The sequence below is a fragment of the Halichoerus grypus genome, chromosome 3 (assembly GCF_964656455.1).
Source record: "Halichoerus grypus chromosome 3, mHalGry1.hap1.1, whole genome shotgun sequence".
NCBI lineage: Eukaryota > Metazoa > Chordata > Mammalia > Carnivora > Phocidae > Halichoerus > Halichoerus grypus.
In genome coordinates this window covers 24,267,304-24,339,392 of record NC_135714.1, presented here as the reverse complement: position 1 = coordinate 24,339,392, position 72,089 = coordinate 24,267,304, and the positions used below count along the sequence as shown (strand labels likewise).

General features: G+C 35.1%; 1 non-coding gene and 1 pseudogene across 1 annotated transcript; both read right to left on the bottom strand.

Moving 5' to 3' along the window:
* Nucleotides 1-30,457: 30,457 nt before the first annotated feature.
* On the bottom strand, nt 30,458-30,901 carry LOC118522722 (large ribosomal subunit protein bL33m pseudogene; annotated as a pseudogene).
* Nucleotides 30,902-44,666: 13,765 nt separating this feature from the next.
* Nucleotides 44,667-44,830, bottom strand: LOC118522724 (U1 spliceosomal RNA). Its single transcript, XR_004910766.1, has one exon. It is a non-coding gene; the product is annotated as a U1 spliceosomal RNA (small nuclear RNA).
* Between the last annotated feature and the right edge of the window lie 27,259 nt (nt 44,831-72,089).

The window sequence follows — 72,089 nt, the reverse complement described above, 5'->3', positions numbered from 1 at the left end:
GTATTGGAAGAGTCCACACTAAAGGGACAAAAGAGCGAGGCACACATGGGTATGTGCAAACTGTGTTCACATCTCACTTTTAACACTCACTAACTTGGTGGCCTTGAAAAAGAAGTAATTTACATGCTTAAGGCTTAGTTTCCTGGTCTTTCAAATGGAATTAATCTTAACTATAGTGTCCACCAAAGCACTTAGAATCCAGAAATCTAATAAGTACTCTTAAAGGCTAGCCAATAATTTCCAACAGAAAATGAGGCTAGGGACTTGCTTAATTCACCACTGTAGATGAGTATCTGGTATTTGGTAGTTTTATAATAAACATTTATTAATGAATGAATGAGTGAAAGGGAGAGTATAATAAAGCTAATAGAAAGTCTAGGAAGGTTGAAGAAAAGAGCAGGACACTATATAATGAAAGGTTTTTTATTTTTTATTTTTTTATTAAATTTTATTCATTTTTTCTAAAGATTTTATTTATTTATTTGAGAGAGAGAATGAGAGACAGAGAGCACAAGAGGGAAGCGGGTCAGAGGGAGAAGCAGACCCCCCGCTGAGCAGAGCCCGATGTGGGACTCGATCCCGGGACTCCAGGATCATGACCTGAGCCGAAGGCAGTCGCTTAACTAACTGAGCCACCCAGGCGCCCATACAATGAAAGTTTTTTTAAAAATAAATTTTATTATTTGGAAAATGTCTAAGCAGGTAACTATTATAATACTTTTTATATGTCCTGAAGAAAACTAATCCAAATCTCCTACTGTATAAGTTGTTTCCTGAATAAAATAGATACTTATTTCAGAAACTACTTTGACCCGTACATTGTAGCAATTTACTGTGTCTCTGTTCAAAATTATTTCCTTGTAGATGATTAGCTCAAGCTCCAGCAGAATCAGCCACAATTAACAAATAAAATTACTGTAAGAATGGTGAATAACATTTGATAAGATCCTTCAATATTTTGGATGAGAAAAAGCAGAAAGTGCCTGAAGCTGAGAATGCCCCTATTGTAAAAACTGTATTCTCAGCTTTCAGAATTCATCTTGCTACCTCTGTTCAGTGATGTCACTGAAATTCACTGATACCTCCCTTTCCACACACACACACACATTTTTTTTCAATCTCACATCATATCCTATATCCCTGCAATACATCCCCGGGTATTGATTCTCTCTCAGATTTAAACTAAAAAATATAACTGACTTAGAAAGCAATGAACCAAGTGGTGGGCAGTTTTCTCTATCCCTGTTTCTATGAGTAGCACAGCAGCTCTGTAAACATTTTTTTTTAGGATAAAAGGAGATCTGAGTGAGCCATTTAGTGATATGATAATAAACTTCATTCCCCCACACACAGGGGAGTATAGCACTGACTTAGATGTGTTCTAGGAGCTAAACCACTCACCCATTCTTTGTTTGAGAAATAATTATAAATGAAGTGAGTCAGAGAGTCTCCCTATCCTCACTTCAACCTGGACAAATGTGTTCATCAAAAGGTTATTCATTCAAATATATGTAAGTATGTACATATTCTTGAGCATTTACTCTATACCAAAGGGCTGGGGAATTTGTCTTCTAAGAACTTACATTCTAATTGGTGGAGAGGCACTTCTAAATAAAAGGCAGTAAGTTAGGCAATTTCAGAATATGAAGAAATTCTACTTAAGAAATAATGGGGCAGTGGGATGGTGAGTGTCTTGAGAAAATTTTCTACTTTAGAATAAGTGTTCTGAATGGCTTCTCTTAGGGTTACATTTTGAACCTGAGATGTTACTAATGAACAGTCAGCCATGACGATAAAGGAAGAACACTGCAGGCTTAGAGAAAATACTGCACAAATTTCAAGAGGATAATGGCTTGAAGTTTTCAAAGGATTGAAGAAAAAGAAAGATGAAAGAAAGAGAAAAAGAATGAAAGAAAGAAAGAAAGAAGAAAGAAAGAAAGAAGAAAGAAAGAAAGAAAGGAAAGAAAGAAAGAAAAAATGAGGGAGGGAGGGAATTGGGAGGGAGAGAGGAGGGAAGGAAAGGAAGGAACGAAGGAAAGAAGGAAGGAAGGAAGAGAAAGAAGAGAAAAATGTTAGTGGGACTGCAGAACACAATGAAGGGCTGTATGGGGGACAGAGAGGAGGAGGGAATAATATGGGCTCAAGTTGTCCATGAAAATGAAAAGTCTGGGTTTTCTTCTAACTTCAACTGGTGGCCAGTAGAGCATTTTCTCTAAGGCAGTGATATTATCTGCAAGATAATTTCTACCCACACACACAATACTCAATATCCTACATCTTAAGGAAAAGTTTAACATAGTGTCTGGACACAGAGATATGACACTAAGTCCCTATTGGGGTCAGAGAAAGATGTAGAGGAATCAATGTGGGAACTGTATTTTGGGAGCTTTAATGAGATAAAGGAGTGGAAAAGAGGTAGTTCCATTCCAAATGAACAAGAGGAAAAAATCACTGAAGCATGGGATTCTTGTCACAGGGACATCGATTTTAATGATTTGCAATCATCTAATTGCCGCACTGAAGTAGTATCTTCCTAGAGTCAATGACCAATCCTTTTCTCTCTTTACCATGACACTTGGCCTACTTTAACTATTGTCTCTGTAATGGAGAGGGTGCAGAACAATCTTTTATTCACTTTCTAGGAGTATTTACAACACGTTTGGCAAAACGGAATGTATACTGAGCTGAAAAATTAATATAAGTAGTTTATTCTTAAACATTGCATTAAAATGTACCAAATTAAAGCTATAATTTAATGTTTCCTAAGATCAGATGCTATCATATTAAAATTAGAGGTGTGTCAACACATATCAAGTATTCTTAATAGCTATATACACTGCAACTCTTGGCTTCATTTCCTTCATCATGCTATGAGAGGAATTATTAAAGTTATTATGTGAGTCATAAAAGTAGTTTGCATTGTTATCAGTAATACTGATTGAGCTTTTAATGATTTTTCTTTGTTGAATCAACCTTACCTTAACATTTTTAAACTCTTGATTTTGCCAAAAATATGTACATACATGTAAAATGAAACCAAAATTCATTGGCATCTCTGTAGTTTTAAACAACCTAGCCATAGTTGCTTAAAGAAAACACCTGAGAAATTGATTTTTTTATGTATCTACCAGGCATATATTTTATTAACCACAAATACAAAAATACCATTTATACTAGAAATAGCATAGAGGGAGGTTCACCAGTTTACAGAAAAATATTAGTGTATATGTGTAAATCATCTACCATTTATTGGACTATTGTACTGTTCAGTAAAGATTTTAATTTTTCAAGAAAATAAAATCTTACATCAACATTGATAAGGTAGCTTTCATCATGTCCAATTTACTGTTGAAGAAAATGAGTACTGACGGGGGCCTGGGTGTCTCAGTTATTTAAGGCTCCGACTCTTGGTTCTGGCTCAGGTCATGATCTCAGGTTCATGAGATGGAGCCCCGAGTCAGGCTCTGCGTTCAGTGAGGAGTCTGCTTGGGATTCTTTTCCCTCTCCCTCTGCCCTTCTCCCCATTCTCTCTCTTTTTCTCTCAAATAAAATAAATAAAAATCTTAAAAAAAATAAGAAAAAAAGAAAATGAGTATCAGTGAGGATTACCCAAATCACCTCAGTCAGTAAATGTGGGGTAGGGCCAAATCTGAGCTCAAGTCCACCTAATTATATTGTGCTTTCCCCAATTTAAATCATGGTTAATTTCAGAGCATGCTTGAGGATTCAGGAACAGAATATAGGTTATTCTTATTCTTATAGCAACTTACTCTAGAAAGAGTAAAAGCAAATAAAACTATGAAAGAAGGGGAAAGAAAATCCAGACATAGCCATTTTGTTATTTTTATTTACTACTCTATGCCAATTCTCTCCTCTTCATCCTCTTTTCTTTTCTTTTTTTTTTTTTTTTAAGATTTTGTTTATTTATTTGTAAGAGACAGAGAGAGAGAGAGGCAGAGGGAGAAGCAGGCTCCCCGCTGAGCAGGGAGCCCGATGCGGGACTCGATCCCAGGACCCTGGGATCATGACCTGCGCTGAAGGCAGACGCTTAACCATCTGAGCCACCCAGGCGCCCTTTATCCTCTTTTCTACTGTCCCTTGTTTTTAATGGTATGTCTTTCTCTTTGATCCAGGACCTTGTAACTCTAGCACCTTTTTAAACATATCTCTTCAAGAGGAAAGTGTATAATATACGATCGTAGAATAACAAACTTAAGTCTATAAATTTTCATGAACATTTTAGTCATTTTTAAACTTATCATCGAAATATCCATATGAATAGTATGCCTGAAAATATGCAGATACCACACACGAAATGATGTCATTCTGATATTTTGTTTATCTTAAAAGCTATGGAAATGAGCCAGAAGCAAAGTGCTTATAATTGGTGACATGGCAGAAAGTTACGTAGTTAACATAGCCTCAGAGCCTCAGTTGTCTGAATATGAACCAAAAACATTTTTTTAAAAGATCCTGGGCATATTAATTCAACTACGATTCCCTCTAAAAGGAAACGAATCTATAGATGACTATTACAATAAGCTGTGTAAGAGTACATAGTAAAATATTTATTCAATTTCATAAAAAGAAAAATACCACTTCTGTTCTGCCATCAGAAAAAGATCAAGTACCAGGAATTAGGGGGGTGAGCGGTAATGGAGGGAAAAAATAAGTATAGAAAAGATTAGTAGTCAATTTCCCAAGAAATTGTGCCCTTTTCCAGGGTTTGCTGATTTGAAAACATATAATTGTGCCTGCTTTTCAAAGAAAATAATTTATAAACATTGCACAATCTTAAATTATAAATTCCATAGCTCCAGTGTTCCAAGGTTTGCTAAAATTAAGGATATTTTTTCCATCTGAAAAACACCTAGTTTAATTATTTTTAACTGCAAAATGAGTGAAATAAAAAACACCTGTGCTAAATCACAAATGGCTAAATATTTTATAGCCCCTCATCCCTTATCAAGTGATGAAATCTGTACCTGAATTTGTTGAATCTCAGCTTGTCTGTGACTTGCTTTGACCAAGAGAATCAGACAAAGTAATTTGGATATTCTTAACTTTGGATTCAAGACATCTCACAGCTTTCTGTTCTTGCAGGTAAACAAACATAAGCTAAATTGTTGGATAATGAGAGATGTGTGCCCATTTGCTCCTGTCACCCCAACTTACAGCCAGCTAACCTGCCAAGAAGGAGCTGGGTGACCTGCAAATAGCCTGGAATGAGTGACCCCCGTGTATAAGTGAGTCCAACTGGCACCAGTAGAAGAATTATCCAGCTGAGTGCAGCCCAAATATGCAACCCATAGAGCACTGAGCTAAATAAATGTTATCCTTTCAAAGTCATTAAGTTTCTGTGTGGATCTTTTATTCAGCACAAAATAAATTACACCAATAAATAGGGATTGGACAAAATTATTTCAATACACTTTCCTTAACGAAATAAAAATCAAGTAAAATGTGGGTATTGATTTCACTACCTGTGCCCTCTGCCTGAATGTGGATTTCTTCACTTGTCTGGAAATTCTGGAGACTCAGAGCTGTAGTTGCTTCTATAGCAATGGGGATGGATGAAAGTAGATTAGCCTGCTTGTTCAGCTGGCCCTCTATCAGCCACATCTGGAGGTGGTTGACTCCTGTCTAGGTAGGATTATGTGTGGTTCCTATTGACTATTTTCTCTCGGGCAGAAACTTTGAACCTATGGGGACAGGTGATCACATTTCTCGAACATCATTTGGCTCCATGAAGGACACACCGCCATGGTCTTTTAAATAGATGTAAAATGTAAATATGCATGACTTGTTAACAAACAAGTGTCCTTAACAGGGACTGATCTCCTAGCTTCAAAGATGAAACAAAGAGATGTTAGAGGAGGTCATTGAGAGGATTTGACCTCTCCAGCAGTTGACCCTCCAGCAGGACCCAGGCAGTCAGAGGCTCCTCACCCTCTTCCCTGTCCTTAGAATGTGGGTTTGGCTCACCATTCCCACAGTTAGAGCTGTTCTCAAGGACACAGCCTTGAGAGAGTTAGATGTTGTTGAGAATATCTGGACAGTGTTATGTGACAGAAACCAGTTAAGGTCTCTATCCAGACTTTTAAGATTCTGGCAGATGGCTGTGGAAATCTACTTCTCTTATGCCTCATAAGTAAATTCCCTTGCTTATTACACCTTCCATCTCTCAATCTCGAGTGACTTGTCTCGTTCTTTGGTCTCTTTGATCTCTGTGTACGTGGGCCGATTTGTGAGCCAATGAACACATTTATTTCTTTAATTATGTGTCTATTAAGAGAAAACACAGATTAAATAAAGAAAATGTTGTTACCTCAGGCGCCTGGGTGGCTCAGTCAGTTAAGTGTCTGCCTTCAGCCCAGGTCATGATCCCAGGGTCGTGGGATGGAGCCCCACATTGGGCTCCCTGCTCAGCAGGGAGCCTGCTTCTCTCTCTCCCTCCACCTGCCGCTCCCCCCTGCTGTGCTCGCTCTCTCTGTCAAATAAATAAATAAAATCTTAAAAAAAAAAAAAAAAGAAAATGTTGTTACCTCCATCTTCTTTGAGGGTAGGGAAAGTAGGTAATGGATAAAGTTTTCCTGACTTGAGTCCCATGATTTATGTTTAAATACGTTCAGTTAGCTAGCATATAGTACATCCTAAGTCTTTGTTGTAGTGTTCAACGATTCATTATTTGTGTATAACACCCAGTGCTCATCCCAACACATGCCCTCCTTAATACCCATCACCCTTTTACCCCATCCCCCCCACCCCCCTCCCTTCTGTAACCCTCAATTTGTTTCCCAGAGTCCAGAGTCTCTAATGGTTAGTCTCCCTCTCTGGTTTCTTCCCAACCAGTTTTCCCCCCCTTCCCCTATGGTCCTCTGAGTCCCATGGTTTTTGTAGGGAAGAAGGTTTGGTCACTGCTTCATAGTAAGTTCTGAGATGGAGTAGCTTAGCTTAGTTACTTTAGACAAAGCCAACAATTTCAGAAGGGGCTTACAGCATGGGCAGTTGCCCTGGCATAGGGTAAGAAAGCATTTACTGTTTCCACAAGGTTTGCAAGAGGGAGGACCTGAGGGCATTTGCTTTTTATTTATTTTATTTATTTATTTTTTAAAGATTTTTATTATTTATTTATTTGAGAGAGAGAGAATGAGAGACAGACAGCACGAGAGGGAAGAGGGTCAGAGGGAAAAGCAGACCCCCTGCTGAGCAGGGAGCCCAATACGGGACTCGATCCCAGGACTCCAGGATCATGACCTGAGCCGAAGGCAGTCGCTTAACCAAGTGAGCCACCCAGGCGCCCGGCATTTGCTTTTTAAATGGCTAGCTGGGTTATTCAGGTAGTTTTTTAAAATAGTGGTTTTCAACCTGGGGAGTTTCTCTGCTGGGACATTTGGAACTTTCTTGAAAAAAATTGACCGTCCTACTGGGGGGCAGCACTATTGGTAGCCAGGGATGCTACTAAATATCCTAAAATGTACTGGTCAGCATCCCCCCACCCTATAATTCCATCCAAAATGTCAATAGTGCCAAGGTTGAGAAGCTCTCCTTCAGTGGATCCAAGCCTTCACAGAACGAGTGAAAACTCAGATATGTTTTACTCTCAGCCTTTCAAATTGTGTCATTAAAGTCCAACAACTCTCTTTTAATTGAAGCAGAACTGTTGTGCTAAATTTAAACTACTCTCTTATAACAAAATCATGATATCCCATTTATAATTTACAGACTTAAGGTTTCAAATGATTTAGGGAAGAATCTTTTATTTAAAAGGAAACCATAGACACAGGCCCCCAATGCAGGATTCCACGAATCAATTTACCATAATAAATTTACCATTTACCATAATAATCTTCCCTGATTATACAATTTTAGTTTTATAAAAGAAACTTTTGTGTATCTTGTTATTAACCACAGCCAAAATCACTATTTATGAATTCTGTCTGTTATCAAAGTCAAAAATGAATCATTTCAAGGTGGTGTCAGGGGTCTTGGACCCACAAAGGCTATTTTTCTAAGTGTCTTCTGTAACACAGCATGAAACAAATATCATTAAACATGTGAAAATCAACATAATGCCCTTGCATTTCAGAAGTGTTAGAAGAAAACACTTTTTCATGAAATACTCACTGAACATTATACTAAGATATACATAGCTTAATTAGGATTGAACTTAATCTGTTTTTTAATGGTTATAACTTAAATCATGTTTGTATATTATTTTTTCTATTTATGTTTATGAAACTTAACAGAATTAGAGGGACATTTAATTATGTAAAATTTATTCCCCTCATACTTTCTAAAATAGAATCAAATTGAGAGTTGTTTATCATTTGAAAGTTAAAACCCAAACTATAGATGATTATTTTGGTCCTCCTCGTGCTCTTTTCTCCTTTCTTTTCTCCATTGTGAATTTTCCAATCCAGACAGCAGTTAACTTAGAAGTCTTTTCCATCATCTCATAGAGAGAGTAGAAAGAAACATAAGTGGGATAGGAGGAGCTGGCCTAAAGCGCAGATTTTTGAGAAGATATAAATGCCAAAACTGTTGTAGAAAAGCTTTATAGTGGTAAGTATTGCATGAAATGACAGAAAACCAATCTTTATAGAAGTTCTGTATTACAAAATGTATACTTTAATTTTTTTTTAAATTCTTGCATTTTGCTTTTGTTACTTATGGATTAAAGTTTAAAATATGAGTGCTTTTCTTTATTTTCTCTTCTGTTGAAAGCCATTCTGATGGTTAGTATACTTATTACAGTGTTCCTTGATTTTTAAGGTATTTCAGACTTCTTCATTATCTTGATTACATTATCTTATACAGTGACCCAAAAAAACCTGTTTTTACTTCTTGTATTTATTGACTAAGACAGTGAATATACTTAGCAGAATTTTGTAGAAAATAGTGTCCCTACACATAATGTATATGGAAGAGAAAACTAGTTTAATTTTTATTTATCTTGGAAGTAGAGCCCAACATTTATGCTGTCATTCAAAATTAAGCAATGCCTTCCAAATTCTTCCAGTTATTCAACAAATATTGAACACGTACAACGTTTCAAAATGTCCCTAGACAAAGAGATCTAATGATTAAAAATGAAATGTAGTTGCCTTCATAGAGCTTGCATTATAACATGTTTATTCTAGTTTATTCTCCCTCTATTCCTTTGATTATGGTGTTTCTCTTGACTACACTTCAATCTATGCATTCATTTTTTTAACAAATATTTATAGGGCTCATATTTGCTTGGCTTTGTGCCACATGCTTGGTACATAGTGGTGGGATAATTGCCCTCTTCATGGTTCTTAAATTATAATGGGGGAATAAATATTAAATAATAAAGGCAGAAATGAATACAAATTAATGAGATTTTTAAGTGCTAAGAAGGAGACAAATACAGTTCTCTGTAAGAAAACAGCTGTGTGAGGGGCGCCTGGGTGGCTCAGATGGTTAAGTGTCTGCCTTCGGCTCAGGTCATGACCCCAGACTCCTGGGATCGAGCCCCGCATTGGGGTCCCTGCTCAGCGGGGAGCCTGCTTCTCCCCCTCCCTCTGCTTCTCCCCCTTACTCATGTTCTCTCTCTCTCTCTGTATCTCTGTGTCTCTAATAAATAAATAAATAAATAAAAATCTAAAAAAAAAGAAAACAGCTGTGTGAAAGTGGATTCCAGTACAGATTGGGCAGATCAGTATCGCCCTTAGAGAACCAAAATTAAGCTGACAGCTGAATGAAGAGAAGGAGTTACCTATGCCCAGGAATTCAAATTTGCATTTTTCTGATAGAATGGCATTATGCATAAGTACTGAGGTGGGTGTGAATACATGAAAGAGTCCAGTGCAGCTGAAATTCAGTGAATGAAAGGAGAGAGAGATACTTACGCAGAGATGTCACGTCGGTAGTTGAGTATAAGTCAAACCTCAGAGGAGGCAATCAAATTGGAGTCAGACATGTAACAAGAGGAGTCTTGGCTGCCACTGAATGTCACAGAACCAGACAAGATTCACTCAAAGAGTGCAGAGAAAATAATTCCTGTCTAGATACAACAGTAGAATTTGGGTAAAGGACTAAAATCTGGGAACATGTACTCAGTGTGGGGATCTAGAATAAATAGCCAAAGAGGCAAGTCCTTGCCTCTTAAGGATTAAGGTCAAGTTGGAGAGATAAACAGGTATCTGGATAGTTATATGATAGAGGGATATACTAGATACTAATAGAGCACAATGGAGCAAACATTGAATTCTGCTTGTGGGTAGTTCAGAGGAGACTCAAAGAAGGATGACATTGAGCTTTTCTAAAAATCTTCAAAATAATTCAATAACAAGCTAATAGGGCATAGAGAAGATCCTTCTGGGCAAAGGATTTGAGCTAAGAAAAAATTCAAAGCATTTGAGCAACTATAAGTAGTTCAACTTAATTACATGGTTATAGCTTCTTTTGGAATTTAAGATTTAGGTTAACCTTCACTGATGTACTTTTTCTCCTTTAATTTACATTCTTATAGTAATTAAGAAATCACATTGCTTTTGTCCTTTAATTGTCTGCATTAATATGTTCTCTCCTGACCTGCCCTTAATCTACATGGGGAGAAGAGGAGAGTCTTTCATTTTACATAAGCCAAGCCATCATGCAGTTCTATGCACAGAGCAGGTGGTCATCAAATGTATTATTTCCTGAACGACTGGATTCCTATCTCTCTAGCCTTGGTGGAGATGGAAATAAACCTTTTAACTGGTGTGAAAACCAAAATAACTGTATTCAAAACATTAAAACATATCATTCCATCCGTCTGTGATGCCCTGATGTAAGTAAGGCAATTCAGTGACCTGAAATTAGCCTCTAATTAAAGTGTCAGGAATCATTCTGTACAATTTAGGTTTCATTAAATTCAAACACACTCAAAATTGAATCAGTTTATTAAACTTCCTTTTTTTCTGGATCCCCAACAGACACAATAATACCAACATGTAACAATTTCAGACATATAAACAGTTTCCCTATCCCACTTATTGAAGCGAGACTACCACTTCCCAGCTAGACTGTGATACACTCTAGATGCAAATTAAAAGCAAAACAAGACTCTCCAAATCTGAGAACTGCTGGCTGTTGGTTAGAATGTCTTGAAGTATTGTTCTTGATCTCTGTGCAAACATACGCTTATAAAACAAGAATACCGAGTTCAGACTATCTTGTCCTGATTCTCCCATTGTAAAATGAGTAAAGCATTTGATCAGGAATTCAGCAGTAATATCTTAACTCAAAAACAACAAAAATATCTTGTTGGCAAAACAAAACAAAACAAACAAACAAACAAACAGAAAACACCTGCATGTGATGCTTCCTCCACTCCAACTTTGCTAAGCAGATTCTCTCACCTAGACTTGGAGTAACTCTCCTAGAATCATGAATTGTGAAAATGAATTATGCATAAAGCTACTAGCATCCAAGAGTCTGGAGTTTTCCAAATGATGTTTTTCATGACAACATTTAACTAAATGCAACCATTGTGTAAGTGGAAGGTAATTGTCAATATAGACAGTTCAGTAGAGTGTAAGTAGTCATGTTGGGTTTTTTACATTCAATCATCCATTCTCTGTTATATGAGAAAGAATAATCTATCAATTATTTGTTAACAACAATTAAAGTTTGTTAGGTTGTACCACTACAGTAATGGTAATGATTTAATGTGCTTTTATAAGAATCAAGCAACCAGTGGAATTTAATCCACAATGAATTAGAGGATCTCTTTCCCAAAACTACAGAATTCTTTGACAGGTAAAGAAAAATGTATATTGAGTACATTATATGACAAGGATCTTACAAAATTAATATTAATAAATATCTACAAAGCTATTACAGTTCATTGCTAAATTTAATATTCAGTTGAAGATATTCCATTGGTTACATATCTCCCTGAAGTGTTAGAAAGAATACTTAGTGACTTCTAAGAACTGATGGACAACCTGAATTAAACAGCCAAATAACTTAAAATCAAAGCTATAATAAATTACATATCTTATAAAAAATAATCTGTTAAATGTGTGCTTGTCATATTACCATAATGTAGAATAAGATGGCCACAATCATGGGTAACTAGGGCCTAAGGAGGTGAAAAAATGGTGCTGCCAGCTGGTAAGTTAAATAAGTGACATCAGGCAGGGATAAGATGGAAGTAAGAAAAGGTGGGAGGGAGGAAGGAAGAGATGGAAGGAAGGGAAGAGGAAGGAAGGAAAGAACCAAGGAGGAAAAGAGAAGTGGGAAGGAGGATTTGCAAACTGTTACATGTCAGGCATTAGAGTGAATTCTTTCCTTTTTTTCTTAATTCTCCAATGCTGTTTCCACTATTCCCAGAATTTAGTTTATTTTTTTTTCAGGGTAAAGATACCAAAGTTCAGAAAGATTATATAAATTTTCCAATGAACACATAGAGAATAAAGGGAGAATCAGAATTTTAGCCACTGACATTTGATTATTGCTGGATAAGACTTTACTTAAACATAGACTGACTAAGCAAATATTTACTGCTATTTATTTTTATCATTTACCTACTTCCCTGATAAATATTATAATCACCAGCAAAGATTCAGTATGCAATGCCTCTTTACTTCTCATTTGTAATAGGAGAGATTGAAAAAAAAAAATAATGTCTATACAAAATATTTTATTTGGGGATGCTTTATACTCAGCATGCTGAATAAAAATTCAATTAATGGTAGTTAAAATTAACAAGGAAAAATTGAATGGGACAAAGGGCCTAATTGTTCCTTAAAATGTTTATTTCATAGCCTGTTCTAGATGTCATTTTTTTCATCACATCTTGTTGGAACATCTCTTCATAATAAAAATAGTTATTTTTTGGATATATTTTTAAAAAGCTATGATAATATAATGTAAATAGGATAATGCTATTTTTACCAAATTGCATACAGGCAAATTCTAAAACAAACATGAGGTCAGCTTTGTTTCTCAATACCAAATTAAACTATACTAAATTAAACCATACTAAAGGGAAGTGCTTGGCTAAGGAAGTTTGGCCATCGCAATAAATGACCCTCGTTTATGCAGTTTGCTCATTTCCCTGCAATGCTTTTGCCTGTTCAATAAAAATTGATATGAGTGAAAGGATATGAAATCTCTACCAACATAGTAGAAAGAAAAAAAATTACACACTAATTTAAAATATACTTCAGCTAGCTGTCATGAGCAAATTAAAAAAGCCTTTAATGGAAAGAAGTGCAGCACTTGGCCACATCATTACTTGCTCCTAGAGATGATTCAGCTTATTCAAGTCTTAAAATGGATTCAGAAATCTTCATCTCTTCATATCTGAATGCTGTGTGGTTTCTCTGTGGAACTCTCTCTGTTTTCAGTTTAATACTCTCAAAGTGAAGAGTGAGATAGTCCCATATTTAAAATAGTGTCTTTCCCCACAGTCTGACCTCATATTTTGTTTTTATTTAATGTTGTTTTAAAATTTCAAGTCATCTTTTGCAAATATTTTTGCAGATATTTCTTGTGAATACCTAAAATGAATCAAGCACAGGCATTGTATTTGATTTATTTGGGGCTGAGAATTGAAGGGGGGCAGGTGCTAAGAAATTCTACCATTTTACCAGGGATTGTTCTACAAGGCTGAAGACTTTCATTTGTTTACCCAATGCAAGATTTTATCAGTAAACTGACAACTTCAACTGCCTTTATTTAGAGGTTCCTGTTGTTAAACATCAATAAACTCATTGATTGAATCCATGTGATTTTAAAGGCTGCCACATAGCCAAGACCCTAACTACAACTACAGGGAGTGTCTTTGAGAAACTGGATCAAAGACTAAGAACTTGCACTTTTGAGGGTAGGATTCATTTACATTCTTTATGTCTCCTTAGGAAAGCATAGCAGTTGACTGTCTCATAACTGCAGTGCACTCACAGTGTTATTTGTTAAGAAAGTGTAGGACAAATAGGAGGCTGGCAAAAATAATAAACAGGGTAAAAATTGGTTATCTCATCACTTTTAATTCAGTCAATTCTTTATTTAATAATGTACCAATTGATTATGGGAATATTTTGAATATCTACTATGAAAATAGAACATATGACTAATAAGTCAAACAATAACTATTTGCCCACTGTAATATCGAATGTACTGAGATAAAGTCACATACTCTAAAATATACCTCTTTAAGGTGTACAGTTCAGTGGATTTTAGTATGTTCAAAAAGTTAAGCAACCATTACCAGAACATTTTCATCACTCAAAAAGAAATCATATAGTAGTCACTACCATACTTCCCTCCTCTTCGCCCCAGGTAATCACTAAATCTACTTTCCATCTCTATGGACTCAGCTATTCTGGACATTTCATATAAATGGAGTAATACAATATATGGCTTTTTGTGTATGGCTCCTTTCGTTTAGTATAATGTTTTTAAGGTTTACCCATATTGTAGCATGAATTGGTGCCTCATTCCTTTTTATGGCTGTGTAATATTTTATTCTATGGCTATGTCACATTTTGTTTATGCATTAATTAGTTGGCAGACTTAGGTATGTTTCCATTTGGGAGCATTATTTAGGAATAATATTGCCAAGAACATTTGTATATGGGCGCCTGGGTGGCTCAGTTGGTTAAGCGACTGCCTTCGGCTCAGGTCATGATCCTGGAGTCCCTGGATCGAGTCCCGCATCTGGCTCCCTGCTCGGCGGGGAGTCTGCTTCTCCCTCTGACCCTCCCCCCTCTCATGTGCTCTCTCTCATTCTCTCTCTCTCAAATAAATAAATAAAATCTTTAAAAAAAAAAAAAAAAGAACATTTGTATATAAATTTTTGGACATATTATTAAAGTCATCTTGGGTATATACCTAAGAGTGAAATGGATGGATCATATGGTAAGTCTTTAACTTTTTGAGGAAATGTTTTGCAAAGTAACTTCAGTGTTTTATATTCATCCCAGCACTGTATGAGGGTTCCAATTTCTCAACATCCTTGACAACAGCTGTTATTGCCTGTCTTTCTTATTATAGCCATCTTAGTAGGTGTGAAGTGGTATCTCAATACAAATTAATTTTCTTAGCATGTACAAATTGTGTGATATATGGGTAGATGTGAAAATAGATTCATGGAGACATGATTAGATGATAGACAAAAATATGTATGGTATATTTATAGATATAATACAGGAAGGAAGGAAGCTTCCAAACAAATTACTGTAACTTTTTTTTTTCTTTTTCTGAGAACTAGCATACTCAAGGTCAGATACTCTTTTGTAGAAGTAGTGACTCCTTCAAAGTCAGTGGCACTGGTTGGCTTTCAAAGGATGAACACTATTCATATGAAATGAGGAGAGAGAGAAAACATTTCAAACAGAGTACTTAAAGTAATATTTCTGGAAGTTAAATTATACTTTGTTAAAAAACAAAGTATCATTGCGAAGCATTGAGTAGATCAATTTTGCTTGAGCATGCAATTGAACAATAATCTCATTGTCCCAATGAGATTGGGAAAATATATAACTATTGCAACTGAAATAGAGAAACAGAAATAATTAGAATGATTACACATACAATATTTTGAAACAATGCAAGATGATAATAGGTTTAAATGCCATAATGAGTGGTACATAGTAATTAATGAGACTGTGCTCTGAAATGTCCATGAAAAGCTTCATAAAGAGATGGTGTTTGAGTGGACAAGGACGTTGATGTCATGTTGGTCCAATGTCAGAGGGAATTAATTGAAATTAGGTAAGAGTTGGGAAAATCTCTACCTCCTATTTGGCTCCCTCCACAAGCTTTGTGCGGCACTGTGGTATCCCACTGGATCCTGGCTTTCTGGGGACTCTGGAGCTGTGATTGCTTCTGGACTCTTTGTTTTTCCATTCTTCGAACCTAGCTAGACTACCAGCTATATCATGTTTATTAAAAAAAAATTCGCATGAAAGTATGAATTAGCTGTATTATAATCAGAAGCAAATGTTATTTGTTGACTGAAGAATTAGGGAGCGGTAACTTTGGAATCCCCATGCTCTTTAAGGTGACAATTGCTTTTTCTCACTGTGGGAGCAGAACCCTGTCCCCAAATGCCTGTTGAAACTGAAGTTTTAGGCAAGTATCTGCCAAGGATAATGTTCCTTGTACACAAGACATGGAACCAGAAATCAAGAGAACAGTTAAGATGAAAGAAAATAGCAACAACCAGAAAAAATGATGAGGAAGGGATTAATCTGAATTCAAGGCAGACTATATGAAAAGAAAGAGATAGGAATTGGCTAATTTGATCTTGGTCACTTAGAATAATAAAGCCAACATCAGAATGCAAAACTCAGAAGGTGAGTATTTGCTTTTCCAACAGTAGGATATCACTAAAAAGGAACTCATAAGTTGGGCTTAGAATGTGGGTGTCATCATCCTTAGTATTTTAGGTGATGTAATGAGGCATGGAGTTCTCTGGTGAGTGGGTGTGGGGGTGACCAAAGCTGAAATAACAGCTCCACTGTGCACAGTGTCAGGAACCAAGATTTTCTTTCCCATTGCTTTGCTGTGAAGAGGGGCTGGGGGGGAGTGGGATTGTATTCTTGAGGTGTCCCAAGATGCCGATGCCTCAAGTACTGCATACGTATTCTGGGAGCCAAAAAGAGGAGGAGAAAAGAAAGGCGCTACTATCCTTTAAAATCATTGTGAAAGAACAAGATAATACTTTTGTTTTACAAACTACAATTTAGTCATCAAGTCTAACTGCCAAGCATGCTGGAAAATCGTCCTGGAACCTGTAAGTGTCATTCCTACCCAGAAAGATGACAATGGACGTAGGGTAAGAGATAATGCCAGAGTCTCTTTCACATCTCCTTTGATAAAGAATCAGTGTATATCCTCTTACAAACCTGGAGTTCTGTGACTCTCAACTCTTGTCTCACAGAGAAGAAAACTGAGTTTCCTAACAGGGAGCAGTGGCTCATGAAAATGAGAAAATATTTCTCAGATGCCAAATTCAAAGTTGATCTATTGTGAAGAGGTGAGTTGTGTTCTATAGAAATTTTCAGCTCAACACTAGACACTGAAGGTCCTCAGGATGTTCTGTGATTGTTGTAAATACTTCTGGTTCCTTTGGGGCACTGTGCTTAGAGTGTGAGATATATAGTTATGTGTTAATTTTAAATATACTTACATAATGCCATTCATTGAATATTTATTGAACTAAATGTATGTCAAGAATTGTGTTAGTCTTGATAATTCCTTTAACAGGGAACAAATATAGGGGCACCTGGGTGGATAAGTCAGTTAAGTATCTGCCTTCGGCTTGGGTCCTGATTTCAGGGTCCTGGGATGGAGGCCTGTGTCGGGCTCCCTGCCCAGTGGGGAGTCTGCTTCTCCTTCTCTCTCTCTCCCTCTGTGTGCTCTCTCTCTCTCTCAAATAAATAAATAAAATCTTTAAAAAAAAAAAAAAAACTAAGAAAAACCCAGGACAAATATAGGTACAATGAGTGGATGATAACATTATCAACAACTAGGGAATATTGCAACATGAACAGTGTCACCACATACACACAAACACACACACATACCACTATTATATCATATCACATCATATCATTTCATATCATATTTAATATTATATATTATATTATATTTTATATTGTTACATTACCTTATATCATATTATATGTTAGAGTAGAGATGAACAATATATTCTTCCCATTTTTCAGGAGATAAATCTTTAGTAAGTTGCACTTAAAGGAAAAATAGAGGAAGAACTGTGTCTACCTGTTTTGGAAAAGAGAAGAGATATAAATATCTTCAATCAAAATAAATTAAGTCTTGAGCGTAACTTCTTTTAGATATTCCTCAATAAGTGTAAATACGTCTGCATTTTGATCACTAATGATGCACCACAGCATACTCATCTGGAGCATTCTGTCCCTCACCAGAATGACAAGTTAAGGGAGATTGTCTATCTAAAGCATTAACAATATTAATTTTCCCCTTTGTATGGGAAAAATCGAAACTATGCTTGTTACACACAGCAGGCTTGCCAAAGTAAGCAGAACAGCATGCCCACACTATTAGTGATAGCTGAAGGTGGCGTGATGTTGGGCACACAAAGCTGTGGAGGGTGATGTGATAGGTTGGGTATCACTCTTCTTGCAACATGTATCCCAAAATGATAACATAAGCTACAACACAACATATGTCCTTAAATATTTAGTTTAATTAAATAAAACCTTTGGGTAAATTTTGCATTGTTATAGGCTGTCAGACAGTCTGGTATTGCAGATGAACAGAATATAAATTTGACACATTTCAATGCAGCGTATTGGGGCAAAGAGGGCATTTTAAGATGAGAAACTGCAGTTTCAAAAACTTAATATTAATCTTTAAGTGGCACGTCTGCTTTCAGGTTTTGGAACTAAATACCTAAGGCTTTTGTGATTGAAACACAATTGTGGTTTCCCATTTACTGCATTTCATCATTTTCATTACTCACACAGTTCTAATTTAATCAATCATTCTTATTAGAGTTTTATGATTTAAGAAAGGATATAAAATTACATTTTGTTGAATTACAGATGTGAGTACAATAGCTATTAATATTTCTCCAAGTCTGGTGTCCATGTGCCAGAATGAGATTGTGGCTATTTTATTAAATTCAAAAATGTTTCCGTTTTCACTGCCTTCTTCGTTTTGCACATTCTGTGTTTCCAGTGTTGTTCATAAAGGTTTCTTAAGATTTGTTGCTATCATCACCATTATTCGAAAAATAGTTTTATAGCAATACACTCCTTTAATATTTTAAGAAAAAAAAACGTAGTATTTCAGATAGATGAATGGGTTTCTAGCAATACTTATTATGCTCTAGCAATCAGAAGAAATGTAATTCTGCATGCTCTAAATTTCCATAAATGCTTTAGAGCTACCACAAATAATTTTGAAATGGAGGAACTAAGACTTCGACTACAATGAAGCTGGTCAGATAAAAAAAATATCCAATATATAATATTTTGGGGAAAAAAAAAGCACTTTTGGCAAACAACCATTTAATTTTCATAACATTCTGGTATAGTAATATTATTCTCTACAATTTAGAGGTCAGAGAAATGAGCCAATAAGTTCACTCAAAGTTACAGCTTAGGCACTTGAGATCCAGGACCACACAGTGGATCTTGCGATTCCAATCTGTTGCTCATTCTACAATACTAATTTGCATGCAGAAATAGGCGAGGTCTACCTCCATGAGACTCTTTTTCAAAAGCAACTTCATGGTAGGCCAAATTAAGTTAAACACCAAAACACCTATCTTTTCCTGTGTTTATTAAGAGAACAAACACCCTCTTCTAACTGCTTCTTTATATTTGTCCTTCACTTCATATTCAAGTGCCTTTTAAAGAAGAGGTCAGGGGTGCCTGGCTGGCTCAGTCATAGAACATGTGACTCTTGGTCTCCAGGTCACTCATGCCCCACATTGTACATGAAGCCTACTTCAAAAAAAAAAAAAAAAAAAGTTTAAATTCATTTTCTCTAGTTTATCATTTAAACCAGATAAGTAATTTCAGGTTTCTACCTCTATCACCAACTGAAACTGGTTAGTTAAAATGACTTTCTTTTTTTTAAAGATTTTATTTATTTATTTGACAGAGAGAGACACAGCGAGAGAGGGAACACAAGTGGGGGGAGGGAGAAGCAAGCTTCCCGCTGAGCAGGGAGCCCGATGTGGGGCTCAATCACAGGACGCTGGGATCATGACCTGAGCCGAAGGCAGACGCTTAACTTCTGAGCCACCCAGATGCCCCTAAAATGACTTTCTTAATGGTCACATTTAATATACACTTTTAATCTGCACTCTACGTTGAATGTATGATTTTTTTTTTTTTTTTTTTTTGACAGCTGCCTTCTAAAATCCTGCTATGGATTGAATTGTGTCCCTCTAAAATTCATATCTTGAAGACCTAATCTCAACCACATCAGAATGTGACCTTACTTGGAATAGGGTTGTTCTGTTCTGCTCATTCAGAGTCTCATTCTGTTCTGCTGGGTTTCTAACCTGAGGGGTGTCTTTACAGAAAGGGGAAATTTGGGCATACCATGTGAATGAGGGGAATGTCATGTGAAGATAAATGCAGAGACTGGCGTGATTTTTCTACATGCTAAGGAATGCCAACGACTGCCAGAAAACCATAAGAAACATGGAAGAGATTTTCCCTTACAGCCATCAGAAGGAACCAGCTCTGCTAACACTTGATCCCAGACTTCTAGCCTCCATAACTGTGAGACAATAGATTTCTGTTGTGAAAGCCACTCAGTTTATGGTACTTTACTAAGGTAGTCTTAAGCCAACAAATACATACCATTTTCTTTTCCTTTAGAAAATAACTATTCTTTCTAGGCCTTTCCATTTCTTTTTAAAGATTCCTTAGCAGCCCTTAATAATGTGGGTTTGACATCCTTTGTCAATGAGTAAAATGCTGGTCTCCCACCACGGTCTGTTATTATATATTATTCTCCACACACTTTTTTTGAATAATATCAAAATCCTGTGGTTTCAGCTATCACCCATTTATATATCTAAACCATACATATGTTCTAAAGTTCAGGTACAAATTACTCAATGTATCTAAAACTAAGTTTATTACATTTATTACATTTCCCTATCTTCTTACCTCTTCTATATTTGTTCAGTGTAAGCCACTCCTTTAATTCAGTTATACAAACAAAATAACTAAATGAAGGTCAATCTGTATTCTTCACTTAATTTCATGCCCTACATTTAAACAGTAAATAAGCTCAGTCAATTCTATCTCCTTAATAGTTTTGAATAAATCCATCTTTTGCAACCATTTAAATTCTCTTCTAGTTAATTGCAGTAGTTTTGTAACCTGTCTTCCTGCCTCCTACCTTGTATACTCCCCCAGTTCATTGCTTGGAGACTGATAAATCCAAGACACAAATCAAATCTTGCCTGAAGCCGTTGGTCTTTAAGTCTATTATTCAGGAAAACAGTTTTTTCTGGAATGGAAGTATACCACATCCCTCCACCCTCATTCTGTTTTATATCATATAGCATATTGTGACTTAAAAAAGAGTTTCTTTAATTTTATTGAGGAATAATTGACAAATGGAATTGGGATTCTTAATACATGTTAATGACGATAGCGGTTATTAAATAGTTTCTTTTTTTTAATAGAGTTTCTTTACGTAACATGTCTTTATACTTTTTAACATCTAAGTAAGTCTCTTTAACTTAAAATAAGAAATAATGCATTTCAATTTCTGTTCTTTTATAATGATGAAATGTTGTAGTTTTCTTGTTTTTTTGGGGGGGGAGTGAGAGAGAGAGAGATAGAGAGTGCAAGCAGAGGCAGAGGGAGAGAAAGAATCTTAAGCAGGCTTCATGCCCAGCATGGAGCCCGACACAGGGCTCCATCTCATGACTCTGAGATCATGACCTGAGCTGAAATCAAGAGTAGGAGGCTCAACAGACTGAGCTACCCAAAGGCACCCCTGAAATGATGCAGTTTGAAATGAATTTGCATCAGCATTTTTATCATCTGACAAGCTTAAAACACCCAAAACAAAGACTCTTTTTCTATGTCTATGTCACCTTCTAATCTGCCCCTCCCCAAACACACATACACACACAGAATCATCTCTCTCTTTTTCTGTCTCTGTCTCTGTCTCTTTCTCAATAAGATCATCAACATGCCATAGATATAGTAAGCATATTTCTTGATGGGTCATTTTGTGAGTCTGGCTGAAGTTCTTATTTATCTGTAGGTGATTAATTAAAAAGAAAAACTTTGATGTTAAGGGAAAAGTGGTAGAATGCTTTTTGAAAGTTTTTTTTTTTTTAATAGCATTTCTAAAGTTGAAATGGAATTTAGATATTTTGGCATTTGGCATTTTATACCTTATACAATTATTAAGCAATTAACATGCTTTTGTTGCCTGGCATTTTCTCTCATATTCATACATGTCTGGATGGTACAAATTTTTTCCACAAAGAAAGTTCATAATGGCAGGGAGATTATTTGTTTTCTTGATAATTGAGTTCTGTAACTTTTTTTTTTTGTCATATATACATATATATACACTTTTTTGTCTAATATATATATGCTTTTTGTCTAATATATATGTATTTGTCTAATATATATATATATTAATATATATGTATCTATTTGCTGTTTTGGGGGAGAGGGGAGAACAAAAATCATTTGTATCATTATAAGTCAGATGCTACCTTCCTTTCAAACTGATTTATTACTACTTCCATAATTTTAATTTTTTAAATTCATTTTCCACCATTAAAATCCCCAATTTTTAAGAGTAAGCAAAATTTCTTTTGGTAACTGGTTCTTAGAAATTGGAAAATATATTTTCTCAGGCTGCTGGGGCTTTCCTTCATCAGCATATTTCTGCCATGCTTCTACAGTCATTAAGCTGACACCTTTTGGGAAGATTTTAATTAATTACAAAATGTCAATTAATGACTAGATTAAAATGAAAAGAGGTAACATGGAGCAGGTTTAACAGTATAAGAGAGATATTTGGATATCTTTAGTTCATGCTTGATACAAAGTTACAATTTTCTTAAATTGAGAACAAAAGACACTGGACTTAGATGTCTGATGCCAATTCTGCTGCCAAGGGTATTTGGACCTGGGCAGGTCATTTAACCTGATGGGGTATCTGTTTTCTCATAAAAATAAGAATAAGAATAAGAATAACAGGACTGGATTAGGTAATCTGTAAAATCCCTTCCTGCCCTAATACTCTATATTTCTAATGCATATTAATAATAGCTGTCAAAATCTATCAGACTTGGTGGTACATGTTGCCAAGGGCTAGTGATACAGAGAATCATACTGATGATGATAATGTTGACTAATATTATTGAGCACCATATGCCTGCAGTCATTACCTCAGTTGACTCCCTAATTGTTCTACTGGGGGAGATGAGGTGGACATGAAGCCAAGGGGAGCAAGAACTAGCTAGAATCTGCCTATGTCTTTTCATTTGTTATTCCTGGCCTCTGCTACAAGAGATTTCAGAGAGTAAAGACTGTTCCTTCACTTTTACCTTCTGAAACTTTCACAGATTTATCTTTTGGGCCAATTAACAAAGTAGAGTATAGGACAGAGGATTCTAGGAAACAATTCTAGGTTAACCAAGTCGACAATGCAAAAATAAATAAATAAATAATGCTCTAAGTCAATTATTTTTCTTGTACTTTAATTTCCTTATTTCTAAGATGTTGATTTTGTTTCAGCAACTCAATGTTATAGTTGTGGGGATAATATTTGAATATACACCGAAAATCAAAATAATGATAAAAATTACTTTTGTTTCTAAAATAATTATGACAACATATTTTTAAATGGTTCCCCTAAACAAATCAATTTGTGAAAATATTTTATGCCATTTAAAAGTAGTGGCCTCTTAAAACAGTGTGTGCTTACCTTGTCAATTCTGTATCTCCTTGTTCTATAGCCTATGATTATAGATTGAAGATTTATATGTACAGTACACATATTTGAAAGGAAAAAAGTTCAATAATCATCTGTTACCTAACTCCTTAGTAGTGACAGCTAAGATAACATGTCGTTTATTTAATATTTATGATATATACACATAAAGAGATGGATAGCTTACAAATTCTATTAAATAGAACTTCAAAGCATATGTGACATCAATAAAACTCAAAGTGTGGCTTTGAATCTTATATAGGTACTGCTCTGATAAAATTAGTTGGGAAAAAATTTCAGTGCCTTGGGTTTCTAATAGTCATTATTTTTAATATTTCTCTACTTCAATTTTAACTGATGAATACTGAAAACTAACATTCATTCTTTAAAAGATTTATCTAGTTATTTTAGAGACACGTGAACAGGAGGAGGAGTGGAGGGAGAGGGAGATAATTCCTCAAGCAGACTCCCCGCTGAGCATGGAGCCTGATGCAAGACTGGATCCCAGGCCCCTGAGATCATGACCTGAGCCAAAACCAAGAGTTGGACACTTAACTGACTGAGCCACACAAGTGTCCCTAAAAAACTAACATATATTTAAACTAGTAATTTTGACTTTAGATCAAAAGCACATAGGAAGTGACTATAAAAAACAAAAATGTTATTTTGTATAGATTTTTAAAAAAATTTACTATATTTCTCTTGGAAATGGAGAGAACTTTCAAAATTATTTTTCTCAGTCCCATCATATGATAGATGAAAAAAGGAAGTTACCCAGTTAAAATAAGGTAAATTACATAGATCATAAATAAAGCATCTGCATTACTTACCAAACTGTTCATGTGTCCATTTTATTGTGTTATTATCACGCTTTTCTAGTTCAGCTGAATACTTACCCCAACCAATATAGTACATATTTTACCAATTGTGTATATGTTTCTATGATTCAAAATTATAAAAATGATTATTATAGTGTGTTCAGAATCCACTGGGGGAAAAAAAAGTTTGCAAACCTAATCATAAAAAGCAAACTGAGAAATTGCAAATTCACTTCAGACAAAAGCCAGTGGGCACTTTGGAAGAGACTATTCCAATTAAATCTATGGGTTTAGTTCAGAAAACAAATTTTAAACAAATCTGAGCAAGGCCTTTTGATGGACATTGTACATAGACCAAGATTCAAAACATAGTTCCTGACTTTGGGGACACATGGTCTTCTTAAGATAGTGAAAGGCACACAATCATTCATTACAGAGCAGTGTAAGAATGTGATAATGATTATTCCTAAGGAGAGGCAGTGAAGAAAGCATTTTATGATTTCATCAAAGATACAGAGATCAGAACAATGACTTTGATCCTAAACTTAAGAGATTTTATAAAGCCAAAATAAATAGTGGTAAAGAGGGACGTGTAGATGTAGTGAATTTGTGTGTGTGTGTGCATGCACTCATACTAGCAAGTGTGTGTTGTGGGAAAAGATATGTATTATTGGAAGGATTAGCTCATTTAGCTGTTACTAAAAAAACTGGGGCATAGATCCCAAGTCACTTTGAGTTCTTTACCAATAATAACTATGAATAAAAACATTGGTAAAATGAGTTAAAATTACAGAATTTTTCAAAGTTATTAAATCCAAAGTCTTATTTATTTTTTCAAACCACTTTTATTCTCAATGAAGGGGAATAACAGATTCTGCCTTACACTAAAATGAAGGAATTAAGTGGATTTATGATGTGACCTTTCATTAAAACATGAGGTTTGCCTTCCTAAGGTCCTCAAAAATGAATTATTCTATCCTGAACAAAAATAGTCTTCTGGGCATTGACTCATACGGGATGATTTAATAGGATTTCACATTGTATAATTTCAACTATATAGTCATCTAATGATACCAGATTCATTAAAAAAAAAAAAAAAACCTCAATCCTCAAATCTCAGTCCCCTGCCATGATTATTCATACCTCTCAGTTGATTAGTGATCCCAAAATGACAACATGAATCAAAGTAAATTTTCATATTATGTTTATGTCATTAATGCAAATCTAATTAAATGTCTAACAATTAGTGCAACTTCTTCCAGGAGAGTTAATACAGTGGAGAATGTCCATGGAATGTGAGTCAGTGAGAATTATCTTCATTACTGTTTTTCAATGAGCCTGATATATGTATATTTCTTTTTGTACTGTGTGGAAAAAAATGTTTTCTAGGTACAAGAATATAACTATTTCTCCTGGTTGGACATTATTATGTTGGCAGCATATATATGTGTCTCATACCATGTCACCCATCCAGTCTGTCGGTAAATGTTTATAGAACGCCTCATATGTGGGACGCACTACGCTAGAAGCCGGTGATACAAAGTGTTTATACACAGACTGTGGAGTCAAAAGACCATTTTTTTTAAATTAATCGCCATTATAATTCATTCAAGCCTCTAATTTTTAGTGAGACTTTTTGGGTAGAACTCAGAAAATGTGGTTATTATGTGCTGTGGTGTACATTAGAATGTTCTTTGACATTTTATTTCCACATGAGGAGTACTTCTGCCTTTTCCTTATCTTTGAACTTGTAACTTGCTCTGGCCACGGGCATATTAGCAGATGTGATGCAAGCAGAGGATTGACATGTACATATGCACTGGGCTCTCTCTCTTGTACTCTGCCTTTACCACGAAGGCATGCTGAGTAGCTTGATGGTCCCGGAAAAATAAAAGGCACTTACAGTAGACCTCAACTGAACCCATGGCCTGGAACTAATCCTAACCAAGGCCAGCAGAGGTCAGCAGAGCTGGGCCAGTAGATGAGCAGTTTGAAGCAGACAACCCAATTGAATGAATAATTGGAAACTGAGTAAGAGTAAATACTTATCCTTTTAAGACTCAGTTTGGGGGTGGTTTATTATAGGTCAGTAGTTGACAAACACAAAGGAATCTGTGCCTTATAGTGATTCTAATACCAGATTCATTCTTTGTAGATCTAGTATTTAAAAATATTTATTTACAACATTTTAATATGTGTTCTGTTTTAAGGAAACACATAAAGAGTAGTATGGCTGTAGGTTTTATCATCATTTAACTTTGATTTAAGAACCAGGTGGCAAAGGCAGAAACACAGCAAAGACATCAACTGTATAAATGTAATGAGATGAATAATTCTATTTAGCAAAATTTATCTATGACAATTTCTTAAGTGATCATAAAAGTTATACGCAAGTTTTTCTCCTCAGAAGTCTCTGTAAGCTCCCCTGTGAGGTTAGTCTGATTACATAAACATGTAAGACAGTGATAGAATGATTTCTTGATTAAAAAAAAAAAAAAAGTGGGTTCCTGGGTGGCTCAGTCTGTTAAGCATCTGACTCTTGATTTCAGCTCAGGTCATGATCTCAGTGTCATGAGATAGAGTCCTGCATCGGGCTCCACTCTCAGTGTGGAATCTGCTTGAGATTCTCTCTGTCCCTCTCCCTCTACCCCTCCCCCTGCTCGCTTGCTCTCTCTCTCTCTCTCAAATAAACAATAAATAGATCAATCAATAAATAAAATTTTTAAAAAGTATGTTTCTGTATATATGAGTATTTATTTAGAATTACATTTGTTCTTCATGTTGAGTTGACTCCAAGAATCACAAATAGGCAACATTCATATAGAAATTCAAGGCCATTGAGAGAGAAATATACCTTAGAAGTAAAACTGTTAACATGCAATTGTTAACTCCTTAAAATAAAACACACTTATTCATTTTCTTTTTTCTTTTTTTTTTTTTTTTTAAGATTTTATTTATTTATTTGACAGAGAGAGACACAGTGAGGGAGGGAACACAAGCAGGGGGAGTGAGAGAGGAAGAAGCAGGCTTCCCGTTGATCAGGTAGCCCGATGTGGGGCTCAATCCCAGGACTCTGGGATCATGACCTGAGCCGAAGGCAGACGCTTAACAACTGAGCCACCCAGGTGCCCCACTTATTCATTTTATATAACTATAGTGCATACAGCAATGCCATATACAATGTTGGTACATCTTGAATAAACAATAAGTAGTGTTATGTGATTAAACCAATGGTGACACAAATGTATTGCCAATAAAAAATTAAATGTTCAGGAATTTCCTCATCTGCCCTGAAGGACAATGATAGAACCAATAGCTAATGCATTAGAATTTGCTAAATCAATGGCTCACTCAATGGTAAGTATATCCTTCGTTTCTCTTTTTTTTTATTTTAATTCCACTTAGATGATATACAGTGTTATATTAATTTCAGGTGTACAATATAATAATTAAACACTTCCATATATCACCCTGTGCTCATCACAAGTGTACTCCTTAATCCCCATCACCTATTTAACCCATCCCCCTACTCACCTCCCCTCTGGTAACCATCAATTTGTTCTCTGTAGTTAAGAGCTGTTTCTATTTTTTAAGAGTCTATTTCTTGATTTATCTCTCTCATTTTTTCCCTTTGCTGGTTCGTTTTTTTTCTTAAATTCCATATATGAGTGAATCATATGATGTTTCTCTTTGACTTATTTCGCTTAGCATTATACCCTCTAGCTCCATCCGTGTTGTTTCATGCCCTCCATTTCTGAATGTTGAAATCACAGACCTAATTTTAAGGTTAAGATGATCTGGACAAACATGCAGAGAGTAAGTCAATCAGAATGAAGGGAAATAGCTTGATCAAATCAGTGAATGTACTGAAGACAATTTTGAGCTAATGCTGTGTTGGGTAAACATTTACAAGACACTATCATCAGACCTTTGTCCCAGAAAAAATATCACGTGTGCCATGGGAAACGGTGTGTGCAAAAAGCAAGAAGATAGAAAGCAAGAAGAGCTCAAAATGTTCCTGGTAGGAAATAGCACTCTCTATAATCCCTTATTTTGAAGTATTAGCCAAGAGCCAGGTCAAAGTTTTCCAGAAACCATGTTTCTGGTCAAAACACAATAGTTCAGATCCATTGTACCTTTCTTTTTATTGACTGCACGAAGCTAAATAAAATCTTGTTTTGCTATAGGAAGCAAAAAAAAAAAAAAAAACTGTAACATATAGATTGGTGCCCCTAGTTGCCTTTAATTATGCTCCAACTTTTACCAACTGAGATGAAAGCCAGATTGCTTTGTATTCAGTTTATTTAATGAAACCATGACAAAATTCCTATTAACACATTGACTTCGGTAAAGGATCTACAAAATAATTCAAACTTTGATAGATTTCACAATATTCACACTGACCAGAAAGCCCATAAAATTAAATAATATATAATATATTTAAGCCATAATTTGCATCTTCATGGGTATTCATGACTCCTAAATGGAGATTAAACTGGTGGAAATATTTCCTCAACATAGAACCCAAATCCTCAGCAGTAGTATAAAAAGGAATGAAGAAAAACGTGAAGGAAACAAACATTGTTAAGTAGAGGTCCACAGATCATGCCTTAGTGAGGCCTTATACTTATATTGAAAAGTGTTGGGAGTATAGGTCCGCCAATCTATCTGTGTGTGTGTGTGTGTGTGTGTGTGTGTGTGTGTGTGTACACATATAGGTACAGCTGATGGAAAGGTCAAGAGCTGTCTTCAGATTCCAAAATAGATCAGAGATCTCTACCCACTTCCTCTCCCACCCCTGCCACACACACACACACACACACACACACACACACACACACTCACACATAAATTAGGAACCACTGGTATGTCTATATCTCCTATAATTTTGTTTTTATATGTTTCAGTCAAAGTCCAACCAGGAAAACAGAAACCAGTCTGTTGTTTCAAACTAAGGGAATTAACACAGTAAATTTTTCACATAGCTCATGAGAGAGCTGAAAAGCCAGTAAGGGACAATGAGGTGATTTGCTGATTACACATCTGCACACTCTAACCATGAGGCAGGAGAGACAAAGGGAGGAAGCCATGTTACCAGAGCCCAGGAGATAGGGGCATCCACCCAATGCTGGAAGCCCACAGGTCTATCCAGGGGCAGCTACAACCACAGAGTAGGTAAAGCTGGAGACAGTGCCTGTAAACCTGAAGATAGGGACTCTTATTGGCTGAAGAATAAGTTCCCCTATGATACCACACAGAGCAAGACAATGGAAAGGGGTAACTCTGATCATAAACAAACCAGGGAAGCAGAGAGTTTAGAATTAATTAAAAACATGGAAATTATTTTCACACTAGATCCTCTTACTCTTTTCCTTATTTCTCATCATGATATCACAATCATTTCTAGCAATTATGCAGGCTGAAAAACTTTGAGTCCTTCTTTATTTTTCCCCTTCCCCTTGTTTCCAAAATCATAATCATATTTATTATATCTCAGTTTTTACCTTTGAAAAAAATAAGAAAAAATATATTATATACTCCAGTTTCTCCTAATATTTGCTCTTTTACGCTGGTTCCTGACACAAAGCTCCTAAGTTTCTTTTTTTTTTTTTTTTTTAAGATTTTATTTATTTATTTGAGAGAGAGAGCAGCAGCAGAGTGAGGGACAGAGAAAGAGGCAGGCTCCCTGCTGAACAGGGAGCCCAACGCAGGGCTCGATCCCAGGACCCTGGGATCATGATCTGAGCTGAAGGCAGATGCTTAACTGACTGAGCCACCCAGGCACCCCAAGCTCCTAAATTTCTTTAGGTGATAAGAGCATCTTTGTTCTAATGAGGAGGCTCTTGATGGGCTCTGGGATGGGAGTTAATCACTAGAAAGACCAAACCATGATTAGAAGCCTAGACTATCAACCCTAGCTCCCATCCTCAAAAGAAGAGAGAGGGATTGGAAAAGGAGTCAATAATTGATCATATCTACTCAGTGAAACTTCCATTAAAATCCATGAATAATGGGGTTTGGAGAGCTTCCAGGTTAGTGAATACTTCAGCATGCCTGGAGAGTGGCACGCTCCAAATCCGTGGGGACAGAAACTCTTGCACTTGGGACCCTTCCAGACCTCACCCTATGTATCTCTTTATCTGGCTATTCGTTTGTATCCTTTAAAATAGCCTATATGATAAATTTTCTTTTTTTTATTTCAATATTTTTTATTAAGGGCTATAAAATATCCAGAAAGATAAATAAATGTGATGCAATGATATATGTCCTAATATGAAGAACTTTCTTTCAGTACATTGTTTTTCTTCACAATGGCCTTCAAATCACAGGAGGCAGTGATTCTATGCCATTTCCTCTTCTTTTATTACATGCTGCAGAATTTCTGAATCAGTATCCCACCCTCAGTATTCTCATTTATAAATCAAATTCGTTTTCAATCCATTGTTTAGAGGGAACATATTTTCTTCTGTTCCACAAAGAGGACTTTTGTTTTCACAATGGATCATAATGCAAGAGAGTCAGTTTCCCCAGAGTTGGCTTCTCTTAGTGTTGAAGGAGTAACCTGTCCCAGCTTGGCTCAGCATTTTCACCAGAATTGATTTTGACTTGCTCTTGGCAAAGGTGACCGGGGACAGGAACATGGTGTCTATGATAAATTTTCAAAGGTAAGTAAACTATTTTTCCTGGGTTCAATGAGCTACTCTTGCAAATTTTTGAACCTGGTGGTGGGGGGGGGGGATGTGTGGGAACCCGTGATTTGTAGTCATGTCAAACAGAACTTATGGGTAATGTGAGGACCTACTACTTGTGGTTGACATCTAGAGTGGGAGGTAGTCTTGTGGGATTGAGCTCTTAACCTATGGGGTCTGTGCTAACTCTGATTAGTGCCAGAACTGAATTGAATTGTAGAATGTCTAGCTAGCGATAGAGAATTGATTGGGATGGGGTAAAACCCACATGTCTGATGTCAGAAGAGTTGTGTGATTGCAAAGGAAAGCAGTGAGTGGTGAGTTTCTCTAGACAATATCCCATTCACTCCTAATAATCTCTCACATAATTTTTTCACCAAGATTCAAATTGGCCATTCTCCTAGTTGTGTTTCCCTTGTAACTCATCATACTACAGTCTCCATATCCACCTTCTCAAATCCAAATTCAGATCATATGAGTCTTCCACTCCCAAAATTTTATAAAAGTCTGGATGTAGGAACTAGGCACAATTACTTTATGATCTGATTCCTACCATTTTTCAGTCTTTCGGTTTTATCAAAGTGAACTCCCTCATGGCACAGAGCATTTGAACAAATGAGCTAAGAGACTTCACCAAATTTATATTTTTTAAGATTTATTTATTTATTTGAGAGAGAGAGCACACATGAGTATGGGAGTGGAGGGAGGGGTAGAGGGAGAGGGAGAGAGAGAATTTCAAGCAGACTCTGCACTCAGTGTGGAGCCCAATGGGGGCCTCAATCTCACAATTCTGAGCTCACGACCTAAGCCAAAACCAAGAGTCGGATGCTTAACTGATTACATGACTGAGGAACCCCTTCACAAAATTTAGACTGGCTACCAGGTGTACTAGTCTTTGTCCCTAAAGATGACCCTAGCCCCAATGTTGTGTTTTGCTTAAAAAAACGCAATGCTGCCAAACCACAAAACGCACATTGTCCCAACCCACAATACCAAATCATTTTCACTAATTTCCCACTTGTTGCTCTTCTGCACTTTTCCATTTTTCCTATAGAGTCTTTTGTTTCCTCTATGTTTTCCCTTAGTCACCTTTTCTTAGTTGAGCTATACTCAGGGTGTAGTGGTGTCTTTTTCTCCGACTGTGGTACTCTGAATAAAATCTTCATTCATACCTTTAACAAGTGTCCAGTGCAGTTTTTCTTTGACATCAGGCACATACCTGGTTGAGTGACACTCCTTGTATTCCTTCTCTGTACACAATATGCCCATTTTGTATTTAGATTCATGATGTGCCAATTGTTTGGGAAAACCTTTCCTCAAACTCCACATGTCCAATTCTTGTTCACCTTTGAAGATCAAATCAAATGCAACTCCTTATAGTTGTATTACTGCTGAGTTAATTCTACTTGCTGTCTGGGCCCATGGAAGCCTGAATGTTCTGTTCTGCTTTTCCTATTGTTGGGAGGATCTCTGTGACTATTTGTGGGCCATATCCACAAAAGAGAATTGTGTCTCTTCTGGGTCAGATCATTTAGTACCAGTTCAATAAGTACCAGGTTCATAGTTTTATTTTTCTTCTGTTGTGATAGGCAAATGGTCTAGGAATAGCTATTCTGTCAGCCTGGGTCTTGGAGTTGAAATAAAAATAGGAGAGCTCCTAACTGTCCTTCAGAGACCATGGGAGCCTTTGTTGTTTTACATAACTGAGATTTTAAGTATTTTGTTACCACAATACAACCCAGAGCAACACAATTATTTATTTTACTGTACCTCTCTTAGGTAATTTAAAATTTCTAAAATAAATTATAATTATTTATGTATTCATAAGGGTTTTTTTTCCCTACTAGATTGGAAAGCTTCAATGATAGAATTCGTTTTTGAGGATAATTTAGAATAAGCACTTGTTAGATATATTTTTCTTATGACTGCAAAAATAAACTAATTAATATACAACTAGAAGAATGCTTTCTTCTATCTGTATTTTCAATCTAGAATTGTACTTTTTAAATGAGTACCTTGGATTAAATAATCCTATATGTTCTCACTGAGGCTACTGTACATTTTGCTTCCTAAGGGATTCTTTGTACTGTAAAGGGCACGGGCAAATCATTATAGATATACCCATAAGTTTTTTGTACAACATTTCCGAGATGTGTTGGCTGGCACAGGATTGGCCTTGATTATACTTGGGATGAAAGCACCAATACAGATTTAGAAAGTGCTGACACAGTATCACTGGCCTATATATCTATAACCAGTCTGTTTCCAATTTTACAAGAAGGTCTATCTGGCAGTGTTAGCATTTTTCAAAAGTTGAAAGCAATAGGAAATAACCTTAGGTTTAATAGGCTTGTTTTGCTAACAATGAGATTTTTTTCTATGAAAATTATTGATTCATTTCAACATTCCACCATAGATAGTATTGTCAAAATTGTTTACTGTTTGAAAATAGAATCATCACTCAACAAATGACATTAAAGTAGAAGGGTTTGCTATGGATAATTCAAGTATCCAGAGAATTATCAAATCAATTCCTCCTTATTTGTGAAAGTATATTTTTTCCCTTTACATTATGTATATATTTTAAGCCAAACACTTTTCAACAAAATGACCTGATTACAATAAGACCTGAATTTATATTAAACACTATCACTTTTTTTTTTTTTTTTCCATACCAGGTTTAAAAGTTTTGGCTATTGGAAATAGAAATCCAATTAAGCTAAACTTACGTAAGTTGGGGTTTGGAGGAAGTCTTTATTCACGTCTTACCGTGGGGTGATAACAGAACTTATGTGTTCGTCATGGGAAGAAGAGCCTGACGCCAGAAAATGGTAAGTGAATGAGGCTTGTTCTCTGGCTTTCTCTTTGGCACCAAATGTGTTTGTCTTTCACTGTCATTCTTCAGGCCTCCTCTTTTCTCCTGCTCTCTCAGAAGATGGCTTAATCTCCATTGTTGAGAATCTCTTCTGTAAGCCTTTTCTATGTAGCCTCCAGTTAATGTAGTCACAACTTCTTGTCTACTATTTTTGTGTGTGTGGGTGTATCAATTAGTTCTTGTCCTCAAGGCATTTTTCTTATAGTCTTTCCATGTTCATCCAAGAGCCAAAAAGTTCCAGCTAGCAAAAGGGATATGGGGGCATAGACATCTTGATACATCGAAACACTTTTCCAGATGCTGTGTGTAGAGCAAATTGAGCTATTAAGGGATTGAACTGAATCATTTCACTTGTGGGGCGGTGTGCTTCTGTGTTTTAACTTGACTTATAGTTCACATAGTGGAAGGATTCATAATTGACTTTAAAGGAAGAAAATATTTCCTACAAAATGGCTGTTAAAATTAAAAATAAGAGTTAACTAAAATGCTCTGAATATCATCCAAAGAAAATAATGTGGTATGAAAAATCCATTACCATAAGTAAGGTATCATATAGACTATTCAACCCATATATTTATAAACAAATATTTGATCAAAACATTGAATTAATTTACTTTACCACTGGGTAACACTAACAAATGGCACCATTATAAAATTATTTTTTAAATTCTCCTGAAAAACACTCAACAAATGACATTGGTTTTGTGTGTTTCTTTTTATGTTTACAAATATTTTATGTACAAATAAATACCAATCTTCTCCAAATGAATTATTAAAAATATTTGTTTAGCCCTCACAGCAATATTTTATTGAATCTAAATGTGCTAAAATCGGAATTAAATCCATTGATACACTGAGAGCTCATTTTATTTATAAAGAAATATGCAGGGTCGCCTGGGTGGCTCAGTCGGTTAAGCGTCTGCCTTCAGCTCAGGTCATGATCCCAGCGTCCTGGGATCGAGCCCTGCATCAGGCTCCTTGCTCAGTGGGAAGCCTGCTTCTCCCTCTCCTTCTATGGCTTCCCCCTGCTTGTGCTTTCTCACTCTCTCTGTCTAATAAATAAAAATCTTTAATAAAAAAAAGAAATATGCATACATAAAGAAAATAAACAAATATGTTTGTTTATAAATACATATGCTTGTGTCTGTATGTATTTTCTCTGAAGGGGATTTTATTGTTTTCTAGATATTGATCATTATAGCATGAGTAAGTTCTAAATGAAATGAATATCATGAAATTAATTATCCATAAATGTTTCCTTAGAAGTAGATCAGTCTCCTATGTGATGCCAAAATTAGGATGCAACTCCTCCATTAACTATCATTTATGGCAATGATATTTGGGACTCCAGATAGGTTCATATTTCTGAGAAACTAACACAAGAAACATAGTAATAACAGTGATGCTTCTAATGTCACAAAGGCATTAGAGAGTATCCAAGATACATTTTTGTTTATGCCTTTTACCAGCTGTAATTTATCATGTTTTGCCAGAGCCAAAGTTAGTGGTTCCCTGGCATAAGCACAGAAGGTCTGAAACAAAGCAAATTTTTTTGAGACATCAAAGAAGGAAACTTTACACTATGCAAAGTAGCTCAGGGCGATGTCCTGAACTGTATAATTAGTCAATGAATGTTTATTTTGATAGAATAATGACTATATCAATTTGCTAGAAAACTTGAAAGCAGTGCTCAGTGAGAAAGCTGTTGAATTCTATTGCAACATGTATTCTATTCTCCTTGATAATGATATCTGAATTAAAACCTCATGAGAAAGTCACTTATTTTTTTTAAGTCTAAGCTTCCTTTGAATTGCAAATTATTACTTTTCTCAACATAACTATGATGGCCACTTTCAATTTCTGCTGTGAAACAGCAGTTCCCAATGCCAAATTGACATTTAAAAGCATTGTGGGAACCTACCACAGGTCTTGCGGAAAAATAGTATAGATTTGTTTGGTACGGATTTATAGAGGAATTATAAAGGTCCCCTCAGAACATTCAAAATTCCTGGCAAATCACCCCTGTATTGATGAGTATTGACCCTTTACTCTCTTGAATGGCAGCAATGCTGTTCCAGCCATCTATTTGTTTTTTCTATCCCATAAACTGGAAACTTACAAGCAAATTCACCAGACTCAGAACAACTTGCCCTTCCACTGAAAAAAAATGCCTACACAGTTACTGGAGCTACCTAATGCTACCATTAAATGCAATACCAATATGGCTGAAATCCCTCCCAGGCAATTTCAATTATTTTCTCTCATCTCAATATAAGGATTTTTTTTTGTCCCCACCATGTTATTTGACTACTTTCTATAACATAGTTCCAACAAAATCAGAAATTTTAGTATAATTAAACAAGTAAAGTCTTGTGCGCAAATTTCCCCCACAGTTTTGCAGTGGGGAATGATCTGTCCTTTTGAAATCAAGCCGGCTAGTATTTGCTATGTAACATACCACCCTAATCCTAGTGACTTAAAATAACTCCTATTCTGGGGGTTGGCAATTTGAGGGGGAAGATGAGGGAAGAGCTAGGTATATCTTCTAATCTTTGTTGGGCTGGGTTAAGCAGGTGCTGGGTGGTCTATCTTGGTGTATGTTGGGATGGCCCATTTCTGCTTCAAGAGGACTCTTACCTCCAACATGTTTGTGCAATTTGTTCCCTTGGCAGCTCCCCAGTTTTCCAAAATACTAAGTGGAAGCAAGCAGATCTTTTCAAGTACCAGATAGGAGCATGCCACTCCCTCCAAATTTCATTGTCCAAAGCAAGTCACAAGGCCAACCCAGCTTCAGGTGGAGGGAAAACAGATTTTGCATGGGAGAAACTTTAAAGTCACATTCTAGGGGCGCCTGGGTGGCTCAGTTGGTTAAGTGACTGCCTTCGGCTCAGGTCATGATCCTGGAGTCCCGGAATCGAGTCCCGCATCGGGCTCCCTGCTCAGCAGGGAGTTTGCTTCTCCCTCTGACCCTCCCCCCTCTCATGTGCTTTCTCGCTCTCTCAAATAAATAAAGAAATAAAATCTTTAAAAAAAAAACTATAATAAAGTCACATTCTAAGGAGTGTATATTCAGGGAAGAATAAAGAATGTGGGCCACTATTATAATTTACCACAACTGTCCTTGCTGCAGTGGATACTTTCAGTATGGAAAGTAGCAAATCACTCAGATGCAGTATGGAAAGTCACAAATTACTCAGATACAATATGGGAAGGGCAAAACACTTAAAAAAAAGAGGGGAGGGAGAAAAGCTGCCCAGTTGGTTCAGTTGGTTCAGTATATAACTGGAAGTCCACAGAAATCACCAAAAATTGGTCAACTCACCGTCTCTCAAAGATTTTGTTTTCTTCTTAAACAAATAGAAAATTGGTACTCAATCCAATCTAAGTCTGAGTAATTTTGAGTTATGTGAAAAATGGATACGTTTATACTAACTGTCATAAAAATTAGAAGCCCATGACAAGGATACTTTTAGTGGACATGATGAAACAGAGGAAGTTAAATTTAGCAAATAAATAATTGATGATAAAGAATGCCTGCTATAGAAAAGCCCTGGAAAAGCAGCTGACAATGTGGTGGTGAAAGTTGCTTTTTAAAGTGAGGACCACGTTCTGAGACTTGCGGTCCTATCAGCTTCCTGTTGGTGTGTGCTCTGTCATTCACCTATCAAGCCTCATTTAGATAGATAAAAGCCCATAAATTCCCATTTTACTCCCGGGAATAATCATGACAATGTAAAAATATGTGGTTGGTGATTAAACAGTCATGGAAAGTTACTACTTTGAAACTCAAATTTGATTTTTGCAGGGGAGGAATTTTTTGATCTTCATGATATTTTCTTTAAAAAGCAAATTTTTAAAAATGTGGGAAATACGAACAAAATCTATAAAAATTTCTGAAGTTAGAGGCATTACTCTTCTATGACGTTTTCCAAATACAAATTGTTCATAGATCAAACAAAAGATTGAAGAATACAAAAAAAAAAAGAAAGAATAGAAAAGGAAAATTGGAGAACACTTAGATGTTTACAAACTCTCTCTCTCTTTTTACTGAGAAGGAAATAATGATTCAGAAAAGAAGGTGATTTAGTCAAATACACACATCTAGTCTGTTGACAAAGAGAGATAAGTGCCTCGGTTTCCTGATCTCCAGCACAGAGCCCTTTGTGCTATTCCATTCGGCGAGATATTGTTTAATATATATACAATTGAATGATCTGCCTCAAATATTTCTTGTGTGTGTGTGCTTGCCTGTGTGTACCTGCGTTTGCCTGTTTGTGTGGTGTGAGTCTTAGAAAATAACAGAAATTAGATTTTTGTGTATAACATTTGACTAAATACTGCTCCAACATTCTAAGTTCCCCACCTTAAGAAAATAAGAAACTTTGGGAACATCAACAAAAATAAGCTGAAAACATCTAATGAAGAAATAAAGGACTATGGTATGAACAGCTCCCAGGACACACAGCAGAATGTATGAAAATGTCTGTTACTCTATAGTGCAGAGTGAAACCAAGATAAGTCATTGTTTACTTTAAATTCTTACCACCTCAAGGCAAGAGGGACATTTGGGCACCAGGTAATCTTCTGTTGATGATTCATCTCCAATATATATACATCATTTTTATGACAAAAATGTCACAATGGTACCATCTTTCATGTAATTCTGCTTCTTGTTTACGCAGATTAATAATTTGCAGGTTACAAGTTTCCTGAGCTACATGCATTTCCCATTATTTTCTAATACATTGATGAAAATAAATGCCCTGTGGTTCCAGCATCAGTGGCTTTTTACCAAACAAGAATTTCCACTGAGAAAAGTTGCAGTTATTACCTTAAAAGAGATGTGTTATTTTATTTTTCCGACAACGGAAGGCCTCTATAAGTCCAAAGTCCCATACAATTATATACTACAGAGCAGAATAATAGAACACTGCACTAGGATAAATTTTGTGCCCACTTAATTGAAACACTTGCCAAGGAGCTGGGTGAGAGCAATGTATTTCAATCATTCTAAACAATGGATAAATGAGACACATTCCTTCTAAATGACACATTTTAGCTGTCTGGAAGCCTATTCACAGTTGTGCGTGGTAACATAAGGTTGCCACTCTGTTCCTTACAATTGGTCCATTTCAAGCTGTGCTTTGAAGCTGTTTATTCCAAAGAGCCTTCTTAATATTAACAGAAAAAAGTGTTTTTAGATGTTGCACTAAATGTTTTTAGATGTGGACCAATATTTTTCCACTCCCTCTGGAATATATGTATGTATATTTGTATCTTCTTCTTTTGGTCTCTCTCTGTTTCTCTGTTTCTGTCTCTTGTGTATTTGTCTCTCTGTCTCTGTCTGTCTGTCTGTGTCTCTCTCTATATATATTATATGCATATACATATATATATATATATATAATTTAAAATCTAAATGTGTTTTATCAATTTTTATATTAAAACAAGTTGTTCTAAATTAAATATTTTTATTGTAATCTTCAGCTCATTATTTCTTTATTTTATTAAACTGGAATATAATGATAGGGCTATGCTAATAATTCAAGGAGCAAATAATATAAACTTTTTTCGATAGAAATATTTAAATACTTAAATAAGTATCTTTTTTATATTTCTGAGAAAAAATGTCAATAAAAGTAAAGATAATTCATTCCTAAAAAAAGCCAAAATGAAAAAAAAGGAATATAGAAGCAGAGAGTTCTTGTTTTCATGAGTTATAGGCAGAGTGGTTATATAATTTATCATTCAAACCATGACATTTTTGAGAATGAAAGAGGGTGTATTAATAACTAAGCTGGAACCACAGATGGACCCAGGAACTCTCCCAGGTAAACGAGGCCATATGGTTACTCTGGCCACCCTACTTACAGGTAGGTGATCAATCCTGAAGTAATTTTTTAAAATGATATGATATTGTTCAACCTTTCTTATATTTTTATCTATAATTTCACAATTGTTTTAAAACAAAGGATTGAGACAAATATATAATCTAACAAATGGCAAATTTTACCACAATAAAGCAATATACAACATAATTCCTCTATTTCTATTCCTTTCAAACTGAAAACTCTCAAGAAAGCTCTGGATCTTGAAACTCCTTATAGATTAAAATAGACCAGGTTTATATCTCTAAGTTTTTAATAGAATCACATCTAAAAAATTACTATGCTAATAATAGTAATTCTACAAAGAATTAGAAATGTCTCACAAGCATTTATTTTTTTTTTTTCTCTTGGCTGATTTCAGTTTCAAAAAAAATCCCTATCTTCTCTTTAAATTTGACAAAGTGCAAGTAAAGAGCTCACCTGAATATGGAGGTAGAAAACTGTACGTATTGATGTCTTCAGAAGCCTATTCTCTAAACCTACTCTTATCCTTAAATCTGTTAGAGAAGGGTCCTTTTTAGTTACTTGACATACTTTATAATAGCACATTTTTTGGTTTGATTTTAGAAATCACATCATATGGGGAATTTGATTACCCTTTTTTAAATTAGTGCCTATAATAACTCTACTTGTGTTCTGTTCCTGTGATATGTTTGTATGGCCGGATCTTAGGGAGAGAGTGTGGTGGAGGGAGGCTGGCTCCTCTAGGATGAGTATTGAGCATGAGCAACCAAATACAAGCAAGTGAAGCAATTAAATGGCAATGCGTTGGCCTGACGCCATTTTGCTGCATGTAGATATATTTAACATCAGTTCCTGAAGCTGGAAGTTAGGGTTGTGTTTGGAACATGGTCTCGAAGACTCACTTCACAATAGCGAGTTTGAAAAGAGTGAAGGGAGGGGTTTCTGATTAGTGATGAAAAGTCTTGCTGGTGAATCTCACTAGGTTGGAGAATCTAAGCCCAAACAATTTATGCACAGAGCCCTTGAATTTTGCATAAATGTTTCTAGAAGGAGGAGTTCAGAAGGGGTTCAGAAGGTAAGCTTTTGTGTGTGTGTGTTTCCTGTCTTTGGACCACCACAGGTCTCTTCACTGTAGGAAGAGTGAGTAGAAGCAAATTGCTGGCTCCCTTCCTGGCGCCCTGTTGTTAACCCCCTGAGTATCTCTCCTAACCACTTGTATTGCAGAAGATGCGAGTCAGGAGGATTAGGAAGTTAGTTTCTAATCATATTTACTGCCATTTTCTCTCAAAATCTGGAATTTCCTAGCCTAACATATTGCTTGAAAAACCAAAAAGACTCTCTTCTCATTTTCCATATTGGGGTGGTGGTGGTGTGAGGGGGGAGAACAATCAAATGTGTGACCCAAAGCAGGTATTACATTGCAGCTGATTGGTATACTTATGTCACTATGCATAACAGTGAATATATTTTTCCTAGCCTATGGTTATTGAAGTTCAAAAACTAATTGCAGTATAGCCCAAGAAAGCCATTTTATGGGCAGCATTTTTTTAAAAATAATATGACCATACATTTTTTTAAATTTATTTTTGCTATTATATTCTTTTTTTTTTTTTTTTTTTTTAAGTAGGCTCGATGCCCAACATGGGGCTGGAACTCAAGACCCTGAGATCAAGAGTCCTGTGCTCTACTGACTGAGCCAGCCAGGCACCCCCTTGGGTAGCATTTTTATTTTTATTTATTGATTGATTGATTGATTGATTGATTTATAAAGCATATACTCAAGTAATTTCACATACTGTTTACAGATCAAAGTTCTATTAGGGTAAGAACAGACATTAAAACAAGTTAATTTGAGATCTACACCTTTCTAAGTTTCATGCATATTATTTAATTGACACATATCATAATGCTTTATGTTATAAGGCATTGTGAAAAACACAGAGAATATGAGATTGTCCTGGCTCAAATAGATCACTGAATGTTCTGTATTCTCTTGACCTAGATGAACTTCCTCTTATATTAACTATTTGGAATTCTGTGAAGAGTTGGACTACTACATGGTTCTATTATCTTCAATTTATTATTTTGATTAATATATAAAATTTTTAAATTAAAAAAACCTGGATAATTCATTACAAGTGCATGAAGTAGGTCTACTAAGTCAATATTTGTAGTCTGTATTGGGGTGTTATAGTTGTTAGTTTACCTGGAGAATAGCCCTCAGAAAACTAATTTAAATTTCTTAAAAAAAATTCTGCTACACCTAAAAAGGAAAACAAACAATAACATTTCACAAGCATTACTCTAGACACTTATTTCAAAAGAAAATTTGGGCCTCTGTGCCTTTCAAGTGATATAATGGAAAACCAGAGAAAATGTAATGTACATATTTATTTGGGTAGCTCTTTACAAATGTTCTATGGACTATGGATAATTGGCAAAAATACTTGTTTTAAACAAGTGGTGTATTAGAAAACCTGAAGTAAAGATGATCCTCAATTTAAAAAAAACCTGCTAATTATGGTAAAGCAATTTCAAAGTGTATTATAATTTTTCCCAACATTTCTTAACACTAGTATAATCTAAAATCATTTTTATGTCTTTGAGAAAATAAAGAAGTATTTGTAAATTTCAATTGTTTGTATAAAATAAGTGAATTTTTAAGATTAAAGGATAACATAAACAAAGCAATATACCAATATTCAAAGTATCTGGATAATAAAATGACATTGATTACTTCTGGATCAATCTGAAAGATTTTTCCAAACACACTTTTTTCTGTAGAGTAGTATCTTTCTCTGTCTCTCCACTAATACATCTACAAATTTATAAAATTAGTCTTTGAACAGATTACTTTTAAAATAACTAAGTTTAATAAACCCATGAGAAATTTGAAGAGCAGACATGTGTTATCATGTCTTCAGTAAAAAATATTAATGTGGGATTTACATTTTACAAATCGATTGCACATATGAGATTTAACTTGCTTCACATGACCAATAAAGTCAGCGTTTTATTATCATTTTTCAGGTAAGAAAATGGGCTAACAGCATAAAGAGATTTTTCTTTTCCTAAAGCAATTGCAGAACGGGTCAAACAGCAAACAAATGACAGAACTTTAATCCAAAATTGAATTAATGCGAATCCAAATACCACTTACTCCTAAAGTTGTTTTTCTCTTTAAAGTTTGCATTTAATAAGAAACCAAACTTTTATCATCTCATGCATAGTCCTATTGGCATAAGATGGTGATGGCAGTAAAATATGGCTCTAGGGTTGTTTCATGAGCTACTGTTTTGGGAAATTAATGGCATAAACACATTTTTTTCTTTATTTCATTCATGCTCTTTCTAGAGATAAATTATAAGCTATACATGTGACTTAATTTGTGAATAAGCAGGGTGAATTATCCATTTTGTTATATTTTGGACTTCCCTTTGACACAAAATAAATTACTTATCTGTCATTTTAGTTACATTTATTCATAATGCACATATTTTTCTTGTTGAAAGAGGAATCTAAATTGCAATTCCAGGAGCTATGGACTTGAGTTTATTCACTCAACAAATGAGCTTTCTTCCAGCCACCAGAGACAGTGGGAATACACATAGTCTCTGCCCTCAAGAATCTTAGAGTCTAGTGGAGAGAGACTTAGAAAAAAAAAATGTATGTTGGGAGATGGGATGATCTGCTATAAAGAAAAGAAGACAGGTCAGGACAATGAGGGGGATGGGAGAGACGGTGTTCGTTATGGAAAGTCTGTGATACTACAACACTGTGGATGAGATGTACGGAAAGTGAGGTGTGAGACCAGTGGTGATCTAGGAGTGCATTCTGCTCAGAGTAAACGCCACATGTAAATGAAATAGTATCATTGTTGGTATCCAAAATGGGAACATCCTGGAGTTCAGTACTCTCAGAGGATAGTGAGAAAACTGGAGTGGTATTGCATTAGATCAGAGAAGTTGTTGGAGACCAGACTTGCCAGGTCTTTTCCAGGATATTTTCCTTAATATTTCTGTAATATTTAAGAGCGATGGCTGAATAATGCCTCCCCCCAAAGTATCAAGACCCTAACTCCTAGAACCTATGGATGCCCAGTTGTCTATGCTTATTCCCAACTCCACCACTGTTAGAGTTGTGAACATGGGCAAGTTCTTTAACTTCTCATTGCTCTCATTTATAAAATGTACATAATAAAATTACCCGAGTCATATAATTGTAAGAGTAATCTGGAAAAATGTGTGCATACAGTAAGGCATGAAAAATGTTAGCTATTGTTACATGGCCACTATTATCCAATCAATATTTATATTCCAAGTACCCGTATGTGAAGTTTTGCTGATGATATGGTGAGAGTTACAATTCTTTAAGACAGTGCTTTTCCATTTACAACTGTACACAGGACTCTTGTTAGTAGAAATGAAAAATACAAATCATTGCCTAACAAAGCTATCAATAACAAATGCCAAATAACAAAATTCATTAAGATGGAGAACTTGACCTTGAAGAATGGTCAGGTCTCAGACATGTGGAAAATGGAGAAGGCATTCTGGGTAGAAAGAACATAATGAACAATGGCTTGGAAGCACAACATACCATTTTATGGGAATAGAATACTTCGGGATGTTGTAATTTCTTTTCCAAATGTGGAATATCAATTTTGAAGTTATGATAGTCCAAACTGATCCTGAGGTCGCATGTGTAACTGATTGAAAGGACACCAGATGGGGTTCAGAAAATATTCCATTAGCCACATCTGTGACCCTGAAAAAGTACCTCCATGCTATATCTTGAAGTTATTGTGAGAAACTGAAAAAAGAAAATAATAAAATAATTTATTTTGCTTTAGTTTTCTGACCTATAAATAAAGGGAATTTAAATGGCCCACCTTCTGATCAAAATTTCTATCATCCCCGACAAGCAACGTCTTTCCTTTTATTCATTCATTCATCCATCCATTTCTTTTGTCTTTCAACCACTTAATGATCAGGTGAGAGTTCAAACGCAGTCCCCCACTACAACAAATTACACAGTCAAGTTTCCCACATTTGGGGAAATTTCAGGGGTCAGCACATCCGGAATGAATGGATAAGCCTCACCCCGGGAAAACCACCTTCATGATCATGGTATCTCCCCTGAGACAGTAAGTTCCTTTCTTTTTTTAAATTCTCTGATAATATTCTATTATCCCCCAAATATATTTAAGAAAGATATATATTTCATATAAAGATACTAAAGATCTAGTTATGTCAAGGTATATCTTTTATATATAAAGAGAGATTTATATATAAATATTTGTACACAGTTATAGTTAAATAAAGCTATATATACATATATGCATATACATACATATACATATAGACACACACACACACACACACACACACACACAACCCCATTTAAACTCTCAATAGTTGTTTTTGTAGAAATTGCCAAGCTGGTTACAAAATTGTAGGGAAATGAGGCAATAATCTAGAATTTGCTAAAATTACCTAAAAATAAAGACAATAGTTAGAGTCCTCACACTAGCTGATTTCACAATTTACTATAAAATTACAGTATTCAAGATAATATGTCATTGGCATAATAACAGACAAATAGTTCACTGAAAGAGAATAGAGTGTCCAGAAATAGATTCACACATGTATGTAAGTACTAAGGAAATGGAATGAGAGAAATAAAAGATTTTTCAACAAGTTATATTGGAACTAGTAGATAATTATATGGGGAAAATCCCACTCTTATGTAGAAACATACATGAAAATCAATTCGAGATATTTCATAGACCTAGAGAGAAAAAATTAATGTATAAAGTATCTAGAAATAAAAGGATAACAGGAGAATAGTTAATCTGCCTTACGATAGGAAAAGATGACTTACAGAGGATGCAAAAGGAACTAATCTTAAAAAAAAAATCAGCCTTCTTCAAAATGGAAAACTTCTGCTCATTGAAAAATCACCTTAAGAAAATGAAAAGAAAGTTACATATGAAAGAAAGTATTTGTGGTACATGTGTGTGGTGCTTTCTATTGAGAAAACACAAGGAAATCTTATAGTTAAAAAATAAAAAATATAAGAAGTTTAACTCTAAAAAATAAGCAAAACATAAATTTGGGCACAAAGTTTACCAAGGGAGACATGAATGTCAAGTAAGAAAATAAATGGTAGTCAATATATTTATTCATCAGGGAAATAAAAATTAAAACTATAATGAGATACCACTCTACGCCCTCTAGAATTTTAAAGATTAAATATGTAAGACAATTTTAAAGAGTGAAATAATCAAGTATTAGGAAAGATGTAGAACAAATGGGATGTTCATATAATTCTGGAAAGAATGTGAATTCATACAAAACTCTGGAAAACTCTTTGGAATTTTCTTACAAAGTTAAACATATACTCTATGGCCCAGCGACTCCACTCCTAGGTATTTACTGAACAGATATCATAATTTAAGTCCAAAACAGACTGCTTATGTATATTCATAGCAACTCCACTGAAACTACCAAAATCCAGAAATAACTCAAACTCCCATCTTTAGGACAAGTGATAAACAAACTGTAGTATATTTGTACAGTGAACACTAATTAACAATAAAAAATAAATCCCTGATTCATCATATGGCAATAAAGATTCTCAAAAACTATTCTCAGTTATGTTAATTGGAGAATCCAACCACAGAACAGTACATACGGTGTCATTTCTTTCATATGACCTCAAAATAAGCAAAACTAATCTCTGGTGATATAAATTTAAAAAGTGATTAACCAGTGTGGGCCAAGCCCAAGTGAACATTTTGGGTGGATGGAAATGTACTATGTCTATGTCTTGGTGGGGATGTTGGTTAGATAGGCGTACACATTTGTCAAAAATCTTTGAAAGTGTCTGTACAGTTCTCTCTCTGTAATTTTACCTCAAAAAATGTCGGTAAAAAATAACTTCCTATATTGAAAGGCCAGTAACAGCCAGTAATTCTTTACTTTTTTCATTTTTTAATGACCTGTTCGCTAAGTTTTTGCTAACCTATTGGCTTTTCTTGACTAGAGATGGAGAGTTATATTTTTATGTAATTCTATACAGTTACTGTGAACATGTTTTTAGTTTTTACTGGGAATGCAAATAATTCTAAATTTATAACAAAAATGAAATAATAAATCTTTCCCTAATTGCAATCAACTTGTTTCATCTAAGCATAGATATCTGAGATGCATCATAAAGTCAAATAATTCTAAAGAAAATGTGCTTTGAAATAGGAGTACCTTTATATTAAAAAACTGAAAACTATTTCATACTTCAATATGATTTTCTAGAATATATGGGAATATTTAAGCAGAAGGCAATTATTTATCACATATAATGCCTTCTGAACATCTGAACATTCCAGGCTACATAGTCACATTTAGCTTATTTTCTGACTATTTAAATAATATGATCACTGCCGGGCGCCTGGGTGGCTCAGTCGTTAAGCGTCTGCCTTCGGCTCAGGTCGTGATCCCAGGGTCCTGGGATCGAGCCCCACATCGGGCTCCCTGCTCCGCGGGAAGCCTGCTTCTCCCTCTCCCACTCCCCCTGCTTGTGTTCCCTCTCTCACTGTGTCTCTCTCTGTCAAATAAGTAAATAAAATCTTTAAAAAAAAATAAAAAAATAAAAAATATGATCACTGCTTCTCATTTTTCTTTAATGTAGTAACATTTTAGTCATAAAATCATAAATGGTTGCAAAATTGTAGGGAAATGAGGAAATAATCTAAAATTGCAAAAACTACCTAGAAAATAAGGGGCGCCTGGGGTGGCTCAGTCGTTAAGCGTCTGCCTTCGGCTCAGGTCATGATCCCAGGTTCTTGGGATCGAGCCCCGCATCGGGCTCCCTGCTCCGCGGGAAGCCTGCTTCTCCCTCTCCCACTCCCCCTGCTTGTGTTCCCTCTCTCGCTGTGTCTCTCTCTGTCAAATAAATAAATAAAATCTTAAAAAAAAAAAAAACTACCTAGAAAATAAGACAATAGTTGGAGTACTCACACTAGCCAATTTCACCGGCATATCCTAATACATGCGATTCAACTATTGAATATGAAAATTCGGGGGTACCTGGGTGGCTCAGTAGGTTAAAGTTCTGCCTTCGGCTCGGGTCACAATCCCAGGGTCCTGGGATGGAATCCTGTGTCAGGCTTCCTGTTCAGCGGGAAGTCAGCTTCTCCCTGTCCCTCTGCCCCTCCCAGCTGCTTGTGCTCTCTCTAGCACGCTCTCTCTCTCTCAAATAAATAAAACCTTAAAAAAAAAAAAAGAATAGGAAGATTTGTGTACATCGAAATTAAAAAAATGTCTGTGCATATACATATATACTCATATATAAATATACACATCTATCACACCACACACATGTCTATATTTGTATGGTAATATACATGTGAAGGGTATGTGGCTTACCCTTACATGGTTGATATTGGTGATAAGTACCAGACATGGAAAGACTGTCTGACATTATACTGCTATTTATTATTTCCAGAGAGAGAAGCCCCAAATCTCCTTGGAGCAAATTTTCTTTCTTTTTGACAGAAATCAGTTGAGTGACAGTTCTTAGTTATGGAAATATAAGTCTCCTAAGCATCTGCTTTCCGGCATCACCTTTAGTGTTTGGAGAAAGGCTGATCCTCCTGAAGAAACCTATATTTGCAGAAGACAGCACAGGAGATTTATATAATGTACTTAGATTTATAAGACCAGCATTCACCAGGGATGCTGTAGCAATGATGACAGGATAGCACTAATAGACTGCTCCAAATCTTATTCTCTATCTTTTGTTAGGGAGCTGCAATGCCTTTCGCTGAACTCTGGCCCAGGCATTCTCCTAAACTCTCAATTCGTATCTCAAACTATCTAAAGAATGTCTAATAAATATCTCGCTCAATATATCCTAAATTGAATTCTTGACCTTCCTTCTACACATATTTTACTTACTGCCTTCCTGATCTCGGTTGTTGCCAATCTCATCCTTCCAGTTGCTTAGATTTTGCTTATGTTAAAGTCCCAGGAGTCAATTTTGAATCTTTTTCTTTCAAGCTCACCAACTAATCTATCAGAAAATCCCATTGTCCATCCTCAGAGTATGTCTAGAATCAAGCCACTTGTAACCACCCTCACTGTTCCAACTCTGGTCGAAGATCATCAAATTCTCTTGTCTGAATTATCTCTGGATATAAGTACAGTCTAACCTCAAGGAACAGCCATTGACCTTTCAAAAATTAAGGTAGATTAAATAACATGGCGTTCAAAAACTTTCCATGATTCCCTATTTAACTCAGAGTAATAATCGAATGCCTAACAGAGGCATATGCCCCTTTACCCAACATGACCCGGCTGACTTCTCTGACTACAACACTCGGCACTCTCTCTTGCTCATTATGCTCAGAGACACTGACCCAAAAGGTCAGGTATATTCCTATCTTAGGGCACTTGTTCAAGCTCTTTCTAATCTCTGGACTGCTCTACATCAGATAGCTTCTTGCTAAGCACGTCATCTTCCTCAAGTTTGGGATGAGACGCCATCTTCTCTTTAGCTTCTACTCATCACTGCATTTAATCCTGCAGTGTGCTACTTTGTGCAGCACCTTCTCACATGCACACAATTCCAATCCCCCTAACCCTGCTGTACTTTTATTTTTTTTCATGTACCACCTAATACCTTCTAACATATTATATTTAATTTACTTATTATGTCAATTCTATTTTAAATTAAATAAATTTGGCATATAACACTGTCTAAATTTAACTTGTATGTGTTACTTTGAAACATTTAAATGATCATCCATTTAAATTTTACAACCTGGTTTTTGTTTTTGTTTGTTTGTTTTTTTTTTTTTTTTTAAGATTTTATTTATTCATTTTGAGAGAGAGAGAGAGACAGAGCACAAGCAGAGGGAGAGGGAGAAGCAGACTCTCCGCTGAGCAGGGAGTCTGATGCGGAGCTCAATCCCAGGACCCCGAGATCATGACCTGAGCTGAAGGCAGACGCTTAATCATCTGAGCCACCCGGGCACCCCTGCAACATGGTTTTTGTAACTTGACTTTTTTAGTTGTATATATAAGTGATATCATACAGTGTTTGTCTTTCTCTGTCTGACTTATCTCACTTAGCATATTGTCACAAAAAGCAGGATATCATCCTGTCTCATGTCTGAATAATATCCTATTTATCTATTAATGGGCATTAAGGCTGTTTCTCTATCTTAACTATTGTGAAAAATGAAAAAAAAAAAAAGTGGGAGTGTATATACCTTTTCAAAATCCTGTTTTCATTTCCTTTGGTATAAACCCAGAAATGGAATTACTGGATCATATGGTAAATCTATTTTTTAAAAATCTTTTGATAAAATTTCCATATTGTTTTCCATAGTGGTTGGACCAATTCACAATTTCACCAAGAGTATATAAGGGTTTCCTTTTTACCACATCCTCATCGACAGCTATTGATTCTCATCTTCTCAATGATAGTCATTTTAACAGGTGGGAAGTAATATCTCATTGCGATTTTGATTTGTATTTCCCTAATGATTGGTGATGTTGAAGTTGAACATCTTTTCATGTGCCTGTTGGCCAAATGTCATCTGGGCAGAAGTTTGTGTTACTCCCTAATGCATCCCAAAAACCCTGCACATTACCTAACGCGATAGGCACTAAATAAATACTTGTTGAATACATGAATACATTGGAAAGCTGCCGAAATTCTTTGGCAATTTGAAAGAATATACTGAGAAATATACCAGAATTCCTGACAATAAGGCTATGTAAATATTACATTTTAAAAAGATGGGACCCCTGGGTGACTCAGTCGGTTAAGTGTCTGCCTTCAGCTCAGGTCATGATCCCAGGGTCCCGGGATCGAGTTCCACATCGGGCTTCTTGCTCAGCGGGGAACATGCTTCTCCCTCTGCCTGCCACTCCCCCTGCTTTTGCTCTCTCTCTGACCAATAAATAAAAATAAATAAATTAATTAATTAATATTACATTTAAAATAAATTAAAGGTGACTATGATCTTATTTCAAAGCTAGTGAAGAGGGGCATTTATATCATCTATACTTAAACTACAATGATTATTCTGCATGTGAACATTTGTAACTAAGAGACTAACAATCACTTTGTGCATTTGGACTGATGACTATAGGCACCATTTGAATATGTTGTCTGACCTGTGGCTTTCCTGTAACTTATCCTTTACTCCAATTCTAAATCTTGTATTAGGTTGACAGAATCCAAGCAACTAAAATGCACTTTCAAAAATTAATTAATGCATCAATAGCTTGCAGATAGACAAATATCAGGGCTTCTAAAAGAGTAAGAAAGTATACCATAAGTTTTACAAATCAGTGAGTTTTCTATTTTTTTTTTTCTATTTTTCTTTGAAATCTTTCTTTGGCATTTCTTGGGACCATAAAGAGAAAACATAAACATTTAAAGTTGAGGCTGTAACACATGCCATTTATAAGTACAATGCCAGTTAATTAATTATTCAAATAATTTTTGAGCATTGACTAGTTGGAAAACACTAGTTAATTCTAAGGTGGGAAAAATAAATGCTGTCCTCAAGGTATTTATCATCTAATGTAGAAGGCTTATGCCTAATTATATAATTGTATTACAATATTATAGGCTGTAATAGCAAAATACATAATTTATTGTATGCATGGGGGAATGCTATGTAAGCCTGGAGGAAAACACTTTTGTTAGGAAAAACTTGCTTCATGATAAAAATATCAGCATGGAGTTCTCAATGATTAGTGTGTGTTAGACGATTGGATGGGATAGGTCCAGGCTGAAATGCTGGTGGGAATGAGGGTCATTACACAGAGAAAGATCAATCTTATCAAAAATATGATGGCAAGAAAAAGTATGAATCAGAGTAAGAACATCAAGCACCGTAGAAATGAGGAGAGAAAATGTTTAAGTCAGAGAATGGTGAGAAAAATCTAGTTACAATTTAGGGATTAAAGAATCAGGTAAGATCTCTAGATAGCCTAAGTTGTGAATAGTTTGTGATAAGTAAAATGTTTAAAAGATATTAACTATTAAATAAACTTCAAAAGTCCAGGAAAGAATAGATTATTCCCAGAATGACACATTTCGAGGTATTTTTGAAGTATAAAACTTCATATTCTTGAAGAGGATATTTTCTTTTGAAACTCATATAGTCTGGTATTTTTAACATATGAGCAGCCGTGTGTAAGTCAAAGCTGAGACTAGAGTATCAAGGAAACTGTATGCCATGTTGACAGTTTGACATAGCCCTGTGGTTGATGGGAAACCATTGGCAGGTTTTAAAATACTGTAGAGCATAATCACACTTATATTTCAGAAAGATGACTCTGAAAAAGTCTGTGAAGAAGACTGAAATAGTACCTGGAGACAGACAGGCTGCTTATATTTCTGTTGTGGTTGCCAAAGTAGATATGATAAAGTCCTGAGAAAAGGGGGAGTCATCGAAAAAATATTTTAGGAGTTAATATATTTAGGGCGGAGGGATTAAATTGGATTTTAGGGTGAAGAAGAGGAAGGAGTCTATTAAGAGTCTTGGTTTTCTAGCTTGAATAATTTAATGATTATTGGAGTCACTGATTTTATGTTGGGATGGGAGTAGTGAAAAGGGAAACTGCCACATTACAAATGTATTTGAAGTGCTTGTAGGTACCTGCTGTTGCTATTGATTTGGGAGTTATAAGCATATAGATTGTTTTTGAAAACTTGCCAGTAGATAAAAACACCCAGAGAGACTAGAAACACCAAGTAGCTAAAAGAACAGTGGGAAAATAAAGGAAGTTTTTGTAATAACAACATTGGGTAGATGGGTTAAGGACTAAATGTTCATGATGCTTGGAATGGTCATTTCTATTTAATATTCCTAATAGGCATGAGGATTATATAAAATAATTCATTATTATTATCATCATCACTTACTATCATTTAGTAACATAATCAAGCTACTAGAATGAAAAGATATGACATAAGAGATATCTAGATCTTATTTCTAGTCACCATTGCCTACTGCCTCCTTCAAAACAAAACAAAACTTAAAAACTTACTATCTAGTGGTCTCTCCACTTTTCTTTAAAAGTATTACCAACTTCTTTTTATTTAGTGTTACAATGTTACACTGTATGAGTATTATGTACATAAATTTTTATTTGTTTGTTTTTAGAGATTTATTTATTTATTTCGGGGTGGGGAGAGGCACAAAGGGAGAGAATCTTCAAGCAGACTCCCTGCTGAGCCCAGAGGCTGATGCAGGGCTCAATTCCATGACCTATGATATCATAACCTAAGCCAAACCAAGAGTTGCATGCCCAACCAACTGAGTCACCCAGGTGCCCCCATAAAATTTGTTTTTAACAAGATATTTAGAAAACACATTAAGTAAGTTCCCAAAGGAGCTAAACATGGTATCAATAATATACAGTTGGAAAAATTCACAAATGCATGAACAGACAACCAAGAATATACATTTGACTATAAGGACATGACCCTGACCTTCTCAACTAGTCCATAAAAGTTTTCAATTAAAAGGAAGCACTGTTATTAAAATTGCAGTACACAAAGTTGAAAAGGATAGAAAGTAATTTGAATCAGAGAATCAAGATTTTTATAAACTTATATTTACATTTGAAATACAGGCCAAATTGAGTAGTCAAAAAAAAGGAAAATTCTGAACTCAGATAAAGGATATCATTTATGATGAAATGAGGGATAATTATAGATTAAAGACAATAGTGTTTATAAGGCCAAATGGTTTCAATGCATCGTTAAAGCAAGTTTGTGTCAATAGGAAAATAGTTTAGAGGACAAAGAAAATTATAGAGCATCACTTTATTCCATTTGACCCACAAGTTTGTACTGAACTGATGATGTTTAGAAACCATATGATGTACCTGTTAAGATAGAGCTTAGGGCGACACCTGGGTGGCTCAGTCAGTTAAGCGTCTGCCTTCAGCTCAGGCCATGATCCCGATGTCCTGGGATCAAGTCCCGCATCGGGCTCCTTGCTCAGTGGGGAACCTCCTTCTCCCTGGTTGTGTGCTCTCTCTCTGACAAATAAATAGGTAAAATCTTTAAAAAACCTTTTAAAAAAATTGAGCTTAGAATCAGATAAACATAGCTTGGATTTTGGCTCCACAACATTTTTTGCTAGTTGACAATTACTTTTCTCTCTCAGTTTCTTCATAAGAAAAATTCTTAGAAGAAATAAAAGACAACTCATGAAATGAAAGGAGATAATATGATCAGCATAGCACACTTCAAAACTTAAAAGATTTATTTACCTTTTGTCATGTGAAGTATTATGTTTATACACACTGCTGCATTTTAAGATGTGTGCTGAGAATAATTTTAGTCCAGGGGAGGCTCATAAGAATGGCAAATAGTTGGAAAATCACATGATAATAGGTTACTTTTATATGGCAAGTATAGTAAAGAAGATATTTCGATGAGTATTGGGCAGCTCTCTTTAAATACTGGAAGAGTTTTCATGTACAAAATACAGTAGCACTGCTCTGGGTAGCTCCTAAGACAGAAGAACCACAAAATTTCAGGGAGGTTCTAGGGTTTCATCTACAAAAAAAAAATAATATATATATATATGTACATATATATATATATTCACATAGCAAGCAAGTCTGTTCAAAATTATAGTGAGATATCTTAAGTGTAGTGAAGTCTGTGCTCAGAGGATTTAAGAACAAAGCTCAAAATATGAAACATCAATAGTCTTAAAAATTGATTTCTTCATTAACTGGGTCACCTCCCTATTCAACTACCCGTGGTTTCCATTGCTCATAGGGTAAAGACCAATCTCTGTTACTAGATACATTTGTTTTCTAGGACTGCCATAACAAAATGCTACAGACTGGAAAGCTCAAACCACAGATATTTGTTTTCTCACAGTTCTGGAGGCTGGGAAGTTGGAGATCAAGGTGTCAGCATATTTGGTTTCCTCTTGGCTTGCATCTGCTACCTTCTTGCTTTGTAGTCTTGATTTTCCTCTGTGTTGTTTGTGTCTTTATTCTCCTCTTCTTCTAAGAACATCAGGCATATTGGACTAGGGCCCACCCACCTTAATTAGCTCTTTACCTTAATTAGCTCTTAAAAGCCCTGTCTCCAAATACAGTCACCTTCTGAGGTACTAGAGGTTAGGACTTCACAATATGAATTTCAGGCAGACACAACTTGCCACATGTATTAGGGTCCTATTACTTCATGACCTTGTTCCTGCTCGCCCTCCAACCTATGCCTCACCATTCTTGTCTCACACTCCATAACTCAAGCGTAATCAGACATGGGAAGGGGGCACCTTCTCATCTCATTCTAGCACTGATTTGAGCTGTCTTTTCCTGTTTCATAGCTTGGTTCCACTTGGGCCTGAACTGAAGGAGTCCCTATCAATCAGCAATTAAAATAATTTCCGCAAATTTTAGATGACTTAATTTGGTGGCAATATATGATAATCTTTATGCCAGATTTTGTTGATGTGAGCAGAAATCCAGCTCCTTAGCTTGTTTTTTCTTTCTTTCATCTCTTTCTTTTCTTTCCTTCTTTCTTTCTTTCTTTCTTTCTTTCTTTCTTTCTTTCTTTCTTTTTTTCTTTCTTTCTTTCTTTCCTTTCTTTTTCTTTCTTCTTTCTTTCCTACTTCTTTAATTATTTTTATTTTCTTTTTGCAGGATATTTTTAAAAAGGAAATAAAAAATACTTAAAAATAAATCAAATGTAGAATTAATACACTGTACTTTCCTTTCATACTGAATTACATATGTTGAATATACATCGAAAAGCAATAGTTGTGATGTTATTCTTCTCTTGTTTTGAGTGTAAGAAACAATCAATAATTACTTGCTCACTTGATTAAAAAATATTTTCATAGCTCAGTCATAACTGCTGTCATTGTATTTTTATTATTCTTCTAAATAGGAATATTTCTTTTTCAGTGAATTAATATATTAAAGAGGAAAATAGTCAATGAAACATCAGGAAAATTTAACTGGAATATATAGTAAAGAGTTCAGAGAATACAAGATTGTAAATATTAAAATGGAGGAGAGAAGAAACCCAGTTTTAAATATTCTTATATGATAACTAAATTCATTTCAGTAATCTAGTGTTTTTGTTTCATATTCAAATTTGTTTTTAAGGATAAAAAATGTGAAATGACCAAATGATTGATTCCAAGTTGAATTACTATCATATTAGTATCAAATTACTTGCCTACCACTTACTAAAATTATTGTTCATTTATATCCTAATTTATTAGTACTCAACAAAAAATAATATTTTTAAAGTATAGTTTCTGTATTTGTTTCATAAAATTTGTCTAAGTTAAAAATGTTTGTGTGTATCAGAGGCATATCAAAGACCTAGAGACATGACCAACTTAGATGTCTGACACTTGTAAGATAACAAAGTTGATCACAAAGTATTAGGACAAATTCCACATTTGGAACCTTCATGTTTTCTTTTTTATTGATTGAACATCAATGGTATAGTGATGAGAACATAAAAATCTTGTGAAGACACTTAAAAATGTATTGCATTTGTGTGTTCATAAAGCCAATGTGAAATATAACTTAGAGATGTAGTTTAGATGGAATATTACCTGACTCCTAGAAAGTGGTTAAAAATATATGTAAATAAACTCTTATGTTTTTTAAATAAAAATGGACACATCCTCCTAAATAATGCCTCAGGATGCTAAATGTCCTCAGTTTCTGAAATGGTAAATTCTACCCTTAATAATAATATCCGTTAGGATATTTGAGGAATATAATGTATATTTTCTCATTAGCAAAACATTTGAAACTTCCAGAATCAAATTGATTGTGAAGAATGTAATTTTATTTTATTTTATTTTATTTATTTATTTATTTATTTATTTTTTAAGATTTTATTTATTTGACAGAGAGAGACACAGCGAGAGAGGAAACACAAGCAGGGGGAGTGGGAGAGGGAGAAGCGGGCTTCCCGCGGAGCAGGGAGCCCGATGCGGGGCTCGATCCCAGGACCCTGGGATCATGACCTGAGCCGAAGGCAGGCGCCCAACGACTGAGCCACCCAGGCACGCCAAGAATGTAATTTTAAAGGGTAAAATATTAAATTGAGCCAAGTTGATTGTATAATCTGTTAAAGCAAAAGATATTGTTTTATTTATTTATTTATTTTTATTATAGATGAAGCACTAAGTTTTACTCAGGAACATTTGGAAAATATACCTAAGTGTAAAAAAATAACCACTTTTAGCATTTTGATATGGACTCTTCCAGATTTATGACTGTATTCTCACATAATATCTAAAAACAAAAGATGACCTGAATGAACTAAAACACCAAATGCTGCTTATTGAAATAAATTATAAAGAAAATAAAAAGACAAGTAGCAACCTGAAACAAGACTTTTGAAACATAACTGTAAAAGGAATCACGTTCAAGAATATGTTTACTCAAGAGAAAAAATACAGTGGTGCCTGGGTGGTTCAGTCATTAAGTGTCTGCCTTCGACTCAGGCCCTGCATCAGGCTTCCTGTTCTGCGGGAAGCCTGCTTCTCCCTCTCCCACTCCCCCTGCTTGTGTTCCTGCTCTCGTTATCTCTCTCTCTGATAAATAAATAAATAAACAAATAAAATCCAAAAAAAGAGAGAGAGAAAAAATACAAAAATCAAGTATAAAAACAGGTAAAAAAAAAAAAAAACCCTCATATATAGGTGTTTGGAAGAAACAAAATCATACATGTCTCTACAAAAAAAAAAAAAATGAAAACATAAACTATTTTTGTTAATATCATGGAAATGCAGATTCACACCAAAATATGGAACAATTTGATATTCACTACTAGATAGGTAAAAATTAAGAGATCTGACAATATCAAATTTTAGCAAGGATATGGTTCAACAGAGACTTTTATACAGAGATGAGAAATTGCTAAAAATCACTACAGGAAAGAATATAGCTTTATCTTTAAAAATATGCATAACTAAAATTTAGGAATTCCGTTTCTAAGCATATGCATATGTGCCAGAAAAAATTATGCTAAAATGTTCATAGCAAGAATCATTTGTAATTAGTTAACTAGAAATAACAAAAGTGTCTATAGACAGGAGGGCCTATAACTAAATTTGGCTGTATTTATGTAATGAAGGAATTGGCAAACTATGGACCATGAGCCAAAGCTATTTTAGTAAATAATGTTTTATTGAAACACAGCCACATGTACTGGGTTGTGTATTGTGTAGGGCTGCTTTTCTGTATGACAGCAGAGTTGGGTAGTTGTGAGAGAGACCATATGCCTTATAAAGCCAAACATACGCATTATCTATTTACAGAAAAACCTTGCTAATCCCATTTCGAATGGAATATTACACAGAAGTGAAAATGAAAGAACCATGAAAGAGCATGAATGAATGTCAGAAACATGATAACTAGAGAATGATACTATATTTTAATAAAGCTCAAATTTATTGTCTAGAAATATGGGGCAATATATTTGAGGAACATATATGTATATCATATATCTATTTTAAAATGCAAAAGTAGGCAATTCACTGATGAATAACAATTCTGTTTATTGGTTATCTGTATTATAGTGGGAGGCAGATGAGAGAATCTGCAATATTATAATTCCTGTTGGGGGGCAAGTTCAACAATGTTTTATTACTTAAATTTATATCATATATTTATTAGATTAAATGATTTTGGGTATCAGTTATCATATTGTTTCAATACTTATGTAAAAGTAGTTCTTAGGAAAGAAGAGAAAAATACACATTTGAGGAATAGAAAAGCTGTGTGTGTTTGTGTGTGTGCGTTCACATGTACTGTTATTGCCTTCATCATTAATAATTAAAATATTAAATCTAAATAGCAGCATATACTAGTGGTTTGAAGGAGTGTTTTAGAGCCAGAATATGTGGATTTAAATTATAACCCACCACACTGTAGCTTTTTAAACATGGACTATTTAACCCATCTATACAATGAAGTTTAAAAATATATCTACTTATTTGATTTATTGTAAGAATCAATGGAGATCAGTCTTTCTCAAACCATAGAACAGCGCTTAGAGGAGCTTCAATGTTACCTATTTTTATTGTTTCATTTTTAAAATATAAGTTATCTGGAAATGTTATGTTTGCAACTAAAACAGCCTAAAATACTTAAAATTTAAAGAAATATTTAGTAAATTAAGAAGCATACTCCGAAGAGCACAAAATAATAAAGTGACTTCCTGGTTTAAACGATTTTGAAAAAAGGGTAAAAATCATCATGGTAGAATGGCCATATGTTTAACTATTGTGAACTGTTCTTAGTTATACATGTATTTTTTTTTTTTAAAGACGACTGAACATTTTGGAATTAGGAAGAGCATGAAAATATTCTGAACCCATTTGTAGTTCAGGCATTTCAAAGTGCTTTCCGTACTGTGGTAAGAGCGAACTTGCTGAATTCAATATTTATCATATTTAATCTTTCTAGCTTTTTTACAGTCTGTGTAGATCTCCTGAAATACTATTCCATTATATGTTTTCAAGACTGTTTCTGTTTGGTCATACATGTCTCAGTTCCAAGGTCATGAACTCAGAGAAGTATAGTTCAGACTACCCAATTTAAACAGTTAATAGAAGTAATATTAAATGGAGAGTGATCAACTGTCTGGATTTTAAAGTATTATATTTTAGAATGTTAATTTCTCTCAAATTAACTGAAAAATTCCATTATGCTTAAGTCCTAAATATGTTTCACAAAATGGTAAAAAAAAAAACATTTTGCAGTTCTAAATTTTTTGGCATATATTAAGTTATTTAATAATATCTTAAAAGTATACAATTAAAGCTTATATTTTTTAATATTTTCTATTTTTATTTATTTATTTATTTTTAAGATTTTATTTATTTATTTGACAGAGAGCGACACAGCGAGAGAGGGAACACAAGCAGGGGCAGAGGGAGAGGGAGAAGCAGGCCTCCCGACGAGCAAGGAGCCCGATGCGGGGCTCCATCCCAGGACTCTGGGATCATGACCCGAGCCGAAGGCAGACGCCCAACGACTGAGCCACCCAGGCGCCCCTATTTTCTATTTTTTAGGTAAGTATATTCTGTTTTTTTTCAAATACTTTGATTATCACTGAGCTTCATATTTATATTTTATTTATTGGCTATTTATTTATTTACTTATTTAGTTATTTATTTTAGAGGGAGGGGAGGGGTTGAGGGACAGAGAGGATCTTAAGCAGGCTCCATTCCCACTGCAGGGCTTGACCTGGGGCTCCATGCATGGCTCGATGTGGGGCTCAAATTGCACAACCCTAAGAGCATGACCTGAGCTGAAATCAAGTCAGATGTTTGAGCCATCCAAGCACCCTTATTTATTGGCCATTTAAATGTATATATATGTGAATGTTTCTCTTGCTTCAGTTGGGGGTTTGCCTTTTCTAGATATTTGTTGAATGAAAATATGAATAGGTAGAATAGCTTTTTTATGGTGCAGAATATGGTCATGTGTTGGCAATAAATATTATAATCACATTTTCATGGTTTACCATTAGTTTCTGGTGTTTCAAAATTCTATGTAGCCAAATCTATCACTTTTTAAATTTATAGTTACTCTTAATTTTGTTCAGAACTGTCTTCTAAAATTGAAGAAATATTATCCTGTATTTTGTCTTCATTCTTTCATGATTGATTTTTTTTTACCTTAGTATTTAACTGAAATTCTATTTTAACATAAGAACTCATTCTAGGCCATAAAATGTTTGGTCTTCTTATACCGGTAACTTCTGGTATAAAAACAATATCTGTATTATTAATATATGTTTTTATATATTATATTATATTATATTATTTTAGATTATATTATATTATTATGTATTTTGTAATTGCCCATGATGTTGAAACTGTGACATTATTTCTAATTATATTTGTGCTTTATTTTTTGGCTTGTTATATATTGTTCCTATAGTTTTTGTTATTTTATATTTAGAATAAAACATTAAAAAATATTGGAATTAGTGACCCCTCAATAATAAAGTTTCCACATTTAGGTTGCATATTTATTATATTGGCTAAAACATCTAGAACAATATAGGTAATAGACAGTATTGAAACAGCAGTTCTAGCCATGTTCAAATTTCAAATGGAATAACCTTAGTATCTGTTTCACCATTAACTATGGTATTGGCTGATGGTTAAAAACTGTGTCTGTATGTGTGTGTATTCAATAAAATTAAACAATGGCAGTAGTAAACCATGGTAATGCATGCTTAACTAAGAAAAATGTTGTTTTACCATAGGTTTCTACTGGAATTAATTGTTGAATTTTATTGAATATAAATTTTTATTTCACTAATTATAATTTTATACATTTTTACTTTGAGATGATATCATTTCAGAAAAAAGGAAATCTATTTTACATTTAAATTACGCTCATTATAACTTTTTAAGGACCTGTTTGGAAAACTTGACTCCAGTACACACTTCTCATTTTGTAGAAAAGTAAACTGAATCTTAGAAAGGTTAAGCAATTTGTCTACAGGGAGACAGGATGATTGGAAAAGGTACGTATCTGATTAATTCTCCCATCAATCTCATGCATGATGTGGATAAGACCCTAATTATTTCACTCTCATCTTAATGCTTTACTAAATGAGACCTATAGCACTTAACAAATGTGCCTGTATTAGCCAGTGAAACAGACCAAAATGACATATCTAAGAGGAGATTTATGATAGGAATTGGATCACATAATTATAGAGGCTAAGAAATTCCAGGAACTCCAAATGCAACTTGGAGAACCAGGAAAGCCAGTGGTGTAATTTAGTCCAAATCCAAAGGCCCGAGTACACATGGTGTAAGTCCAAGTCTGAAAAGTTGAGAATTGCAGAGGAGCTGATGACATAAGTCCTGGTCTGAGTTTGAAGACCCTAGAACCAGAAACACAGATGTCTCAGTGCAGAGGAAGATGATCATCTTAGCTCAGGCAGAGAGAAAAATTTTGCCCTTCTTCTTTTTTTTTTTTTTTTTATGGTTGTCTTTATTTTATTTAAATTTTTTATTGTTATGTTAATCCCCATACATTACATCATTAGTTTTAGATATAGTGTTCCATGATTCATTGTTTGTGCATAACACCCAGTGCTCCATGCAGAACGTGCCCTCCTCAATACCCATCACCAGGCTAACCCATCCTCCCAACCCCCTCCCCTCTAGAACCCTCAGTTTGTTTTTCAGAGTCCATTGTCTCTCATGGTTCTTCTCCCCCTCCGATTTCCCCCCCTTCATTCTTCCCCTCCTGCTACATTCTTCTTCTTCTTTTTTTCTTTCTTAACATATATTGCATTATTTGTTTCAGAGGTACAGATCTGAGATTCAACAGTCTTGCACAATTCACAGCGCTTACCAGAACACATACCCTCCCCAGTGTCCATCACCCAGTCACCCCATCCCTCCCACCCCACCCCCCACTCCAGCAACCCTCAGCTTGTTTCCTGAGATTAAGAATTCCTCATATCAGTGAGGTCATATGATACATGTCTTTCTCTGTTTGACTTATTTCGCTCAGCATAATACCCTCCAGTTCCATCCACGTCGTTGCAAATGGCAAGATCTCATTCCTTTTGATGGCTGCATAATACGCCCTTCTTCTGTCTCTTTATTCTTCTACAAGCCCTCAGCAGTTTGGGTAATGCTCACCTACATTGGTGAGGGTGATCTTCTTTACTTAGCCCAGGGATGTGAATGCTAATCTCTTCCAAAAACACTCCTGTGGGCACATCCAGAAATAATGTTTTACCAGCTATGTGGACATCTCTTAGACCAGTCAAGTCGACATAAAATTAACCACCACTGAGCCTCAGGACATTCACTGTATTTGAATTGAGACATGGCTGAAATATATGTTTCTGGAATGGCACTTTGATGATCTTTCCACTGTAACATTGTACCACAGTATAGACAGACTGATGGAGGGGGGTGTTCTTTCTTATTCTAACATTTAAACTTACTATGTCACACTTGCTACTTTTTCCTAATCAAGTCTCTGAAATGAATAGAACACCTGTAAGCATCATTTCTTTGAATTGACTATCACCTTCACAACGTGTGATATGAGATCCCTTTGCCCTGTAGGAAAATGTCAAGAATTCATAACCATTTTCAGGTTCTTGCCACCTTTATTATCCAGCAACTGAGTCACTGTCATCTTGTCAGCCATGTCGATCCCTCTTTTTCTAACAACATTGCAATTGTCACTTTCCTGACAGACATCTTAGAAAGTCCACATACTTGCCAAATTTTAGACAGGATTACTTTAAAACCTGAGTGTTAGGAAGCAGTACCATTCTAAAATATAGGAGTGGACAGAATGTACCTCTTGCCTTAATAACAACGGGTCAGGGTAGCTCTATGTCTTAAGAAAACTGTGGAGGCTGGCAGAAGCAGGAGCCTAAAATGCTGAAAGCAGATCAGCTCTTTTGCATCAGGAAGGCTCTGCTGATATTGCTTCAACAGAATAGCCAGGCATGCATTTCAAATCCAGGCTCAGAGGTGTTATGACCTATATTATTTCAACTAATGTTTATTTGACATCTTATATATTTTACCAGTTTTTGCACATATAACAATATTTGTTTTATACTTATAATATTAAGTCCACACAACAACTATCATTGCTGTATTTCTTTAATTTATCCTCCACATGAATATGGGTCCAGCAGATAACTAAATTTTCAAAGGGAAAAACTGAACATTTACTAAAGGAATCACCTGCGTAGGTGGGGCTAGATTTAAGAAAAACCCATAGGGAGGTGCCTGGGTGATGGTTAAATAGGTGACGGGTATAAAGGAGGGCACTTGTGATGAGCACTGGGTGTCTTCTGTAAGTGATGAATCACTAAATTCCACACCTGAAACTAATATTACACTGTATGTTAGCTAACTGGAATTTAAATAAAACTTGACAAAAAAACATAAGAGATAGTAAAGAAACCCAGATCATTGTCTCTACTAGGCCTGAAGGTATTAGTGAAAGGAATGGTTATAAGCACTCAGCAAGACCTATAACTGTAGGAGGAAGCATCCCAAGAAAAATCAGCATTGTCAGTCTTGAGCCTGGCACAGACAGAACCAAGGGCATAAACATCAAACTTCCATTATTACCCTCCTACTGGTGCCCACTATTCACTGAAATCAACTGAAAGTCACAAGGCCAGGATTCTTGGTTGGTTCATTCCATAAATATCAACCTCCAGAGGCACAGAGCAAGGTGGTGAGGGATGGAGAATAGATCTGTACAGGCAAATGGAGAACATCCAGCATGTCCTCATTTCACAAAGGAGGTAAATGAGTTTATAGAAGTCACATAACTTGCCTTAGGTGAAAAAGCATGTAGTTGCTAAGATGGACTTAATTCACTATCTTCCAACATGAAGCTTTGTGCCTTCATGACTTCTAAGCCACTAGTATACCACTTTCTCGTTAAAATGGAGTTTATTCACTGCAGTCCACTTTTCCTTTTCTGCAACACAGACTCTTATTTTATTTGAAGTCATAGGAGTACAAAAACACATCTCAGAGTAATAAATGCTTATTTTAGCAGCATGACTAAAGTTACTCTCTATCTCTTTCACCAATCAATTCTCCTTCAGAGAACTTCAAATATATATGCACATTCATACACTTATACTGAGTTTACATATGAGATCTTGATCTTGATAAATACTTAATATTTCCTTAAAATACGTTGTTACACTGTTTCAAAAATAAACAATGTATCAGTAGCAATCAACTACATGAGAAGAATGTATAAAAATCTCCTTATAAAATATTTTACAATAAAATATTTTCCATTTAAATATTCTCCCAAGGTGCTATTGTAAATTATATAAGCTAACATTCAATCATTCATTTCTATTTACAACAAATAATTGTGGAAATTTGTATTCATGAGTCATGTTGTTTAATATCGTTCAACAAAAATTTAAGACATTTTCCTTATTGGAAGGTAGATCTTTGTAGTTTTGATATGGTTCTTAAGCAGTAAATTGTACCTAGCTTTTTTATAGGATAGTTTTGCAGCAATATCTTTGACCAAAGGAGCCAATAGTAACTTTCCAGAAAGGCACAGAGGTTTGTTTGTTTGTTTTTTTAAATTAACATATAATGTATTATTTATTTCAGGAGTACAGGTCTGTGATTCATCAGTCTTACACAATTCACAGTGCTCACCATTGCACATACCTCCCCCAATGTCCATCACCCAGCCACCCCATCCCTTCCACCTCTCTTCCACCCCATTCCTTCCACCTCTCTCCCTTCAGCAACTCTCAGTTTGTTTCCTGAGATTAAGAGTCTCTTATGGTTTGTCTCCCTCTCTGGTTTTGTCTTGTTTCATTTTCCCTCCCTTCCCCTATGATCCTCTGCCTTGTTTCTCAAATTCCACATATCAGTGAGATCATATGATAATTGTCTTTCTCTGATTGACTTATCTCACTTAGCACAATACCCTCTAGTTCCATCCACGTTGTTGCAAATGACAAGATTTCATTTTTTGATGGCTGCATAATATTCCATTGTATACATATACCACATCTTCCTTATCCATTCATCTGTTGATGGACATCTAGGCTCTTTCCATAGTTTGGCTATTGTGGACATTGCTGCTATAAACATTGGGGTGCACGTGCCCCTTCGGATCACTACATTTGTATCTTTGGGGTAAATACCCAGTAATAAGGCATAGAGTTTGAACATATGGATCACCTTTCCAAAATCAGAAAATGAAAGTGCTGCCATGAAATGTGCTATTTCTGTCTGTACAACAAAACTTTAGAGATGAGCAGATACTTGAAGTTGATGCTGACTCCTTAGGCAGATCCTCAAGAAAAAAAAAAAAAAAAGAGAGAGAGAGAGAGAGAGCAGCAAATTTGGGGCACATAGTTGCTAAGAGTAGCTTACAATCCCAAAGTAAAATTGAGGGTAATAGACACAGGCAAATGAGCCACTTTAACAGCACCAGAGAACCTATTTGAATGTTTTTCACCATTTCAGATTGGACTTAAGTTGGCAAATGGGATAACTGTGCTAACATAGCACTGTTATTCTTTTGACCCCTGCATCTAGGGGCACATGCACTCTTTGATTCATGACAAGTGGAATGTCACAATGGCAATGAACTTTGGGCATAATTATTAAGTATCCAATCAATAAATGCATTTTAAAATTATTGAATATCTTTGATGTTTCTCTTTCAACATAGCCCTTCAACAACACTATGTTTCTCGGAAACCTATAGACAAATTAAATATGTATGATAAAAACATATAATTGTAGTATATAACAAACAACACGGACTGTGTCCCTTCCTTGTAGGTGTTATTTAGTTCTATGGTGCCTTTCTATCCAACTATGATCATCAAATGGAGCAGGGTGAATAATTTGAAGTTGTTTGACTTAAAATTTCTCTCATTAATATTAACCAAACGTTCTTGGGGCTAGAGTTTCTTATTAACTCAGGTTTAGTAGTGAAGATCCCGGGGGAGCTTCCATTCTAAAGAAATGAACAAACAACAGCTAGATGAGAATCAGCTCCCTTGTTCTAAAGGAGACAATGAATACTTTTGTACTGAGTCTAAATATTTCCTGGTACAGGGGTGCCTGGGCGGCTCAGTCAGTTAAGCACCAGATTCTTGATTTCTGCTCAGGTCATGATCTCAGGGTCATGAGACTGAGCCCCACATCAGGCCCTGTGCTCAGTGTGGAGTCCACTTGACCCTCTCCTTCCCCCTGCTTGTGCTCTCTCTCTCTCTCAAACTCTCTCTCAAATAAATAAAAAAATAAAATCTTTTAAAAAATCTGTTTTAAATTATTTCCTGGTACTAAGTTTGACTTATCAATTCATGAGACCACTCCAGCACTGTTATATGGTTACACTAAGTCCCTGAAATGACAGGACCTAAGTTCCCAAACAGCCTGTTGTAGCTAAGGTAGGCACTCTTTTATCTGGAACAGTCCCAGCTTACACCTCTTCTTCCAGGATAATGCTTAATAATGTCCTCTTTCTCTCTTGAAAGGGTTTCTATTTGGATAAAGTATGAGGCCATCTTAATTAGGTAGTGGCTTAGAAAACAGATACAAATTTATCATTTTTATCATATTTTAAAGAAGGGACTAAACTTTAGAAAGGTGGATTTGTTTTCATTGTGGATTTGTTGCAGTAGCATTCACTGTACAATAGGATTACATTTATACGGCCAATACACGTAGATACTATGCATAACCAAAAAGGAATCTTAGATGTGCTCATGATTAATGTTATGATCCATTTGTTATTTGATATAATTCTTTGAAATAAACAATTCCCAGCATAAAAATAATGACAATAAAATGAAAAAGCAGGGCGCCTGGGTGGCTCAGTCAGTTAAGTGGCTGCCTTCGGCTCAGGTCATGATCCCAGGGTCCTGGGATTGAGTTCCGCATCAGGCTCCCTGCTCTGTGGGGAGCCTGCTTCTCCCTCTGCCTACTTCTCTGCCTGCTTGTGTTCTCTCTCTATCTCTCTGTCAAATAAATAAATAAAATCTTAAAAAAAATGAAAAAGCAGAAAAACATGCAAGGCACTGTATGGTGGTAAGCAATTTGCATTTTTTTCACTATTTGGAGGACACATTCTTGATGTTGGTGGATTTTTAAAAAGTATTATTTGAACCAACAACATAATTTAGTTTCTCAAATAATATCTCATCTTTTTTAGCATTAATTTTAGGCTAACTAGCTCATTTATGCTACTGTTTAAAAATCTAATTACCTGAAAGATTTAATTTCAAATATGGGCTAGTTTTTTTGTTTTTGTTTCTGTTTTTTTCTTCTAAGGTCCTCATATAAATATATTTTAGATTTCAAGACCTAACCAGTGTACCTGTATAAATATATTTTTTCAAGCATGACATTAAAAAATGACCTTTGATTGTTGCATATGCCAATAAATATATTTCAAATACAGTTATAAATTCTAGTTAATTCTCTTTTTCTACAGGATTTAGAGCAAACTATTTTTTTCTTAATTCAAGTTTCCATGTAAATTCCTGTTAGTTAATATTAGAACAAAACTATTTTAATGAACATGACTTTTCCTTAATTCAAACAATAGAAGGCAGATTTTTATGAATGTTATGTTTTGAAAATGGAACTGATTTTGTTCAAAAATTATTTTAAATAGTTTGATTTTTCCACCTTTAATCATGACCTTAAAGCTGTTTTTTACAGCTAGCTCAAAATGACTTTGGAAGTTACTCTCCCAGAATAAAATAATAAATTGGTGAGATTAAAAACTATTAAATGAATTAATAAGTAGCCAGTAGAAGAATACTTACAGAAATACAAAAGGGAAAAAATATATTGAACATATGAAGTAAAATCATAACTGAAGTTTTTGAAAAAGCAATTAGCAAGAATAGATTATTCATAACTCAATGTGGGCAGAACATAGAATTTAAAAACAAGATAACATGTGTTCACTGTTGCAGTTTTGCTAAGATGATGTAGAAGAATGATATCTGACATTTTGTTGAATTTTATTTAATTAATAAGAATTACACACACACACACACACACACACACACACACATATAATACACACACTCACATACCCTCCCCCATTATGAGTTTTATGCAAAAAGACTTCAGAAAATTACAGTTCACAACAATTTAAATTAATTCTACTTTATTTTAATTAAGCAATCTTTGTATTATGTACTAGCCCAGGACTAAAATGGGGTTGCCTAGGTTTTTACTCTAGAAAATCAATATAGTTCCATGGATTCAATTTTGTTATTCAGATCTTTAACTTGAAAGAGACTGTACTCAGCATTATGTCATGTTAATTCTTGCACTCCAGTAGACTCTTCATGCTGACTCAGATTTTACCAGAAATATATTGAATATACTTACAGTTCATCAGTTTCAGTACACCTTAACTCATTGGTCAAATGGAATGTTTGGCAACTGAAGGAATGCACAGAGCGAGTAGTACATGATAAGCATAAAAAGCGTTGCTCAATGTATAAGTTTGCAAACATGCCAAGTCATATCAATATTTATAGAGTCTAGTGGAGCTTGGATGATATAGCAAACAAAACAAAACAAAACTCAAGCAATTTTGATGTTTTATTTTTCATTTTGAATGGGAAACATATGAATTTGGAATGTAACTGACCAGATGATAGTAGAAATTTTCATAGGAATTTGAATTTACCATCCGCAATAATATAGTAAATATGTTCTTATGAAGCCTCTGCATTATTTTTTGGAGCCTTGAGGTCATCTAGGGATAGCTTTGTGAATTATTTTCAAAAGAGACTTGGTAAAGAGTCCACATAAATACAACACTTGCTGGATATTGGATGATGCTGAAGAAATATTGCTTTTTTTTAGATTTAAAAATTAACGATTATATTTTTAAAAGTGACATATTTTAAAGATAAATATTAAATAATTATGAATGTGATACAAACATTCTCAGATCAGGAAGAAGGGGAAGAAGTAGATAAGAATATAGACAAAACAAGATTGGCTTTGAGTTAAAATGTTTAGAGTTATCTAATGGATTCATGGAGTTTTGCTGTACTGTTATCTCTATTTTTATATGTGTTTGAAATTTTCCATAATAAAAATGTTTCACAATAAAAATAAGTATCACCTCATATGGAAACATGGGACAAAATGGAAACAAAAATGGAAATCTACCATACCCAGTATCAAAGAAGCGGGAAGGAAAATATTTATGTAATACATAACGCATCTGTTCTTTGTTTTTGAAGATAGATCTTTTAATATGGAATAAGTGCTTGAGCAACATTCAGGATATTATCACAAACAGTGTTTGCTAACCTGCAAGGTATGCATTACACATCTTTTAAATCTTAAACATTCATATTAATGCTCTCTCTTCCTTCTTCATTCAGTGCCTTCCTAAAGCCTCTGGCTGCCATAGCATTAAGTGATGCACATATCTCCTCTTACCATACTTGAGATCACTTTTATTTTTCTCTCCTCTAATTTCTTCCTCTATTCCTCCTTCTACTTCTTCAGTCTGCACCTCATTTTCATACATATCAGACTCTGTCAAAGTGCAAGCAAATTTATTCAATTTATCCCAGATGATAGTTAAATATATAAGTATAAAGAAGCATATTTCAAAAAATGTTAGCACTTCCACATTCAAATACAGTTGAAAAATGAACTGCCGTTTACTGTTATTCAGAGAGTAATCATAACTTCATTTGGGTGTCCTCTCAGAGAAAACCCTGCTAGACATCTCTCCAAAAGCAATAATTAAACTAGTAATGCCACCATTTTGGTTATTCACCACCTTTCTTTCTGAGTTTGCTTCCTATTATATATGGTCCTATTATATAGCTTCTACTTTTATCCTTACTGAATTCTCTCTGTAGGCCTTTCATTCAAAACTAAGCAAAAGGAAGTTGGATAGTCACCATCCAATGGGAAGTGATGCAATTAGGTCATGGTCTCAGGTCAGAACATGACTAAAATTTTAGTGGTCTTGAAGATTGAGGATATTTTGGAGGTTCTCCATATATAATTCAAAATAATAATAAAATGGGATAATTAGCTGAGTCACCATGAGAAGGAAATTCAACAATTTAGCTGCTCAGGTGGTGGACAAATTTTAAATAGTTTGTCTATTCATATTAATATTAATATTAGGCACTGATTCTACTTATTGGCTTCTTTACTTCTTACAATCTAAACAGTTGGACATTATTACTTTCTTTTAATAGGCAGGATAACAAGGATATAGACTCAGGTTTCAAGCTTGCAAATATATGTGTGGCAACTAATCTTCACATTGTAATCTTCTACATCGTAGAAGTTGTAGGTAGAGTAACCAAAAATTGTTTAATGGACTACTCTGTATAACTTCTTATAGCTGGTCTTAGTTATTAGAGGAGCAAATTCAGAGATGAATGATTAATGACTGATATTCCCATTTTATAACACATATAAATTTCCAAGTGGAAAAATTAACCCAATACATGGAGATAATCTAAGTAGAATTTCCTTTGAGAATCTTAACATAAAATTTTTCCCACTCTTTCTCTCTAAAGTACTGATTCTCAGAAAAGGATATAAAACAACCTTTTTTTTTTTTTTTTTTTACCCCCTTAAGCTTAATACATTTCATTTCCCAAGTGAAATTTAGGTTCCACTTTCCATCAAACTATATTTGTTTGAGCTTCTGTCACTCTTTCTTTGCTGTGGGTCTGTGAGGTAGCCCAATAAGTAATTTTCTTCTCATTAAATGTTACCAATTTCATATAAAATATGAAAGAGTAGATGCATTTGAAATTGAGCATGAAAATTGGTTTTCAGAAACTATAGTTACGATTTTTTTTCCAACAAAAAAGTGAAGGGCATCAGGTTTCCTAAATCTCTGTTTTGCTTATTTTTGTTAAAAACCTTGAGGAAAGTTTTTCAATTCACCTCTCTCTCCCCAGATGAAATCTTTTTTGTTTTTTGTTTTTTCCCTAGGTTCCCTTTTCCTACTATGATCCAGCCATAGCTTATTTAGCTTATTTATCCTTTTCTAGAAGTAGTTGTATAGTATCTCAAGGCAGAGGAGAGAGAAAGAGAGAGAGTGGTAGGGGAAGGGCAGAGAGAGCGAAGAGAGAATCTCAATCAGGCTACAAGCCCAGCATGGAGCCCCACACGGGCTCGATCCCAGGGCCCTGAGATCATGACCTGAGCTGAAATCAAGAGTTGGACGCTTAACCGACTGAACCACCCATACACCTTATAGTATTTCAAATATATATTTGTTATTAACTCTCTATCTTTCCTGGACTCTGTCCAGAGTAACACCTAGGCAAGGATCAAATCCTAAGGAAAATAGTTTTGGTCTCAACAACACTTCCACTGGTTTAGAAATAATGTATCCTCTTAGAACATTTTTTTTTTCTCAGCCTCTGAGCTCTCCTTGAACATAGGTATATCCTCTGCTCAAGAGGTTCTCTAAACTCTTTTTGTAGGTGTAGTTTTCATAGATTTTTCACATAATTCTGTAAACAAAAACGTAAGTATATAAGTAATCATATGACCTCTAATCTTCCTTCCAAAAGATCTTCAATATTTTGGTGTCACATTTTGAAGAGTTGTTTATCATTTGGGATTGATGTATTCTATCAGCTATTAAAGGGGAAAAATATATGAAATAAGTAAGGACAGAACCTGAGAAGATAATCTCAGAATTTTTTCTAGAGAGGGACATTTGATACAAATGTCTCCATGGCTGAATTTTTTTTTTTTTTTTTTTTTTTTTTTACATTACGTGCCCCAAAGTATTTGAAACACAATCAGGTAGCAAGCCAGGAAAGGTGGCAAATG